The 60948-nt window shown below is 37.5% G+C and overlaps 4 protein-coding genes and 1 long non-coding RNA gene across 9 annotated transcripts; 2 read left to right on the top strand and 3 right to left on the bottom strand.

Moving 5' to 3' along the window:
* Window positions 1-261: 261 nt before the first annotated feature.
* Window positions 262-19818, top strand: LOC103143843 (dipeptidyl peptidase 9-like). 2 transcript variants are annotated; one of them, XM_007560547.2, is made up of 22 exons: window positions 262-431; window positions 1578-1714; window positions 2653-2743; window positions 4083-4327; window positions 5986-6098; window positions 6719-6892; window positions 8544-8712; window positions 8786-8896; window positions 9437-9565; window positions 10704-10765; window positions 10846-10946; window positions 11043-11220; window positions 12370-12529; window positions 12605-12684; window positions 13373-13543; window positions 14565-14697; window positions 14825-14970; window positions 16007-16153; window positions 16805-16957; window positions 17081-17223; window positions 17819-17930; window positions 18669-19818. In XM_007560547.2, the coding sequence occupies exons 3-22, from the start codon at window positions 2688-2690 to the stop codon at window positions 18759-18761; spliced, it is 2676 nt and encodes an 891-aa protein (XP_007560609.1). In that variant the 5' UTR covers window positions 262-431; window positions 1578-1714; window positions 2653-2687; the 3' UTR covers window positions 18762-19818. The 2 variants fall into 2 exon arrangements, with proteins under 2 accessions (XP_007560609.1, XP_007560608.1); XM_007560546.2 differs by lacking the exon at window positions 1578-1714.
* Window positions 19819-20877: 1059 nt separating this feature from the next.
* On the bottom strand, window positions 20878-23565 carry LOC103143842 (angiopoietin-related protein 4-like). Its single transcript, XM_007560545.2, has 7 exons — window positions 23023-23565; window positions 22829-22939; window positions 22662-22743; window positions 22016-22129; window positions 21823-21918; window positions 21453-21734; window positions 20878-21364 (listed from the first exon to the last, which is right to left on the bottom strand). The coding sequence occupies exons 1-7, from the start codon at window positions 23485-23487 to the stop codon at window positions 21216-21218; spliced, it is 1299 nt and encodes a 432-aa protein (XP_007560607.1). The 5' UTR covers window positions 23488-23565; the 3' UTR covers window positions 20878-21215.
* Window positions 23566-38527: 14962 nt separating this feature from the next.
* Window positions 38528-41504, top strand: LOC103143841 (uncharacterized). Of its 2 annotated transcripts, none has more exons than XR_476837.2 (3): window positions 38528-38790; window positions 39757-39807; window positions 41208-41504. It is a non-coding gene; the product is annotated as an uncharacterized LOC103143841 (long non-coding RNA). The 2 variants fall into 2 exon arrangements; XR_001663120.1 differs by having other exon boundaries at window positions 40956-41504.
* A 501-nt stretch (window positions 41505-42005) lies between these two features.
* On the bottom strand, window positions 42006-44505 carry LOC103143817 (tubulin alpha-1B chain-like). The gene is made up of 4 exons (XM_007560512.2): window positions 44395-44505; window positions 43366-43588; window positions 43101-43249; window positions 42006-43004 (listed from the first exon to the last, which is right to left on the bottom strand). The coding sequence occupies exons 1-4, from the start codon at window positions 44395-44397 to the stop codon at window positions 42024-42026; spliced, it is 1356 nt and encodes a 451-aa protein (XP_007560574.1). The 5' UTR covers window positions 44398-44505; the 3' UTR covers window positions 42006-42023.
* Window positions 44506-46114: 1609 nt separating this feature from the next.
* ifi44g (interferon induced protein 44g) lies at window positions 46115-53017 on the bottom strand. 3 transcript variants are annotated; one of them, XM_007560517.2, is made up of 8 exons: window positions 52729-53017; window positions 50572-50738; window positions 50099-50159; window positions 49822-50020; window positions 48584-48736; window positions 48293-48464; window positions 47520-47620; window positions 46115-46596 (listed from the first exon to the last, which is right to left on the bottom strand). In XM_007560517.2, the coding sequence occupies exons 1-8, from the start codon at window positions 52755-52757 to the stop codon at window positions 46405-46407; spliced, it is 1074 nt and encodes a 357-aa protein (XP_007560579.1). In that variant the 5' UTR covers window positions 52758-53017; the 3' UTR covers window positions 46115-46404. The 3 variants fall into 3 exon arrangements, with proteins under 3 accessions (XP_007560579.1, XP_016531055.1, XP_016531056.1); XM_016675569.1 differs by having other exon boundaries at window positions 48584-48730; XM_016675570.1 differs by lacking the exon at window positions 52729-53017 and adding an exon at window positions 51722-51843.
* Between the last annotated feature and the right edge of the window lie 7931 nt (window positions 53018-60948).

The following is a 60948-nucleotide window of genomic DNA, read 5'->3' as shown; positions in this document are numbered from 1 at the left end:
CTATTGTCTGCCACATGTGCGTGTTGGTTGGGTATTTATATCGGTAATTACTCAAATTACCATTAACTACAACAGCAGTCATACTTAGATTTATTTTTTAATTAAAAATATTTTTTTCTTGTGCTAAAAGTCGACTTATTGTTTTTAAATTTAGACTAACACATCATAAATTCAAGGTGTATTTGACATAATCTTTTTTTTTAAAATATTTTAAATAATTTTTTTTATTGCTGAATTTCCGTGCCCCAATATATCCGGGGTAAAGGTTTCAGTGTGATTTCCACTCACCGTCTCTTTCCGCGTTGCTCACGTATTAGCATTGAGCGGCTAGCTGCTCTTCGGGAAAGTTGCCCACTTCATCGGCTTATTCGGCTCTGACTCCCCACTTGGACCACAACACTTAAACCGAGAGGAGGAGACAAACTTTCGAGGTCTGTGGGCAGAAAGTGTAAACGACGTTAACTCCGTTTCTGTCTGTTTTGATCCTGTTTACTGTGCGTGTTGTGCTAGCTAGCTTAAAACTCAACGGCTGATGATACACTGACTGGGTCGAAACCGAAATTTCAAGAACCCGGAGCGGGTTTATAAGAACGTTTGTCATGGTTTAGTGACGGGACACCTTCAGTCAGATGTTTCCTGTCACTCAGTGAGTCACTTCAAGTTTTACCGGAGTGTCAAACTGAGTTTATATTCCTGCTGAAATTGTTTTTAATGACATAACTGAGAATGGATAAGCTGAGGAAGTTTCAGATTTCAGTAGTTCAAGATAAATTGTTAAAATCTAACACTCTATTCTGTACAAACTATAGGTTTACATCAACAAAATAAATCATAATTATTCATATCCACTCAGTTTGTAACCTTTAGCACCTGAAAAACCATTTTTGTCTTCAGTCCTGCTTATTAAAATCTAGAGCTGCAAATGTAAAATGACCTGTTGAATAGATAAAATTTAGAGTTTTTGTTGAGAAATGGTAGATATTGAAAATAATTTTTGTTTTTAGGTTATTAAATAAACAACAACATAAAACTTCTGCAAAAAGAAGATGGATACATTTCCTTCTATGGAAAATTATGTAAACAAAATGACAAGAAAACAGATTATAAAATGTATTATTGTTACTTTTAGTGTCATACATTTGAATTTCAATCAATGTACATTTTTAAAATTATATCAATCTTCATAAATTGGTTCTTAATCATTTTTAGCCAAGTTATTAAGAACCACTTTAGGCTCTGGAGGCCCTGCCGTAAAAATAAATGAGAGTAATACTAAAAGGTTTATGCATTCAGGAACTCATTCACTAAGTGCAACATATTATGTAGATTAATTGTATGTAAACTTATGCTTACAAATATTTTAATGGATTTTATTTCGACTTAAACAAGATTTTCCATTGGTTTGCTAAACCTATTCAGATGTATTTAAAAAGTGTTAATAATTCAGTCATTTAGCTGATTTATTTTGGTAAATGAAGCTGAATTTTCAGGTCATTTAGGCCAGAAACAGGCAGCAGGAGACATCCTGCAGTACAATATGGAGTTACAGTGTAATATTTACCACCGTTGTGACACAGACGTCAAGCTGTCAGGGTGCTGCAGCTGATTCACACGTGGTGAGGAACCAGAACATTGGCACCGATCAGCTGAAGAGGACCGGATCCTCCAGGAAGCAGCTTAGGGAGAACTGTCACTGTTTTCAGCATGTGATCAGGTAGGGCTGGGCGATCAATCCACTTTATTGATTAATCACAGTTTTGGTTTTTGAAGGGCAATTTTTTTCGAACATTTTTTTCCCCCACCAATGCACTTATTGGGTTTCTCAGAGCGATGTCAGCGCGCCAAGGACGGCCATCTTGTTCCACAAGTGTGTTTTTTACAGCTTCTGTTTATTTGGACTTTGAATTTAGATCAACTTTACGATAAGCTAAAATTTTTTATTTCAATTACAAGAATAAAGTCATAATATTACAAGAATACAGTTGTAGTAATCCAAGAATAACTTTGTGCGACAAAGTTGACATAATGCGAGAATAAAGTGTTAATATTACCAGAATAACGTTGCAATATTAGTAGAATTAATAGTTTAATAAGAGCTTCAACATGAAAAATAAAAAAAAATTATACTTTGGTTTTTGTTTTACAGATAAGAAAAGAAAAAATATTTCAACAGGTTATCAAATTATTATCAGCAGCAGGACTTTAAAAGAGAATCTATTTTGAAGAAAGAACCACAAACTGAGCCGATTTCTACGCATGTTGACATTTTTGTCATTTTTTTATTGTAATTTTAAGATTTTTTTTTTTCCTGGTAAAATTGCATCATTATTATTATATCGAATTTATGACTATAAGGCATGGTCCTAATACTCTGTCGCACAACTCACAGAAGAGAAGACTGAAAATATTTTAGTTTAAAAAGAAACTGGAAAAAAAAACATATTAAAATTGGATATGGTATGAAAAAAATCTGATTTTATTTTTAAGCTGTATCGCCCAGCCCCACAATCAGGCTCTGGTTCAGTGGCAATGTGTCACAAATTTAACTTTCCTTTAGGCTGCGTCTGTAAACGTTTAGAAATGTTTGTTATTTCAGAACAAGCCTTTGTATTTTTGTTTCTATAATTTTCCTGTCATAACCTCGTTTTGCAGGCGGTCGGATCTGGATCAAGGTTGTTAAACAGTTAATGCACAAGATAAAGAGGCTGAAAACCGACGACAAAACAGAAGACGGCCAGGAAAGGTAAGAGGTTTTTATTTATCTGGTTCCACTTCTCATTTATTTGAAAAAAATATACGTACATAAAAGTTAAATTTTTATATTCTTTTAAGTAGGACTGAAATAATGGATTATTATCAATTATGGAAATAAGAATCAACTAATTTAGTAATTGATTAATCATTAACTGGAGTATTCAGACTGCTAAAAAAGGTAATTTGCTGAAAAAACAACATGAAAACTGTACAAAATGTATTAAGACTTGCATTTTAAGACGAAAAACATTCTTTGTAAATATGTTTCACCCAGAACTCCTCAAGTGGAAAAGCTTTAGCTTCAAGTGGCTCAAATTCTTTAGAAAATTCAAATTGAGCAACTTTTTAAAATCTAATTATTAATCTGTTAATACAAAGAAATAGTCAAAACGTTTCACATGTTGCTTGAAGTATTTTATTTTTTTTACCTGCAAATAATCAAGCACTCACTAAAGGAATACTGTTGTTCCGTTTTAAGCAATAAAATGTTCATTTTCTTATTTAAAAAAGAGAACAAAGTATCTTTTAACATGTTTCTAATATTGTATAAAAACAGCTTTGATGAAGAATCTGCAGAATGTGACAGTTTTTTCATTTGTTTAATCGTCAGAATAATCGATTACTCAGATACTCATTCGCTGCAGCTCTAGTATCACAAATCAATCCATTTTTACCATTCTAGTTTTATTCTTTTCTTGGTAAGATTCTCAAAAAGATATTTAGTCGTGATGTTCGACACCACCGATTTCCTTTCCAATCTGATACTGGGTAAAATTGAATCTGATACCGATCCAATACCGATAATTTGTGCAAAAACATTTAATTTTCCTGTTAAATCTAAAAAAAAAAACATTTCGTATTTCAAATCTTGGCCTCATAAGAATAACACTAGACACCCCTCTTCATTTTAAACTCAGAAGTACATTGAGGTTGCAGCCTCATTCACTACAGCCAAGCTCTTTTAGCAACAAAGAAAAATCTTTAAAAGAATAAGTTGTTGCAAACTGAAAGAAAAATTAATTGGTAAAGTAATAATACTACTGAAATAACTCATTAATTATTATGAACAACTATAAAATGCAAGCTGAAATATGTCTATGCTTGATTTCTTCTATGATCTGTCATTGAGTCTGAGTGACTGAGCAGCAGGACGCTTTACACGTTTACCAGGCGGAAGAAAAAGTAGTTCCCTTCATCCCCATCGCCTGTCCTCCTCTTAAGAAACATTATTTCAAATTACTGACATATTGAGAATTGATAAAGGTCTGGTAATGGAAGTATCGGTAAGTCAGCATCCAGTATTTAGATAAATCTTCTGATTTCGGCAGCATCAGAGACTCACTGGCAGGCATGACGGGAGTGGATGAGCTCTCAGACAGCACAGAGGTGGTGGAGATGGAGGACGTGAACCCCACCCAGTTCCAGGTGGAGAAACACTCCTGGGACGGCCTGCGGAAGATCATCCACAGCAGCCGGAAAAACACGGGAATGGTCATCAACAAGGCGCCGCACGACTTCCAGTTCGTCCAGAAAGACGAGGCCAGTCCGCACTCCCACCGCATCTACTACCTCGGTAAGAGCGCAAACCAGCAGAAACAGGTTTTTATTTCTGGAAAGGGCCGAGGTAGTGAAAAATAACAACAGTTTGTTTTGTTGTCCAAAACGTTTGCACAAGGAGCCACAGTTTATTTTCATTTCTTTCAGTTAAAAATACAAAATAATTTGTGAATTCTCTCCTTCTTACCTGCTCAGCAACAATTTAACATTTATTTTAATTAAAAAGGTCCAAAAAAGGGCCTCAAAGTTGGACTATTTCCCAAATTGTTAGTAAGGACTATTTCCTTATTTGTGTTGCAATTTAATCAGCAACAAAAATGAGAAATATCTTTGAAAACCTTTAACTGTATTTGGCTGATTTTAATTATTGGGTTTGACTACGTCTGTTTTTGAGTAAAAAGTCACTGGAGATTCATGGCCCAACTTACTACAACGTTAAAATGAAAGCAAAAATAATAATAAAAAATAATGGAAGAAAAAGACTTGTTTTGTACGCGTCCCAATAAGAAAATCAGTTTACTGCATGGTAAATTAAAATGAGCCTTATTGTTTCAATTCAGGTTATTATTATGTTTTTGAAGGGAAATTTTGTTTAGACATTATAATCCATTTTATCTGTGGTTTTGCTCGTCTGTGGTTTTTATTTCTGTTTTATTTGCTGTTTTGTTTATTAATTTTTAATATTTTAAATAACTTCCAGCTCCAGTGTTAACAGCTCATCACAAAGTTAAAGTTTATTGGTTTTTGCGAGCAAGAACTTTTGAAAAAGGTCTCAAAACAACAAACGATGTTATCGTTTACCGCCATCATTTCTGGGACAGTTTATTTATCGTGATTTGAGATTTTAATATTTGTTGTTGAAAATCTCAGACCATCTCCATTTAAATCAATCCTAACCTGCATCCAGGGGCCACGTTAAGCTGCTCCGAGGGCCAGAAATGGCCCCCAGGCCACACTTTGGACACCCAGAAAACCTTTATGAAATAATAATTAAAAAAAGAAAATGCCACTGTTAACATAAAATTGCCCCACTAACTATTATTTTTCTCCTAGAATGTCATACAGACTGAACTCAGTAGGAAAGGAAACCAACAAATTAATTGACAAAACATACAATATTGAGAGTTTTGTGTTTGCCTTTGAAATAGAAATCAAAGTAAATGTCAGAAACTGCGTTAAAAGAAAAGCCCATAATAAATCTAGAATGTTCTGGTGTCTTCAGCTGGTTCTGTGGATCCAGCCATGTGAGTCGGAGGATCCGGCCTGATTCTGTTTACGAACCCGTTTCGTGTCCGGAGAGCCGCGCAGGCTGCTTCCTGTGTTCAGCTGGAGAAAATGGGGAACACACACTGGGACACAATTTGTGCTTTGTTGGCATAATTCAGTTTTTCCATTTGGTGTTAATAGAGGTCAGACCGTCTGCTGCAAGAAACGGGAAACTCTAAGTCTAACGTTTCATTTAACGTCTAACGTTTCAAAGCAATCGGCAGCCAATCAGTCGGATTGTGTTTGAGTTTTTTAAGTGTTTGTCAAACCACTTAATTATGAATCATTAAGTGTTAAAGGCTCACAAACCTGAACAGAAATTAGATTTTATTTAGAAACTCCTACCACCAGAGGCGTCACCGTTATCTGGGGTTGATCTGACAGATCCCTGGTGTTTCTTCCCGACAGGAATGCCTTACGCCAGCCGAGAAAATGCTTTGCTCTACTCCGACATTCCCAAGAAGGTCCGCAAAGACGCGCTGCTCGTTTTGTCATGGAAATCAATGCTGGACCATTTTCAGGTAAAGAGAGGTCGTGGTGGTACATCTGTGCTCAGTTATTGAATTAATCGTCAACTGATTTAGTAATCGGTTAATCGTAAACTGAAGTATACAGACTCAAAACAAAGTTTCAGAGCAAAAACTGTACAAAAGTTTATATATTTTGCATTTAAGATAAAAAAACCTTTTGTTTGTAGAAATGTCCTATCCAGAATTCAAGTGTTAGTTTTAGCTTCAGCCAGTTCAAATTCTGTTTGAAAAATCTCTTTTTATTGCTATTCAGTTATTAATCTGTTTATCAAAACTAAACAAACAGATCAACTCTACATGCAAAAACATGTTGATGTTAGAGGAATGTTTGTTTTTATAGCGCTTTAAGGAATAAAATGTTTATTTTTCTTATTTAAAAACGGAATTCAATTGTTTATTTGCATCTTTTTACACATTTTAATGTTATACAGAAGGACTTTAAGTGGTTAGATGAAAAATACTTTAAAGTAGAGCAAACAGAAAGCAGCTGCTGAGCTTCTCGTCTTGTCCTACCGTTTCTTTATTTTTATCTCCAACCCTCTGAGCAAACGCTTTCTGACCTCGCTGTGATCGGCCTGGTTTGTCACGCTCTGTGTCACCCCTGACCCCAGGCCAGTCCTCACCACGGGGGCTTCTCTCGGGAGGAGGAACTGCTGCGAGAGAGGAAACGTTTGGGGGTGTCTGGCATCACCGCCTATGACTACCACCAACCCAGCGGGCTTTTCCTGTTCCAGGCCAACAGCAGCCTGTACTACTGTCGGGACGGCGCCAGCAACTCTTTCATCGTGAGTTAAAAACGTAATTACAGGACTTCTTTGGGTTTGGAAAGCTGAGACGGTTTGGAAAGCTGAAATATTTGGTTATACGTCATTAATGTTTCTGACTGTCATCCGGTAAATAATGAGCATTTTAATGCAAAGTTGCATCAAAAGTGTAATTAATAAATAAAAACAGTCATAAACATTCATGAAGACTTCTTCATGTTCATGACAGGCGGTATTTCTTTCAGTCAGTCAATCAATCAGGTTTATTTGTCTGGCACATTTCAGCAACAAGGCAGTTTGAAGTGCTTTGCATTGTGTTTTTATAAAGTCATGGCACACTGTCAGCTTTTGATGCACCACTTTTTGTCAAGTGGCGTCGTTACGCATCAAAATATTGAGTAATGTTTCATTAAATATGTTTCAAAATCAACTCCAAACAGGTGGGTCTCTAGTCTAGATTTAAAGGCAGTCCGTGTTTCGGCTGTTTTGCAGTTTTCTGGAAGTTTGTACCAGATTTGTGGTGCATAGAAGCTGAACGCTGCTTCTCCATGTTTGGTTCTGGTTCTGGTTCTGCGGATGCATTTTAACCATTTGTAGTTCATTTAGCTCAGAAACTCTGGGGAAAAAATAAGTTTTTACAGATAATTATCCAGGGTAAAAATGTAAAAAGCGATTTATTTGAGAGAGCAGTCACTGATTTAATTTGATAAACGGATCCTTGGGTCCTTCGTAACGACAGAGCAGGAAATGCCTCCAGTCAAAAGGAGCGTTGCTTATTTTTGCACCCTGAAGGTTTCCTTTCTGCAGGCGCGTAGAGATATAAAAAGGTCGTTACGGCCACCAGGGAAACTCCTGCTGCTGCTTTGTTCGCTGCAGCTGAAGCTTTTCCCACTGGAGGGACTCCCTCGGTTCATCAGCATGTAGAGAAAACGCGCTGTGCAGTTTTCAGCCTTTATGCTCAGCACTTTGCTCACATTTGTCCTTGGACTTTTTAACCCTTAGAGATGTAAAATAATTTGTACATTATATAGTTTGACATAAATACTTCTGTTAACAGGGAGAGTTTTATAAAAGAGCTAACAAATATTATGTATTTTAATAAAAACAGATGTAATTATTTAATCTGTATGGTTGAAATGCTAAATATTAATATAACAAAACTAAAATGTTACATAAAATGTTTAAATATATTCTCACCTCTTCAGACTTTTTCACATTTATTCATGTTATAACTATAACCTTTAAAATACAGTTTTTTGTTTGGGTTTTATTTAATATGCTAACACAAAATGGCATAATTGCTAAATAAAAGAAAAACAAGATGTGTGTGGTTTTTTTTAAATAGAAGTATAAAAAGTGTGATTGCATTTATTTTCAGCCCCTTTCATCAATACTTTGATTCACTTTTACTTTTTTCATCAGCAGCTAAAAATAAACTTCCTGTTTGGACATGAAACTTAAATGTAATATAGAAATAATTTGCATTTGTGATGTTGAACACACTGACATCAGGATAATGGTGAATTGTTTTTCTGCTCCATTGTCTGCTGAATTAGTCATCTATTTTTGCTCGTTTCTCCTTGCAGCGTTTAGATATTTTTATGTTCTGATCTTCTGTAAATTATTGATAAAAATAAAATACAGTTTTGTTTTTCGGCTTGTGTTTTTCCAGACTTCTCCGATGAACCCCATAGAGATCAAGAGCCAGAATTCAGGCACACGCATGGACCCCAAAATCTGCCCTGGGGACCCCAACTTCATCGGTTTCATCAACAACAACGACATTTGGGTGACAAACACGGAGACTGGAGAAGAGAGGAGACTCACATTCTGCCATAAAGGTCCAGGCTGGATCAGATCACATTGTGTTCCTTTATTAAATGTGTTATTTTAATGTTGTTTTTGTTGTTGCAGGTATTAATAACCCTAAAGACGATCCTAAATCAGCCGGGGTCGCCACGTTTGTCACTCAGGAAGAGTTTGATCGCTTCACTGGTTACTGGTGGTCTCCAGCCGCACGCGAAGGTAAATATCATCATGTTTTTGTTTTTTTTAATTTTTATTTAACGTTTTGATGGTTTGAGAACTGTAATTGCAAATCTGTTTCAATTTATTATTTATATTTTTGGCAGGTTTTTAGGTGTGAACAGTTTTCTATGTTAGTCATAAATGCATCATTGAAAAGTTAATTTACTTTAATTTAAAATAAAGAAAATCATACATAAATTTATAGAACAAATATTTGCTCTTAATTTTAATACATTATTATGCTAATATTTTAACTATTTTCATAATTAAACAAAAATTCTCGTAGTCTTGCCCAGATACTCTGCTGTACAGCTAACAGAAAGGATGATTGAAATAAAAGTCACTTTTTGAAAATATTTCCACCGTTTTGAAAAATGTTTTTTAGAAATGAAGCAGAAAAATAACCAGAAATAAAATCCGAAAATTAATTTCTCTGAGTGTAATCAGCTGGAATCTGTTTTTAATCAAATTTCTGAAATAAATGACCTTTTCAATGATTGCCTAACGTATTTCTGCTTGTGTTTTTCTTTGACTCAGAGCCTGATGGTGGTAAAACTCTGCAGATTCTGTATGAGGAGGTGGACGAGTCGAAGGTGGAGATCATCCATGTTCCGTCTCCGGCTCTGGAGGAGCGGAAAACCGACGTCTACAGATACCCACGCGCAGGTACAAGGCCAAAAATAACTCGGTTTTATCAGATTAACTAACTTTCCTGTCTATGAACCACAGTCATGTTTTCATGTTTTATTTACACAAGTCAGAATCTAATTAACCAAGCACACAAGAAACACTAGGCGTCTGTTTGGTACTTGATCAATGCTGTTTCTTGGTTTTACAAGGCGTCCATGCATCCTGAAAAAGCCTTAAATTCGTGTATCTAAAATTAAGGCCTTAAAATGTCTTAAATTCGTGAAAGAAAAAAGTTGGTCTTAAATACATTAATCACAGATCTTAAATATTGTTGTGGCTTTTTAGGTTTTTTCTTATTGGACTTGTATATAAGTCAAAGGTTTGCAGACGTCATCAAGGCTTTATTCAAGGCTTTAATGCTACTTGTAATAAACTGCTATACTTGCTATCTAGCCTTTTTTGTATTTGTCTTGAGTAAGTGTAAACTTATTGGTAGTGGGCTAGACGCCACTTTCTTACTAAGTGCATTTTGTCAAACAAAAACAAAAAAACATTGGCACTACTGGGGTTAAAGCTGCAGTATTTATCTTTTTTTAAGCATTTTTGGGGGTTTTTTTTAACATATTTTTCGAAACTTTGTTGGTATGAGACAGATAATCTGTGGGGAAAAAAATCAAGAACCTCTGTCTTCTCCCAGTACTAACTAGAAAAAAGCAATCAGAGCAAGGAGGAGGGGCTTAGCGCTGTCAATCATGCCCATGTGCGCTACGATACAGCTTCTCCCTGTCAGCACAGCATGCTATGAACACTCAGGCTAGTTGATATGGCAATAAATTACGGTGTATGAACAGTTTTCTGTAATAGTGAGTTGTTTATCTGTCATTAGCATATTTAGCAGCGCGTTCACTAGGTTGACTGACAGCAGCACTAAGACCCTCCTTCTGGTTCTGATTGGTTGTTTTTGATGGCGATGTTAGCACATGAAGTATGTGGAGGATGTCGATATTTTCAGATCATCTGTCTCATATTATTCACAGAAATGTAAAAAACATATTTTCTAAAAGCTCTGTACTGCAGCTGTAAGACAGCAGAGAGCAATGTGCCATTTAAAACACACAAAGCTGCTGCCAAGAACTGTTGGCAGGTTAAGTAACGAAGTTTAATTAATTTCCAGGCAGTAACAATCCTGAAATCACTTTGAAGATCGCTGAAATCAGGGCAGACAGCGTTGGAAAGGTAAATCCTCGTTACGTTGTTGGTTTAACCTAGAAGTCCAGACGAAGCTTCGACTGATGTGACTCTGTTTTCTTTCTCAGATCGTCAGCACGCAGGAGAAAGTGTTGCCTGTTCCTTTTAGCTGCCTGTTTCCCAACGTCGAGTACATCACCAGAGCTGGATGGACAAAAGACGGCCGATAGTAAGTTTGTGAAACTCAACCGTGGCTCAGTTTGCTATGTGGCTTAAGCTAAGCTTCCTGCTGCGAGTCACGGCTCTTCCTCTCCGTTTCTGTCAGCGCGTGGGCGGTCATGATGGACCGACGGCAGCAGAACCTTCAGCTGGTCCTGCTTCCTCCGGCGCTTTTCGTCCCGGCTCAACAGGACGAAGCGAAACGACGGGAGAGCCTGGAGGCTCTGGGCGACTCGGTCCATCCCTTCATCATCTACAGAGAAACCAGCGACATCTGGATCAATGTGAGCTCCTGACCACAGATTTGTCTCAGACTGTCTTACAGCGGCACTGCAGAAAAATTAAACGTTGCTTAAAGAAACATTAGTATTATAGATTTTATTTTCTGTCACACTTAAAAAGTTCAGTTCAGGAATCTGCAGCCTTTATCTTCAAATGAGACATTTTGCCTTCAGACCAGATAAATAAAACTTTTGAGTTTTATTTGTTGTCTGCTGAAGAACCATCATTTTATTTCTGCTTTTAAATTTTAAAATAGAGATGCAACATTTTTGCAATAGTGTGAACAGATACATTTTCTTCTATCTTCATCTTTGTGAGAAATATAACTTTATTTTATCTCCTCCACTTGAAATCGAATTTAAAAAATCTTTTTCTGCCGAATAAATGTAGAATGCTTCCAGCCTAATGACAAAAAGAAAGGAAAAATAGATTTAAAAATATTAGTTCAAAGAACCATCATTTTATTTCTGCTTTTAGATTTGAAAAATGTTTGATGTTATGGAGTGGATGGATACATTTTCTTCTATATGAGGCTCTGCAGCTCCTGAAATACAATGGTTCTTAATAAAAAGTAATCAATTTTAAATTTGTTATTAGATATAATAACAAACACTTTTTTAAGGTGTTTGATTAAATAATTGCTATAAATTTCCAGAAAATAATGATCCAAAAGAGCTAGTAATGTGTTTTAACTACTTTTTTCTCTTTTTTGTGATTAGTTTGTACGTTTTCAGTCAGAAATCAGTTTTATTGGACACAATTTTGATTCCAAGTCGAGGAAATAAAATAGTCAAGTACCAACATACTATAGAAGAAAATGTATCCATATGCATTATTGCAAAAAAAATCTCCATCTCTCCTTATTCTAAAGTATGAAACAAAAATAAAATAATAGTTCTTTAAATATATAGCAGATATTTATCAAAAAACAGATTAATCATGCTTATAAACCCTCCAGTGTGTCTGAATTAAACGAGTGAGGTAATATTCATCCACAGTGATGTCACAGACACCAACATCATTGAAAACAACCTTTAGTTTTTATTTAGGCTGTCGGATGTTAACATTTGTTGACCTGAAGAATTTAACGGTAACAAACAGGTGGAAATCGAATAAATCCACGTAAACATCCCTGTTTGTTTGTGTTGCAGGTGCACGACATCTTCCATCCTTTCCTCCAAACGTCTGATGACGAGTTCACCTTCATCACAGTAAACGAGTCTAAAACGGGCTTCTGCCACCTGTATAAGATCACTGCAGCGTTACAGCGGGGCAAATTCGACTGGGCCAAAGGATACACTCACTCTGCAGGTAACATCTCACAGCAGCATGATGAAGAAGAAACATTATAATATTCAGCTTAACTATGACATTTTCTTCCATCAGATGATTTTAAGTGTCCAGTTAAAGAGGAGGTGACGGTGACCAGTGGGGAGTGGGAGGTGCTGGCCAATCACGGAGCAAAGGTGAAGCTTCACCCCAATTAAACTTTTAGTTAACGCCTCAAGCTTTTACAGATAATAAAGTCAATATAAGTAAAGCTATTTGTACAACCTTGGGAAGCAAGTTATCAGTTAATGAGTTAATCTAAAGTTGATTAAATGATAAGCAGCTGTTTTCTTAAAAACTTGAGTTTTTTTGCATCAAGAAGGAACATGGAGTTTATAAATTTAAAAAAGTGCATAATAGTTTAGCAATTAAAGCTGTAATAAATTCAAAATAAACTTTTTTCTTTTCTCTCATTATTAAACTTGGACTTATTTCTCAAACAAATAAAACAGGAATCTATTAGGTTGCTCAATAAAAAAAAGGAAAAAAATAATAAATACTTAATCCTCCAAGACATTTAAGTGGCGCCCTCTGCTGGATGGCGACCAAACTACAACACAGCCAAAAGGTCAGAGCGACCGCTATTAGTTAATCGATTGGATGAAATTTAATCTATTAAACTATTTATTGACAGTTGATTGTTTGTTAGAATCCCAAGTGGAAACTATTTTTCTCTAAAGTCCTGTGAAATATAAGCAGGTGTCTTCTCAAAGAGACTTTCCAATCTGTAAATTGATGTAAATGATGAAATCTAATCTAGATTAACAGGGCAAAGCTCTTTAGTAATAAACTCTGGATGTTCTTGTTGTCTGATTTTTGGTGCAGCGTTCTTGCAGCCCTCAGATTTGGGTTGACGAGGCGGCGAAGCTGGTTTACTTCCAGGGAACCAAAGACTCTCCTCTGGAGCATCACCTGTATGTGGTGAGCTACGAGACGCCGGGGGAAATCGTCAGGCTCACCAAACCCGGATTCTCCCACAGCTGCTCAGTGAGCCAGGTACCAACTGACACAAATTAATTATCTGGTTTACGTTTCCTGCTTAGGGTTTGAATTAGGCCATATTTCACCTGTTAATTTAGATAATTAAATGTTTAATTTGAAGGAAAATTGAGAAGTAGCATTCTCTGATCTCTGCTTCATTAAGCGGTTAAACATATTTCTGTTTGGTTCTCTGATTAATTATAGATAGGGCTGGGTGATAAATCAGTTTTATTTATTAATCAGATTTATGGTTTTTGACGATTTAATTTTTGGAAAATATTAAATCTTTTGGCTTCCATAGTTCAGAGTGATGTCAGCTCTCCTAGGGTCACCATCTTGTTTGCCTGTTTTAATCTTGACAATAAAATATAAAGTTTCGTTTTAATTATGAGAATAAAGACATAATATCACAAGAATAAAGATGTAATATTAGGCAAATTAAGTAGTAATTTTATGAAAACTTCAACACAAAAAATAGCAAAAGATTTAACTGGGGAATGCTGAGCATTTTGTGAAGTTAAAAGTTGGTATCGGTTTTACAGATAAGGAAATAATTAATCTTTTAACACGTCAGCATCAAATTATTATCACAGGACTTTGAAATAATTGAGCAACAACTGAGTTTTATTTGAAGAAAATCACGCGGACTGAGCTGGTCACATTTCTGGAAATGCTTTTATAATTCTAGAAACTTTTTTCTCATTAAATTACATTTTTTTTTGTAATTTTCTTCTGGTAAAAATGCATCTTTATTCAGCTAATAATTTTGACTGTAATCTCATAATTAAAAAAAAAAATCTGTAGCCAGGCTCTGTTGTAAACTCGCAGAACAGATGACTGAAATAAAAGCCACTTTTTGTGATTCGCAATTTTTTTTTTTTTTAGAAAAGAAAACAAGAAAAAATTATTAAAATCAGATGTGTTTGAAAAAAATCAGATTTTATTTTAAAATCCCCCGAAACTAATTATTGATTTCTTAATAAATCTGAGATGTTATGGGTGATTAATTCAGCCTTTTCCTTCTTTCTCCACACAGACCTTTGATATGTTTATTAGCCACTACAGCAGTTTGACCACCGCTCCCTGTGTTCACATCTATAAGCTGGCCGGGGACGGCGACCCGCTGCACAAAGAACCTCAGTTCTGGGCCAGCATGATGGAGTCTTCTGGTGCTGCTTTATATCTTAAACTAATTTAATTATGGTTAATAATTCTGCTCAAACATAATGCAGGATTAATATATATGGCAGGTGTTGCTGTGCGACAGAAGTTTAACGTCCTGTGTTTTGTTTTTAGCGTTCCACTTTGATGCTCCGCCTCCAGAAATCTTTAGCTTCACTGGGAAGTCGGGCTTTGAGCTCTACGGCATGTTGTACAAACCAAACAACCTGGTGGCTGGAAGGAAGCATCCCACTGTTGTTTTTGTCTACGGTGGCCCTCAGGTTTGATCTCTTCCACTTTAACATAAACATTGCAATCAATAGAACAAAGAAGGGCTCCTTTGTAATGTACACAGCTGGTCTGAAATATTAATATGTGGCCAGAACAAAGAAAAAGCTACATGTAAAGTGAAGACGGCCAATCAGGTCTCATTTTATTCTTGGTTTTTCCACAAATTAATACTAGATTAATCATGTCAGATGACTTCCAACTGTTTGCATATAGTCTCTCCATTGTCAAAACTGTTTATTTTCAACTATTGAGATAATCCTGTACACTCAGTCCAGATTTAAAGAGGAACTATTACAAAATTCTTCTTATTTTATTTTATTTTTTTTACTTCTATTTGGGTCTCAACAGCTTCTAAAAACAGCCCAAATGCTCAAAAGAACCTGTCAGCCGTTTTTTGGCAATAAGTTCATATTTTTTTATTTTTTAGTGTCTGGAAAATGAACCTTCCATAAAGTCACTGCACCGTTGCTTAGCAACCCCAGCCAAGCCTGGCCCCGTTACCTAGCAACCCTCCTTTAATTCCAATAGTGTTTCAGTGATTTAAGAACTTGTTGCAATATATTTATTTCAGTTTACTAAGGGACCAAATTCTAAGTCTTAATTTAAAACCTCAAATCTAAACAGAATGCAGATTGTACTGTGATAAATATACGTAGAAAAGGAGAATTTAGTTTCTGAATGAACTGGAAGTGCTTTTATAAGCAGGAAGGCTTTTTTGTTTGTGATGACGTAACTAGTTCATTTTCTTCAGAATTCATTCTATACAGTGAGAGAAGCTCCAGCAAACCTGAACAGACGGCTATAAACCATTAAAGTGCATTATCTCATTTTTCATTTTATTTTTGATTTCATTCACTCAGTAAATACAACTAAAATGAATCAAGACTGAAAATGAGCAGAAATAATTGTAAACTTGTGTCTGCAGATCTGAACTGTGACTAAAACTGCAGCACATTTTAGTGAAGCGACTCTGATTAAAGCTACATTAAGATGTGTTGTAGATTTAACCCTTTGCTCTCCTTCCAGGTGCAGCTGGTGAATAACTCCTATAAAGGAGTGAAGTACCTGCGGCTAAGTACGCTAGCTTGCCTGGGTTACGTGGTGCTGGTCATCGACGGGCGGGGATCCTGCCAGCGAGGACTCAAGTTTGAAGGAGCCGTGAAGGACAAAATGGTAACTTCAAAAACCTGATGTTTGTTTTAGTGATCGATTAATCGACTATTTTAACTTTTAGTCAGATTTGAAAAAGTTAATTATTTAAGTCTTTTTATACGATATTAGAAATACATTGAAATATGCAAATAAATAATCCTGTTCCTTAGTGTGTACTTAATAATTTGAAGAAATTTGAAAATCTTCGTCTTTTCTGCTTGACCTAAAATCTATGCATTGTAGGGCTAATCTGTGGATTATCTTTTGGATTAGCCAATTAATAAATGAATAGCAAAATGAAGATTTTTATTTTTTTTTTTCACAGAATTTGAACCAGATAAAGCAAAAAATAACTCGCGTAAGGAGTTCTGGGTCGAACATATTTACAGACGAAGAATGTTCTTTTTTATGTTAAATGTAGATTGTATATATATTGTTATACAGTTTGGCTTAATTACTGTTATTCTTTCACCAAATGGCATTTTTTTTGCCACTCTGATTACTAAATTTGTTGACGATTAATCTGATGAATCATTTCAGCCCTAGTAAATCATTACTTACATCAAATTTAGAGATTTGTTTTGAAAAAAATTACACCAGTCAATCTGCTGCCAGTGTAGAAAATTAGATGTTGAAGAGAACGGTGAGGATAATGGGTTCCTCTTCATCCAGGGTCTGGTGGAGATTGACGACCAGGTGGAGGGTTTGCACTACATTGCTGACAAGTATAAGTTTGTGGATCTGAGCCGCGTCGCCATCCACGGCTGGTCGTACGGAGGATTTCTCTCCCTCATGGGCCTCATCCACAGACCGGACATATTTAAGGTGACAGCAGGAAATCAGAAACATTTAGTCTCTACCGTCAGATGTGTTACTGTAACTTGTGTTTCTCTAATTGACGCAGGATCAATCAGACGTGATTTCAGGTTAATTTTGTGTGTTGATCAGGTCGCCGTCGCCGGAGCGCCGGTGACGCTGTGGATGGCGTACGACACCGGCTACACGGAGCGATATCTGGACACGCCGGAGAAAAACCAGAAGGGATATGAAGCGTGCTCCGTCGCTCTGCATGTCGACAAGCTTCCCAACGAGTGAGACCTCCGAATAATGCTTTCATAAACAACTTTTACCTGAACAGATTATATTGATGCCTAAGCCTCAACAAGGGAGCATTTTTACCCTCATGAATCCTGAATGAACTATTTATTGATTTGCACATTCTGTAGGTTTTTCATTAACTGATTAAACATTTTAAAAGATCCAAATAAACAGCTCAGTTCCTAAATAAGGAAATTAACATTTCATTGCCTGAAATGCAATATCATAATATTCCTCTAGTGAACATTTGATAATTTGTAGCAAATTATGCTAAACTTATCAATACAGCCCACAGCTGATCTGGTGATTTATATTTGGTTATCTGACTAATAATTGGACTTACTGACATAGATTAAGTCATTTTGAACACAGAAAGAGATTTTTTTTTTGATTTCACTTAGTCTGTTTATTCACTTTACACAGAAAATATTTTATTGTACAAGTTTTCTTGAGGTTGTCTTGACAATTAAGTAAATCTGATGCTTGTTTTATATTACCAGCAGTAATACCACTAAGTGGTAACCGCTGCTGCTAATGAGTCTGTAAATAAATAAAAATGGCCGACATGCATCTCTGTGCGCGTTGCAGGCCGAACCGACTGCTGATCCTTCACGGGTTTCTAGACGAGAATGTTCACTTCTTCCACACTAACTTCCTGGTGTCTCAGCTCATCCGAGCAGGAAAGCCGTACAGCCTTCAGGTACGTTGATGAAACCTGCACTGATGACCGACTCTGGATCAGAACCTCTGGAACATCTGGAGTCGGATTAGTGAAGATTTCAGGCCTGAACGGTTTTGGAAAAGAGATTCTGGAAATAGATTTGGATTCATTGGCCTGCCATCTAAATGTTCCATCCATCCATTCATTAATCTGTTCATCCATTCATTAATCTGTTCATCCATTCAATAATCTGTTCATCCATTCATTAATCTGTTCATCCAGTTTGTTTTTTACCAGTTTGACGTTTGGAGCCTCATTTCAATAAAATATCCAACATAAATTTGTAGCAAACATTAATAATTTGAGTTTTTAAATTAGTTAGTTTTTGTGTAAAAACTCGTTATCAGTATTTAGTTGCTTTTTTAGCGTAGCGCAGATTTTGTTTTAGAACGAAACATTTCAGGGCCACATTTTAACTTTTACGTTTTATATTTTAAAATGTTTCATTTTGATGGTCTTGAATTTGTTGCAGTGCTATAAGATAAAGGAACAAATGTTTAAAAATAATTAGTTTTATTCTGATTTTTCAAGTAAACAAAAAACACAAACATAAAACAACAGAAATGGTTTAAAATAACTTGAGATCATTTATTGATTGATTACAGTCTTGTTGATCTGGAATGTCCAAAATGGCTGCCAGATATTTTGAAAGGACTTGTTTTCTCCTTGTGCATCAAACGCATCATTTAATGTATTTTTCTTTTCCTGTTTCTCCAGATTTATCCCAATGAGCGCCACAGCATCAGGTGTCCGGAGTCCGGGGAGCATTACGAGATCAGCCTGCTGCACTTCCTCCAGCAGAACCTCTGATAAGCCTCTCCACACGCCTTCCTCACCTTCCCTTCCTTCCTGGCTCTCTTTCTCACTCTCAGCATTTATCCAAACCTGCTTCTCCACTTTACTTGACTTTATGATCAGCTGAATGCAATCTCCTCCGAACCTCATCGCGCCTGCAGAGCCGTTCACTAGTCTTACAGTCGCAGCAGCATTTTCAGCATCAAAATGTTGCTGGAATATCAGATGTTTGGTTGCCTTTCACGTTTAATTCAGGAGTAAAGCGAACGGCTGTGTTGATCTCTGCCACCAGCAGAGGTCGCCGTTCACCCGGATCATGAAACAATAAAGCCTTTTTATTTTCTTTGTGTTGAAATCCAGCAACAGGAGCAAGTTTTGATGTTTAAAATGCTGCCTTATGTAACAGAATATATATGTGGACCATTTACAACAATGTTTTGATTTGTTGGGGTTTTTTGATTCACATTTCTGTGAATCAAAGCTCAATTTTCTGTCTCTGAATACAAACTGGTGTGATTTCAGCACCCCTGTTGCACACTTTATCATGTTTTGCTATGAGATTTGTGTCTTATGCCTGTCACAGGTTGTTTTTTATGCAGTTATTCCAGAAAAATTATATAAATTCCACATTTTTATTAGGTTGTACTATTTAAAAAAAAAAAAATCTAGAAATGTTTGGAGTTATCCGGGACCTGTTCTTGATCACTTGCTTTAACCTCCTGAAGAGCTTTCCTTTCTCCTGCTGCTGAGGACTTTTTGCACAGTACATTATTTACCTTTGTGCCAAGAAGCTGACCTGAATGATGATGTTTGAGACAACTGAGGTGCCTTGCAGAGTTTAGGAGCACCTGCTCACATTGAAAACAAATCAGGGAATCAGTCAGAAGACTCAACGCCTTGTTATCATCTGCTGAACTTAAACGTTATAAATGTACTCTCGGTTATTAAAGAAATAAACTGAAGTGAACAATCTTCCCCCCTCCCCCAAATCTTGCAAAGTGGTCTTTATTTAATGTTTTTGTAAGCTTTAAGTTTGTATCCATTGCTAAAGGATTAAACTGCACACATCTTCACTCCTTCCCAGTAGCTTTTGTATTAGTTATTGTTTTTATATTTACATGTTGTGATGGGGGCTTGGAAGCTGCAGTAACTGCCCACTGCTCTATGATGGCCTGTTTTCCAGATTGTAACTGACGTTAAGGGCCGAGTGTTTGTGCGACTTGAAAACCTCAACATGAACTTTTAATAAATATAAATATAACTGAACCCAGATGGTCAAATACACTATAAAAAACTCGTCACTTTTTATTCCTTTCTGACACCGAATCAAACCAGCCTGGTCAGGTTTGGGGTCGGTTAAGATTGCAACATTTTTTTCATTTACTTAGTAACTTTTCAGCAAGACATGACCTTTTTTTAAAGTAAATAGTTTCTCAATATTGATAAGATAAAAACTACTAGTTCCACTGCCAGATTATTTCACTTATAAACATATTTCTCACATGTTATAAGTGAAATAATCTGGCAGTGAAACGAGTATTTTTATCTGTAAGAGGGAATTATTGACTCAAAACAAACTTCTATGTCTTGCTGAAAAGTTAGTTTGTAAGTTTAGTCTTATTTCAGGTGTGCAAAGATGTTTGCAGAAGAAATTAACCAAAAACACTTAATATTTAAAATTACTCTAAAATTAAAGTTTTTATTATTCACAAAAAATAATAAACGCCTGAACAAAAGTTGACTAAATAAACCATTTGCTTTGTTTTCTGCTGCCAAACCTTTAAAAAAAATAGTTTCCTTTTTGGTTTCTGTCTGGTTTCTACTCTGTTTGGTTTGTATTAAATATTAAAAAAAAAGTCTAGTGTTTCTTCTGGAATACACCAAATTTAACAAAAAACTATTTTACATTAAAAGGCTCCAGCAAAAGAGTTTAAACTTTCCAGCATTATTTAAAGAACATCTTATAAATGCACTGAAAAAAGAGAATGACAGAAAAATGGGTTTATTTGTCACATTTAGTTAAATTAAGTTTATCAGATTTAACAAACTTTATATGATCACTTGTCACCAGTTAACAGAATATATTTAACCTGTTGTTTTTTAGTGTGCATAATGAATGACTCAGAAAATGACATCCAGCTTTTATTTTCCATGTTCATTTTTATTCATACAAGTAAAAAGCATTTGAAACTGTAATCAAATGAGTAAAAAAACAACATATTAAATAAGCAAAACGCAATTAAAGGAAATAGATAACGTATAATAAAAAGATCCCTCACAAAGGGGAATAAAGTCCCAGTCAACATGACTGAACGTTTCGGCTCCTCGTATGCATTGCATAGAAATGGCAGGCGGTCCGGTCAGTGCATCGGCAGACATCAGTGATGTGCATTGTCAGAGTCTTTTCAGGCTGTCAGTAGTTAAGGACCCAGATGTTCTCTGGGTTGAAGTGACTTTAGTGCTGGCGTCTTATTGCGTCTTTGAAACCGGAGCGATTTTCAGGAGAGTGGAGCTGAGGGGCCCGAATTGTCCCTGAAACATGGCCCGTCTTCCCCTGTGGCGCTGAGGGAACTTCCCGTTGAGATTTGGCTCTCCGCAGCTGCCAAACCACCAACCGCCTGGGGGAAAAGCACGGATGGAAAACCTCGTTTAGCTTAAATTGTTGGGCCGATTGGAGCGATTTTTAATCTGGATTCGGGTTTGTACCTGAGAGCAGCTCGGCGCAGTTGGCGTCCGCAGCGAGGTCGTTGTCTCTGTCGGCTGTGGAGAAGGGAAGTCCGGTCGCTCCGGTGGACTCGATTCCCTCCTGAACGCCAGACGAAGGGTCGAGGTCAAGGTGCAGAGCGAACTGCCTCTCCTCTCCGTCCACCTGGAAGCGGTAGCGAGCCGCCTGGCGCCGCCCGGCCTCGTCAGAGAGCTCCACCTGAAGGACGTACTGGCCTTGCTTGGAGATGGAGTGGATGTGGTCCAAACCGAGCCAGAACTCTCCTGGGAGATTAAAAATTACGCTTAGTTTTTGAATGTTGGAAAATTCTGGCTTTTTTTTTTTTTTTTACATTAAAATTTCCAAACTCACTGTTGAGGTCGCCGAATCCTTTCCTGTAGCTTTCCCAAAGCTGGTTGAAGTTCTGAGATCCATCCTGGCGTTTCTGGATGACTGTCCAGCCGCCATCTGCAGAAAAATCAGGAAAACAAATCAGTTTTTCCCCTCCTCTTTTTCTAATTTGTGTAAAAATCTCCTGATAAGACTCAGAAGTGAACAAACTCACCTGGAGTCATCTGACAGAGAACGTTGAAGGGTTTTGAGTTGTCGGGCTGAATCATGTAGACGCCACTGACTCGCTGTCCCTGTGCGAACAGATCCTGACAGTCTCTGGCCAACCCTGCAAACAAAAGCACAACATGAATCAGACTTTGTTTTTTAGCTCTTCTTGTCCATACGTCACTTTTAACAGCCTTGTTTTTGTTTTTCTTTTTGACGTTGCTGCCCTTTCTTCTGAACTTTACTCCGTTTCTGAACGACTCTGCCAGCGAGTCAGACATCATAACTTTAAGTGCAAAGGTGAACCGTTTGGTTACGTCTTTTTTACAATTCATTAATAGCTGTTGCACTGCAAAAACACTAAATATTAAGCATTTTTTGTCTTGTTTCAAATGAAAATAACTCACAACTATCATTCCAGCAGCATTTCGGGGCTGGTTTTGATCACATAGTCTGGTTTTGATTACAAGTTGATACACATAGGTGTATCAACTTGTTTGCATTAGGAACTAAACCAAAAGTACTTGGTAATACTTTGTTTTTGCAGTGTGTGATTTAATTAAAATCTTCTCAGTAGACGTATTGTTTTTCCAGGAGGTGTGAGTTTCGACTCGCCTAACGTTTTTTAACGAGCTGAAACAGTAAAAAGTTACCTGCTTGGTTGAGCTGTGCCTCGCCTGTAAGCGCTCTCTCTTCGTCTCTCCGTCTTTGGGATTTCACCCTCTTATGCGCAACCTTCAGAAGAACAATCGGTGGAGGATTAGAAAACATTCTGGTGTTTGACGTCACAAAGCCGCAGGTTTGCCTCCAGGCGTCTCACCTTGTTCTGCAGGGCCTGCAGGTGCAGACTCTGTTTCTCCAGCTTGTCTTGCTGCTGCCTGATTTTCTCCACCAGCTGATCGATGCGTCTGTTCTGGGCCACCATCAGCCTCTGGAGGAGGGGAGAAGATGCTCAGCTTCAAACTGCTTTACTAAAATCAATTGTTGAAGCGTTGAAGCTTTGTTCCAGCTCACCTGGATGAATGAAACCCTCTCGTGTTCGCTGTCGTTGCCGTCCTTCGTCGGCTCTGTTAGAACCTCCTCCAGTCGGTCCATCCTGGACGTCATGACCTCCGCCTGCTTCTTCACCTCGCCGACCTCCAGCTTCACCTCCTCTCCCAGCTGGGAGAGCAGCCTGTACGTCCCCTGCACCTCCTTGCTCTGGGTCATCAGCGCCTCGCCCTGCTGCTCCTGCCTCCGCTCCAGCTCCGCCAGCGTGCCGTTGACGGCCCTCAGCCGGCCGCTCACGTCTCTCATCTGAGCCTTGGTCTTGTCCACATGCTCCTTCAGGCCCTGGCCGAGCTGCAGGAGGCCGTGGGCCACCACGTTCACGTCGTCCCAGGAGGCGTGCTTCTCCCGGCGGGTTCTGTCTGACGGGAAGCCTGCGCCGGCGTGGACCAGGACGGTCAGGAGGAGGACGGTGACCTGGGGCGTCTTCATGGTTCTGGTCTTTGGGTTGTTTCGAAATCAGCGGTTCTTTGCGTCGAGCTCGAGTCGCTTCAGTTGTCTGCTGGTGAATGGCTTTATGAGGTTTTTATAGCTCTGAGCTGCAGCAGGCGGCGCGCCTGATTGGCTGCTTGGAGGCGGAGGAGGAGGAGACGCAGGAAGGACAGAGGAGGAGGAGGAGACGCAGGAAGGACAGAGGAGGAGGAGGAGGAGGGGAAAAAAGTTCATAGTGGGGACCTCGGCTATGACGCAACCAAACATCTGAATTTCCAGTTAAATCCACAAGCTCCAAACTTTGGGTATCTTGTGCTTTTTAGGTGAATACATTACTTTGCTCTGCATTTATAGAGGCTAAACAAAAACAGTATTACATCGACATTTTGAAAGAATAAGAAAAACGGTGAAGTTTCAGGGCTGCAAAAACACAAAATCTTACCAAACACTAAGATATTCACTACAGACCAAAAATAAGACAAAACTAACTTAAAAGTTACTTTTCAGCAGGATATATAACTAGTTTTTTTAATAAAATATTAAAAATCTATTAAAAGATGCAAACAAATAATTAAAATCAGTAATTAAAAATATTTTTTTTTGCCTAAATCCAATAAAATAGCATTAATTTAGCTTATAGCAAACGAAGGATCTGCATCTAAATTTAACATCAATTCAGAGTCGGCCTATTATGTTTGTTTCTTTTATTTTATTTTTTTTAATTAACTGAATAATTATTTTCTTACAGAATTTGAACCTGGTGAAGCTAAAACTTTGACATTTGAGGAGTTTTTTTTTTTATCTTAAATGCTAAATGTAGATATTTTAACATTTTTTTGCCAAATCATTTCCTCCAGTTAAATCAGTTACTAAATCAGCTGGTGATCTCCATAATTTATAATTTAGCAGCCTTGTGTTGGGAGTCAAAACGACTGACCTTTAACCTTTAGCCTACATTTCATGCATCTGTCAGGACACTCGCGTTAACATCCATCAAACTCTGCAGAGTGGAAACGGCGCAGAGCGAGAAAAGCAGTGGAGCATTTTCCAGTTTGTGTGAGAAGTAGGGGAAAGTTCAACCCTGAGGCCTTTTTACTCACTGGTTCCTGACAATGAAATCTCTCTCACACACACACACACACACACACACACACACACACACACACACACACGAGGCTGACAGAAAACGCTGAGGCATGCATGCTTTGTGTTCTGGCAAGTCGTAACTGGAATATGTCTTTACTCACCATGACTGAAAGCTCATTTGACAGGATTAAACCAGCGTAGCTTTAGCAAGTAAATATTTGAGTTTAAGGCAGATTTAGTTCTGCCAATCAACTTTAAAGGGACACAAAGGCTGATCTGAATTTCACATGTTTGTATCAAATAAGATTATCATTTTTGACACCTTAAGTTTGAGAATCCCAGTGGTTGACAGCTTAATGCTAAGATGTGACTTTCATGAAGCATATTATGTTACAAAATATCCATCTTATGGTCTCAATTTAGAAGTTGAAGTCAAAGTGAAGTCACTTGTAGACAGAACAGGTTTTCTGTTGCTTATTTCTAAGTCAAGTCAGGGAAGAGTGGGTACCCCAACATGGCCGACCGACTGTACGCCAGAGATCTCTCCACTTTCAGTTCTGAATATTTTGATTTGGTTGTTTGTTTTTTTTTGTTTTTTTTTTTTTACTCAAGGAAACTAAGGCATTGTTGACCGTCTGTACTTTTAGACTGCATTTACACCAATCCTGTTTGGTCTGCTTTAGTCTAACTCTAGTTCGTTTGTCTTGAACACGTGTCAAACTGAAGGCCCGGGGGCCAAATCTGGCCCACCATAGCTTTTTGTTTGGTCCTCAAGACTCCAGACGCTAAATTACAACAATCAGTCCATCCAGTTTTCTGTGATTGTGGAAATTCACATCCTGCATTTTTTCCTGCTAATTCATAGCTAAGTTTATTGCAAATTTTCCGCAAAAACGGTCAAAAGCGTTGGGTTTACTGACCACTAACTCCCACCTGTAGGTTTCAGTATCTTGCATTGAGACTCAGTGTTTCGGCCGCTTTGCAGTTTTCTGGGAGTTTGTTCCAGATTTGTGGTACATAGATGCTGAATGCTGGACAGAAAACTAGTGTAAAAACGTTAACAGCTGATATGAACTGCTTTAAGGAAAAACTGAAAGAGAAGGACAATGACTCATGACTTTGGCACAGGACTGTGGTTTTAAAAACTAATCTGATAAAACAAAAACACATCGGGAGACGCCTGTTATTAAATAGTTTCGTCATTGTACCTACAAGCTAAGTCGTACTTTCGGTGATGAATTTTACAGAGTCTTGGTTTGCAGGGTGGAGGAAGGTTTTGTTTTCACTTTGGGAAAACTTTGCCGCTGTTCCAGAGCACGTAGCGCTGCGTGCTGCAGCTCCGCACGTACGTCCTCGAACCTGCTGCCCCCGTCAGGCAGCGCTCCAAAGGGTCCAGTTTGAGCAGCGGCAGGAATCACTTTTCCTATCCCAGCTGTGTCAGGACACAATGTTCGACTCGCGTTACCAGGCTGCGTTTGGAGCCTGGACTCGGCTGCAGCAGCTGTTTCCTGCCAGGGCTGCAGAACCACTGGGGATGTGGAGGAATCAGCAGGACTGGACTTCTGTTCTGGTTCTGTCTCTGGCCACCAGGGCGTCTGAAAATCATTAAACCAAACCTGGATGCTGTAAAGTCGTCTCTGGTTATGTAAAGGTTTTTTTCTTTTGTCCGGAGTTAAACTTGTGGATCTTTAACCTTTTTTTTTTAGCTCATTATCTCCAGGCATCTGGTTGGCTTTATGTGGAAACTTCAAACAAATGGATGAGTGAAACTTTACCAGGAAAATAAAATATTGGCTGAAGCAAGAGAATCTGATTCAGCTTTGCTAATCAGACTTGTTACAAAAGGTTATTGCAAAGCTAACATGTTTTTGTTGCTATTTACACCAAAAGACACTTTTTCTCCTTTTATCTTCACCAAATAAATCAAATTTAATCTGACTGGACAGAAAACATTGAGGTCTGGACTTTTAATGTTTTATGTGCTTCAATCCAACTATTTTATTGACGGCAGTTCAGTATATTATGGAAAGTGTCAGTAAATCCGTCACCCTACCACCATGTTTTACTGAAATGCTGCATTTCATGAATGCGGTCATGAACATTTTCCTCATCTGCCATGATTGAAGCCAAGAGAGCTTCAGATTTTGTTCTGGAAAATCCGGATTCGCTCTTGGAGTGGTTTTGGTCCACCACCCACTTCCAGGAGTGTTTACCACTGTCCCAAAGCTGTTTGTTTCTGATCTGTTTTTTAAATGTCTGGGTTTGACGTCAGACCCGAGGTAACTGCGCTCTAGTTAAGAAGTCAGAATTTCAACATGGCGACACACCTAGCTCTTACAAGCACATCAGCAAACATCACTTTCAATTTGTTCAGTTTAGAGTTGCAGGCGCAACATGTAACTTTGATTATTAGATGCGCTCGTCATGTAAAATAAACATGGTTTTATCGAAACGCAAAGTCGTAACTGGGTTCAGTCAGAGTTGCTTCCCAGTGGAAAATTTGACTTCGGAGGGCGTTCCAGTTGATTTGGGAAGTTGAGATTTCCCAACTTGAGTACAACTGGAATGCAGCAAAACTCACTCTTTGGTTACCTAGCAACAACCTGTTGAGTAACTTGTGGTTACCTAGCAACAAGCTGATGAGTAACTTCCGCAGCAGCAGTTTAAGGTTTTGCTACTGTGCCTCATAACTGCTTAAAATTAAACAGCGTGCAGTGAAAACTGGGGATAAACAGTTCAGGTTGGCAGTATTTCAAATATTTAAAACAAAAACTAATCAATAAGTATTGATATTGACTGATGTGAAACATTTATCCTGTCAGCCATATTGGCCAGCCCTATTGATCAGTTATCTTGTAATTTAACAAGACGAATGATGACTTTTCTTTAAAGGTTGTCAGGTTCATTCAGATAGTGTTTTTCAGTAGATCTATGAAGTCATTTGGAAACTTATCTTGTATATTTACTCTGCTTATCTAGTAAACAATGAAAACACGATTATCTGAAACATTAAGGGAGGGACAAATACTTTTCCAAAACACTGAACAAGGAAACTTCAGATCTATTTATTAATGGGCAGCTTTGTGCTTAGTGGATTGGATCTGACGTGCAGAGCGACACACACACACACACACACATACACACACATACACACACAGCAGGATCCAGACAGGCGCATGCAGAACGTGCACTGCTGGTTGTAAACAATGGATCACGTCTGTCTGTTAAAACACTGAGTGACTCATTTCCTTCTGTCCACAGGAGGAAGTTTCAGTTTTCTCAGGTCACCAGTTTGACTTTTCAGCCTCTGTTTGGTTTTATTTCAAATTCCCTTTCATTTATTATATCATAATTTTTCAGTTGTAAACCTCAAAACAACTAAGACTACACTCACACCAGGCAAATGCGACTCAAGTTAAATTCCTTGACATAAATTATATTTTTATGGCAGTCTGGACGACACCACTCTGATCTGTTCACCCCCCCAAAAAAATCAGATTTGAGCCACTTCCAAAAATATCTGATTGTTTTCAAAGCGCCTGCAGTCTGAACGGTGATGCTGCATTTTATTCAACTTTTGTGAGATTGATGAGAGACATTGGTCATAATTCTGCACCAGAAGAAGACAGATCGGATGTAAACAATGGATGAAAAAAATTAATAAAAAATTAAGAATGAAGTTTGTTCCACTGAAGTGAATCGCTTCACATCCTACCACTCCTGACTTTGAGTCAGTGCTCCACGAAATGCTGGTGCTTTTAGTTGTGGTTTCTGTTTATTAGCTTCCTTCACCTTATTACGACTTTGTAACATTGTCATGTTGAGTAAACCTGATGCATAGACTGCAGCATCCACTATTGCTTTTGTAAACAATGCGCTGCTTTGTGACGTCAATGTTCTTCTGCAACACTGATTGCAGTCGCATCATTTGGATAGAATAAAAATATCCTTTATTGAACCACAATGGATACAGAAATTCAGTGGCATGAACCACAAAACAAAAATAATCAGATTTCAGCAAAAACTTGGCATGCTGTGTGGCCTTAATTATCCCGAGGAAAAAGTGGTCTGATTTGTTTTCTTTGGCATATTGGAGCAAACATTTCTAAGCAAAAATTAATGAACATGATCAAAAACTGACATTTTATAAATGTATGCAAATTATAATAAAAACAGAAAACAAAATGAAACCAAACTGTTCCAGATTTTCTTAGATTTGCTTTCACAAGCAATGACCTAACTTCCCATGGATCTCGGTTTAATGTTTCTGTGTCAAAGTTTAAATGTAGACGGAGCCTTATTTGGGCCTGCATTTAAAGATAAATTATCTGTAACACAAACACAGACGGCTCCTCTATCGCAGCTCTGGGTGACACTGATTGATGAAATGTGAACTGATTCCACATCTTATCTCAGAGTTTATAAACCAAACGCCGGTGGAGTCGGTCTCCGGTTCGTCAAAACGTCCTGAAACATTCCTGAAATGTCTGTGATTCATGATGGGAGGGCTGCACAGCATGTTCCCTCACGCACATGGGCACGCATGTGTCTCCGCGGAGCGATGGAGGTGTTTTACAGAACCCAGTGGGTTAGTGTGTGAAAGGTCGGGCTGCTGTTACGTGTCTGGTATGTTGCATCAGCCCCATGGACCGTGTTTGGGACCAGGCGTGCACAGCTGTGGGGCCGCATGCAACGAGACCCGGAGAAACGCATGGACAGAGGGGCCGCTGACTGATCAGAGGGTATTTTTAACTCCTGTCGGGACCTTTGACCTCTGATTCTAGGAGTTATCGGTTACTTCACAGAGCAAACACCAGAATGGGGGAAAGGGAAACAAGATGGCGCAGAAGTTGATAAAACTCCAAAATACATTTAGGTAGAACTCGGTAACAAAAAGGTTGATTTATCTCAGTAAAAAGTTAATATTTCATAGTTTAATTAACTCCTGAGTGATAAATTTCCTACTGCAGCTATTAAGGCAATACTTAAAAAAAGTAAAAAAAAAAAAAAATAATTATGAGAATAAAGTTGTAGGAGAATAAAATCATAGTATTACAAGAATAGTCATGTGAGAATAAAGTTGTAGTATAAAGTTAAAATAACACAAGAACGTCATATGTGAACAAAGCCGTTAATTTTATGACTTTATTCTTGTAAATGTATTTTTATTCATTAACGTGGCCATAATAATGATTTCTAGCTTTGCTGTAAATAATTTTTTACTCTGGCTTACGGTGAATGAAAACTCAAAATGTAATTCCTTCATTCACTCAAACGTGCGTCTGGAGGTCCGGGTCATTCGGGTCAAATTTGGCCCAAAACAACCATTTCTATGGTAAAGAACCAGAGTGTTGCTCTGGGCTCCTTGTGTCCCATTTTTTAAATATGAAAGTAAATTCAGCGTTTTATTAAATGAAGTCCAGTATAAAGTTTTTACAGTCGGTGATGATTTGTGGTGCCATTTTATCAGGTTCACCGGGTTTTATCAAGTGCAAAAAGGGGGAGTCAGGAGTAGGTAAACTACGTAAATATGCTGCTGCTAACATGATAAATGACTGCATGTTTGAAAAATATGAGGTTTAACACACCTTTTCTTTCTTAATTCCAGATTTCTTCTAGAAATCCCATTAAACCATTGTCTTTACTGATGGCCTCGTCCCGTGTGATTCTGTTGACTCCCCCTACTGGTCTGGAGGACTTACTGGAGAGTTTTATGCTTGCTGTTTTTGCTTATTTTGCCATTTTTCCTTTCGTTTTGTTTGCAACATTTTTCTGTGATTGCATTTTTTCTTCAATTGCAGTATTTTTTTTCTGTGGTTGCACTGTTTTTTCCAGTGTTTTTCCATTGCAAAAAAGAGAATGTTTTTCTCTTTTTTTCTACCAAAAACTGGATGACAAAAGTCTTCAGTTTGGTGCTTTTGTCTCAACTTGCCTTTTCTTCTTCTTCTTTTTTTTTTAAACTGTTTTGCTTACAGAGATATAATTTGTTTTGTTGTTTATGTTGTTTTGTTTCTTTATTTTGGATAGTTTTGCAGCTCCAGTGCTAAATGTTCATTGGAATTTAAAGTTTATTGATCTTTGACAATATGTTTGTGCATCGTTATAATTATCATGATTATTGTTTACCACAGTAACCAGCTAGGTTTGTTTTTCTGACAGGCCTGCTCGTCTCCCACAGTGGACGGTTTGTTTTTGTTTGAACAGATTCTGTATTTCGGGCCGGGCTTCTGGCTCGTTTCAACGTCTCGGTTTCACGTCACGGTTTTTGGCTGAGCAGCGAAGTGGGTGAAAGGTTGCGCTCGTGCACAGCTCGTGTGCGGCCTGTGTGCGGTTCGCTGATGTCACGAGGGATTCAATAATAGCAGCTGTTATTTACAAACCAGAGGCCGATACTCCATCCTTTCGCTTCCATCACTGCGACCTTTTACCCAGTTTCCTCCTCTCCTAAACTCTCTGCATCCCCGTGTTTCTCCTCCTCCTTCCCTTCGCAGTCTGCCGTTGCACTTTCACCCAGAGAGAAAAGATGTTTCCCCGAGGCGTCTTCTCTGATCTCAGACTTTGTGAGTCAAAGGTCGTCCGGTGTGTTGATGGCGAAAGCTGCTGGTTTTCCCCTTGTTTTTATGAGATGTTTGGCTCATTCTTTTGGGTTTTACGAGAACATTAAAACATTCGAGGTAAGCGTTAAAACCCACCAAAAAAAAAGGACTTCTGTGTGGAAATTATTATCGTTTACAAATTCTTTTGGGGTGAGGAACTGTTGACATGTATGTCATTACTCTGCCGTGTTTGTTGGTGATAAACTTCCTTTGTGCTGATTCAAAACAAACATGTCGGCTTCTGTCCGATCCTCCCCACAGGATCAAGTTCTGGTCAACGGTTCCTTTCACCTTTCACCTACTTCTACATAAACTGTGATTTCTGTTGGTACTTTTTAAAATAAAACCATATTTAGCAAGTTTTGATTGACTTGTTTCAAAATCCAGCAGTTCTGCTTGTTTAATTTTTAATGTTGTTTATTTGATAGAGACATAAACAATAAACACAAGAGAAGGGAAATAAGAGGGAAATAAATATTTAAAACTCATTAATGCAGAACTACAGCATTTTTTTAGTGTATTAAATGTCACTACAATGAAGTATAAAAAATGTGGCTGCATATAAATTCAGCTTAATCTGTCTCTATTCAGGAATGTCACTAAAAAAAATTATCACAATACTAAATTACAAAAAATAGAAAAATAAAATGGCTTAAAATAGCCTAATTTAACAAAGTCGCGCGTTTGTGCAGAAATGTTTTCCAAGTGTTTCAGGATTATTTTAATCATTGATTCTATTTATGATTTTTATTATGTTAAAGTCCATTTTTTAATTCCTGCTGATTGTGAAAAATGTATTCAAATTTTATATAGATTTTTTTTCATTTTCTAATAAATCTATGTTGGCATTTCACAAAAGAAATGTAATATCTGCTTAAAGAGTACCATTGGTTTGGAGGAGAAATGTTGGTTAAATGTCAGAAAGTGGGTTTTATCCAACTGTAAAACATTTTAAAATTTGCATCCGTTTGGTTTTATCATGCAACTCTGATAAATAATAATTAAACAGAATAAAATAATGTATAGAAGTGCTTTAATGTCACTCTATTTTCTTGTTTGGTTTTGTCAGTAGAAGATGAATAAATGTTCTTATAAAATGGATCTCAACGGGACAAACCTTTTAAAATATTATTAAATGTTGGAGAAACGCTTTTAATCAGAGCTTGGTGATAGAAAGTGTAATAATCTAAATGAATTCAGAGTATCCTGACAGAAACACATCGTTGTTTACCTTTAACAACTCGGCACCATTTTATTGAGTTTAATACTCGGCGTTCAGAAAGTTTAGCAGGTTCTTTACAGCAGATAAAAATCTTCTCTTTAAAATGTTCATAAACATCTAAAACCTGGAACACGCCATCTTCATCTTTGTCCATGAGACGTTTTCATGCTCTCAGTTTGGACTTTCACCTCTGACCTTTGACCACTATGTTGCAAAACTCACATTTCCCCCCCTTTAAAGTCCAATAATGGCGATTGGTTTGCTGCTGAAACCTGACCAACCTCTGCTCTATTTTGAAGGTAAACCCGTCCTGACCTTCCCGTCCTTTGGCGGCGTTGGGTCGATCAGGTATTGGGTCCAGACGGCGGCTGTTTGCTCAGACGGTTCGGTGCTTGTCCATCACCGCGGCTCCACTGCAGGTCATTCTGCTCTTTTATTCACCTTTTGCCCAGAAACCACCAGGTGAAACCAGCATGTGAGAAAACACGTGTTCATAACGGCACACAGACTTCGATCTTACTCAGGTTGGCAAAAATCAATCGATAAAAACTGGAGAACAGTTTGAATTAAGCTTGAAACTTCTGCTAAGATGGACTTTTTCATGTTTTCATCACCCAGACGTTGACAAAATCAATCAAAATTTATTCATAGAGAACTTCTTATTCAGCCAATCGTAACACAAAGGTTTAAAAACAATGGATTAGACACAAAACGTATAGAAAATATTTACATTCTCTTTGGGATTGATAAAGTATTTTTGAAATTTTATTGAATTTGAATAGAAACACATACTAAGTAACCAAGTTAAGCAAACAGATGAACCTAAAAACAATTAAGAGATAAATCAGTCAATTATAGGGAATGAGGAACTATGGAAATCTAATTAAATAAACAAAAATCCCTACAAATAAAACATTTTCTGAAACTTGATAAATTAATTGTCCTTATAGCCCAAAGGTCAGTGGCTCTTTGGGCCTTTCACAATGGCTCTTAATCATTTGGACTAAAAATAAAAGTTTCTGTTTCTAAATTTAGACAACAAATGTGGGTTTTTAACAGTTTTCAGTTTATGTCTTCAATATTTGCATTTAATTCCCACAAAGATCGACACTAAAACTACGAATCATGATTCTAGATCAGTTTTTGTCTTTTTTGCTAAATTTTATGTAACTTTTATTTTAAATCCGAAAATAGAAATAAACTCTTTTTTTTTATAGTAGATATTTATCTAATATTTTCGTCTTTTCCAAAAAGAAAAAAACCCTCTAAACAAGTTTTATTTGTCTGGGCTGAGAGTGAAAGTGGCTCTATAAGTTGTAAAGGCTGCAGACGTCTGATCCAGCTCCTTTTCTACAGTTTTCATCCTAAACTATATAAACATCCATTCCATACTTTTCATATTTCTAAATAAAAACATTCATTTTATTAACTTTTTGTTTTGCTAAATTCGGTATGTTCATTACTTTTTATTTAACGTTTATTTTACAAACGTTGCAGTCAGATGCCCGTCTGCTTGACAACAAACTTTTCTGGGTTCAATGAAGTTGAAAACTTCGACCGATTCTCCCTCACAGGATCGATAACCTATAAACTGACCTTTGACCTTTTGCAAACGTGCAAGCAGAAAACGAGACGCAACTTCTCAGTTTAATGATGGAAGAGAGCTGAGGAGGAAAAGGAGAGAAATTCTCCCAAGTTACACATGCAGTTCTCTAATTCTGCACTTTTTGACTCATAAAGTTGTAACATTACAGTCATAATATAATATCTGAGGTGGAAAAATGGAGAATCTACCTGAAACCTTTGAACAGTTTGATGGCTGAAAATCTCCATCTATAACTGGATAAAAGCAGTTTACTTTGATCGTTTATCATTTATGCTAACTTTGAAAATGTTTAGCGCACTTAACTTTTCCCAATTTAATTTTTCCAGATAAATTCTAAAGCAATAATTTACTTTAACTAATTTGCTGTTTTGTGAATGTTCAATAAAGTTTGACATCTGTGATGACTTTTTGGTTGACTTTTTTTACAAATCTAAAGGTAGCTAGATGTTTGTATTCATGCTCTTATTTTGAAGTGAGCAAAGACTGTTTACGCAGAAGCTCCATTTCCTTTCCTCTCCTTCTCCATCCCTGATCTAGAGCAGCAACTGTCTTTAGTCTGTACCCAGAATGCATTGCAGCAGATCTACAGTAACAAATTAAAGTCTAGTGATGTCCTGTTGGTGTGTAGCGCTTTAGAGTTTGTAGAACTAATGTTGATGATTTGTGCTTTAGGGTTTGCACACCTAACTTTAGAGTTAGGTGGAAATTATACCAATGAATGTATCCAGTTCATTCATATATATATATATATATACACACACACACACACACACACACATATTTTTGGGCAAGAGATGAAGCATAATTTAGACAGATTGGCACAGGTCAAGATGGACTTTTCTTATTTTCTCCAAACTCTTGAGTTTCCATGTGTTGCAAACTTAATTAATCAGTGTGATTTCGCAGGGTTTTTTTTAATTGTTGACAACTGTTAACACAGATAAAAAGGAAAGTGATCACCTGATTAGCCGTTACTGTGCTAAATTTCCGTTGGTTGCTCAGTAAATAACTATTTACAATCTGGCTCAAACAATTAAACATTCATATATTTTGCTCAAATATCAGGTTATTTCACCTTAGCGCACTTCTTCTATACAAGTCAACTAACATAAATCGCAGCGCTAATTTATATTTACCTGTTAGCACAATAGTGATAGCGCCGTTAGGAGTGCTCACTGTGTTCTATACGCCCACTGGTGGCGAACTGCTGCAACTACAATTTAATGCCTCCCTCAGTCCGAATCGGAGAAGTGCAGCTTAAAATAATTTCTATAGTCAAACAAAAGTCTTCAGTGTAACTAAGAAAAAGGAGGCGGTGTAATTATTTCTAATGTCTAACGCATCAAGACTGCTATGTGTTTAAACGGTTTTAGGAAAGCTTTATGGGCGTCTGAGGACCAAAGTGTTTGATTCCTTCCTGTCTCACCCTGTTTGGACTCTTCTTGAGAAAGTAAACATGTTGTTCTGCCATGGACTTTGCTCTGTGAAGGCTGACGGACAGGTATCCTCCTATCTCCATCCTGTCAGTAACGGTCACGGCTCAGTGGGGAAATGACTTTATGGGTCATTGTTCTGATAAAGAGCTGCAAAGGTTTTGGCATCCAGGTTTGTTTTCCCTCTCAGGTCGGCCAAAACCGCCAAAGGTTTCAACAAAGTTGTCAAAAAGTGTTGCAGTAAAAGAAAGAGCACAGTGGTGATCTTGGAAAGTTCAGCTTTCACACCCAAAAACAAAATATTATGTCAACATATCATGTCTGATGCTTTGATGCATTTCAGAAAAAGAAAAAAATAAGATAAAATAATTCTCTAAAAAATGGATCGGACTCATAATTTTGACATTAAGTGAATATAAATAATTGAATTAAGTCTGACGTAAAACAGGAAAACTGATTTCATGTCATTGAGGATAAAGGGCTTTATTTTATACAGTAAATGTAAATAACTCATTTCAATACTTAACATCGAGCTGGAGATATGGTACCGTTATTTTATCTTTTAGTTTGTTAGACACAGATTCCGTTTAATGATAATGGCTGTAAATGAAAAAAATTAAAGATGGCTTTATTATTTAAACAAACAAAAACAGTGTGATAAATTTGCACTGATGTGTTTTTAGAAAACTATTTAATTTCTAGTTATCCACAACTCTACGCTATAAATATGTATGTAGATGTAAAAAAATAAATTTATTTAAGACTAACTTAGTCTGTCATAGAAATAAAAACAAAAGACAAACCACAGAACAGTCGCTCTGATGTTTATTAAAGCTAAAAATGTCGCTATAGTCAACAGAGCTCTTAACTCAACTGGTGCATAAATTTAAATATGTAGTACCTCAATAACGCAGGAAAAGTAGAAATGTTGCTCATGAAAAACATTTGACTTGCAGATGTCTTTAAATGCATCCTAAAACGCTAAACGCAGTTTCTTCTTGACTATTTTACTGTAGTTTCACCACCAGTCTCTCTTCACCTCTTCGTCATCACAAAGATCACTGTAGAATATGACCTAAATATTTTACTTTACTAAATGAAAAATTGAGCTTCTGCAATCATAACATTCGCTTTAGGGTTGAGCACGTCAAACTGGACACCATATTTAGCATGGAGTAGTTGCTGCAGCCCAGCGCTGTAGAGAGACGAGGGAACCAAATTATCTGCAAACCTTAAATGATTTACAAGGTGGTTACCACAACATCTGGTGTTAAAATCACTTCAAAAATCAAGGTACAAATAAAAGAGACAAAATTTAACTTGGTCTGATTCTATTGGATACAAAGAAATTTTTATTTTGCTTTGATTCCAACAACTGCATGGCGACATATGAATCCACTATTATAGGAAGAAAGTATTGCAATTGTTGTAGGTGTGAACAAATTGGCATCCAGGTGTTTTTGCTGCCCCCAGGTGACGACAAACCCCCAGTAACGTCATTATCACTGCAGCTCTATGTGCTCCAGATTCCCTCATTTCCTCCTTGGGTCTCTTTAAATCAAATCCGCCATAAATTAATGTTAAAGTTGCACTCATAGGACTTATGAGGTTACATGAATAAACAGTACTGGCTCTCCTGATCTCTCATGTGTTACGTGCCGACCAGAAGCCCAAAGGAACCTGATTATTTCCTCTCTTTGTTTGAATGAAGGAACTCTGTTTTGAAAGAGCCTGGTTGTACCTATTTCACACAGAGCACATCATTCTTATAAGAGAGGCACTTGTTACTATAATAATAAAAACATCTCATTGAGCTGCTACAATGTTTTTATATCTGCTTCAAAGCAGCCATTTTCTTTTAATCTTTCTTGGATTACTGGTTCTTTAGGCTCTCTGAGGGTCTTACAATGTTTACCTTTGGACTAAATTTGTTTGGGTTTTTTTTGTCTGTTTTTCATGATATAAAGGGCTTTGTTTGTGTGTTAGTTTGGGTTTATTTCTAATTATACTGGATTGTGTTTAACCACATTCTGCTAGTAGAATAGTTTACATCCTTGTAAACTATTCTAATACTACACCATACTAATAAAATATTTGCAGCTGAAATTAACATTAATTTTGATAAGTTAAAACATACGAAACATGGCGAAATTACACATGAAACCCTGTGTGTGACGAGGTTTGTTAAAAATATGTCAAAATATCCTGGGGAAGAAAACGCAGAGAAAAAAAGAAGGGAGGAGTGGACGGTCACTGGTTTCTATGGTAACCAACTGTCAAGCGCAACATAACCTAATCATCCGAAGCAACGGACTCAGTGAAGTAGCTAAATATGCTACTGTAGGTTATTAGCAGCCACTTCTTCAGGTCATTCTCCCACCCTCCAATAGCTGTAGGTAAAAACAATATTGGCACATTTAATCTGTGACAGCTAGTGTTCCCACATATTTTATAGCCTAAAAAGTCTGCGAAAGCCGGTTAGCGCGTCGCTAGCATGTAAACAAATGCCGGTTCCGGTTTACGGCGGAAGTAGCAGCCATAATTCACGCAAAGCTTCATGGGGGCTAGGAATGAGGTGGACAGCAATAAAAATTAGGAGAAAATAATTTGTTGACTAAACAAAATGTATTTAAAAAAATAAATAAACCAAATTTGACAAACCCAGTTTGTTGGCCAGTATTGATAGGAACAGAGTAAAAACACAACAGCAATATTTCACTTTGCTGGTCTCTTTTTCACTCAGCAGCATCAAAGACTCTGAATGGGATTGGTGAGTGGACTAAGCACCAAAAATAGTAAACTAAAAGGACTAAACTGAATTAAATGCATCTGAATGGTGATCTTTGCTCACTAGCTGCGGTTTCATTACAATTGTGAGCAAGAAGTTGTTGATATTTCGCTAACACAATTGCGTTGGTTCCATTAATTCCACACAAATATACACGTGAATAAGATAGTTAACATGATAAATTACTAAAAAGCATATTATGCCATCATCCTCCTACCACTTCCTGTTGTCTCTGTCTTTTCTGCAAGTAGTAACATCCGGTTGTGGGTCACATGACTTGTGTGATGCAAAAAAAAAAACTGTTTCCATTGCGGTTTTACAAAATACACTAATTTCGATACTGCCAAAAAGGCTTCTAATCCTAGTACATAATGTATTCAAAAAATGAGAGTGAACTCTCTGCTCTTCCTGTCTGACGCCTGTGAACGTGACTGAGGTGTTCAGTTTTTTGTTGCTTAGTTATTCCTTGAGGTAGCATCTTGTTCTTCCTGCTGGCGACCTGAACGCATTGTTCACTGTGATCACCAGAGAACGAGGCTTCCTGCTTGACAGCTCTGCAACCTGAAACGCTTGTGAGTTCCTGCTACGTTTCTGCTTCATGAAACTCTCCATAGCACAGCAAAGGATTTCTTTTTAGGTAGAGAATGTTACATTTTAGGAAAAAAGAAAAAAATAGCTAGATCACATGTAGCCAGATATTTGGGAAAACTAATACATTTTCATGCATTTTGGTCTTTCAGTTCTATACCACTAGAAACAATTATTTAAAAAAATGTGTTTGCGCGTGTACATGGGAAAACAGAGATTTGGGGTTTTACAGTCTGTGGCAAATATCCACATACTTGCTTTACATGATTTCCAATCGGCATCGTCATGTTTTAATGATATTCTACTACGCGATTTAAAAACAGTTCCACACACATGAACTTGCTGGCGCCATGTTTAATTGCTGACTGGAAGTCGTGGTTGTTTTGAAGCACTCTGATTGGCTGACAGGTTTTAGCTTTGCGCTACACTGCCCCCTAGCGGTGTGGCATGTTTAAAACAGTGATTAGGGATGCATTTGTGCAGATTCATGTGGATGAAAACTCTCCTGAAATAGACTGTGCGCACAATGTTTTTTTTTATTCAACGTGGCATATTCTTATATCATTTAAAACTTTATATAAAATACTTATTCCACACTATAATAACCTCCCTAATTCCAACTTGATGACCTTTTACCAACTCTTTTCTAGCTCTTAGCCAAACTTCATAAATCCAAAGGAGTCGTTTGTGTTTTGTCTGTCTCTGACCTTCTGACAAAGTTTATTTTTTTAAAAAAAGAAACATCTGCAGCAGTCTAAAGAAACAAGGAAACGTGTGGAACAGATTAAGATGCTTTTATAAAGAGAAGGAACTGAAGAAGGTGTAGATATTCATCCTTTAAAGAAAAATAGTTGAATAATGTAAACATTTTAAGTGCTTTGGTGTCATATTTTGTTTCTGTATGAACTGAAATATTCTTCAGTTAAATCTCTCTCCTTTCATCAAAACAGCCTCAAGAAACAACAAACCGCTTCAATTTGAGGCAACAGCACCATCAGCTGGTAAATAGACGTTTTGGGCCTTTTCAGTGTCTTAAAATAACTGACCTGCTGCTTGTATGTATCGTTTATTTAAAAAATACTCCGTTATGGTTATTGATGTCAAAGGGTCCACACAATTCTCCAAAAGTGACTTTTGGAAATTAATTTATTTCCCTTCCCATCCTGTCCTTGTTGAGTCTTGATTATAACGATCAGTATGTTGGAAAGCTTTTGTGATTGCGCTAACATAGTGCTGGGATTCGGAAATTAAACAGTATAAATATTTTATTCAGGGACAAAAAATTTTGAATAACAGCAATAAATTAAGTCTATTATTCAATTAGATGGAAAATCCATGTAACCCATGAGGCAGTTCATGAAGCACCCAGTGGTGTAAGCTTGATTTTAAGTTTATTCTATAATGCATTTGCATTATTGATTAGTGGAAATTATTGTTGTTCATCAACACAGTCATATTCAATAAATTAGAACATGTCTTCCAATGAGGCTAATTTGTGATATTAAATGTACCTTTATGAACTGACGTTTAAGCAGGTATTAAAGTTTTCATCAAGCTCACATTTCAGTATTAAAAGTGTGTTTTATGTGATTCTTATCTTAAATTACATGTTTTATTAGCTGGAAGTAATTAACAGAAATAAAAGCTTGAAAACCTGAATTGGATTGTAATTAATTTATATGATGCGTTTCACCTAGTGAATTGAGTTACTAAAATTAACTTTTTAAGTATTTTATAATGAACCTGAGTAGATGTTAATGTTTTGTATTGGGGAAAAATGCCTTTTTCAAAACTTTATTGTTGATTTGAAAATGTATGATTTACTATAATTGAAATCGTTTAACACAGGAAACGATTTCAGCTTTCTTTTTGTCCATACCGCCCAGTTCTACTCCGATAATAAACAAGTTTATCTACAAGTTTAAGTGAGTAGCGACAGATAAATGTTTTAATTTGATCTCATCTAATTACCAAAAACAAGACAAATAAAAAACAAAAGTAACGCAGAAGAAAATCAGAAGGTATTCTTACCTTGCTTTCTTGAAAGGCAGCAGAGGCGCAATGATCAGAAATTAGATTCAACGCATGTGTTAAGCTTTCACTTCTGCACCCAACATCCAATAAAATTTAAAGGTTTTTTTTTTTTCAGCTTCACATGACGATTATGGAGAAGTTGGTTCTCATCCTTAGCTGTCTGCTTGTCAGGTCATAGAGATGAGCAGCAATGCAGGAAAAGACTGGATTGTTTTTCCAACCTCTGGGGTCTTTTAAAATTTGCAGGTCACCTATTCACTGGAATGAACTGATCGTACTGCATTCCTCAGCATTCGTAGTGCTGGAGACATTACTATTAGAAATGCATTCATATCTGTGCCCCTCACTCCCGTTTCTCTCCATTCAGCTCAAGCAGAACAGACTGCAGAACCCCCGGTCTTTACAAAGAGTCACATTAATTTGGTTGTCTCACTGTGGATCAGTGATTTGATCAACCATCACAACCTCGTGAGTAGTCTGTGCTGAATTTGCAGTGTAAAAAGGGAAAAAAAAATATTCAATACTCTCACAAGGTTATCTGTTTTGTTGACAATTTGGTCAGTCAATCTTAGACAGATATGAAAGCTACCTTAACCTACTGAATAAAATAATTTATTTGTGAGAATTTAGGCACGAGATAAAACAGGTTATTCTGTTTGTTTTCATTGTGTGGAAAACATTAAACAACCAACTCAAATACTCAGTTTTTAGTTTTTATTGATCTAATACATAAAAAATTTCCAATTCACCAAACAAACGCTGCACGTACTGCAGAGAATTAATGCAACTCCCTGTGAACAGGCACAAGGCAACAATTCAAACATTTCACAGAAATTTTCACAGAACAGAAATAGTCTCTGACTATTTCTACATGTTAAATCTAATTTAATAAAGCAAGACAGAGAACTGATTACTGAAAAGACTTAAGACTGTTTCCTATTCATTCACAAACATGTATTGGATAAGCGATAAAATAGAATTGGTTTTTTCCTAGAAACGGGAATACAAAGTTGAAACAAAGACAAGTATATTGCAATTATAAAAATTCCCCTTCAAAATTGGCTCTGCTCTTTAAAAGTGTTGTCAACATCTCAAAGTATTTGAGCACTAAAACAGCAAGTAGAAAAACATCAGAACAGACCACAAAAGACTTAAAACACAGAACTAGTTTTAGGAGGCCATTTCAATATTCCCCTCCTTCTTCCTCACCCCCCCCTTCAATAGAATCGGTTCCGACCTCTTCGTAATCCTTCTCCAGTGCAGCCATGTCCTCCCTGGCCTCGGAGAACTCTCCCTCCTCCATGCCCTCACCCACATACCAATGAACGAAGGCACGCTTGGCGTACATCAGATCAAACTTGTGGTCGAGCCGAGCCCAGGCCTCTGCAATGGCTGTGGTGTTGCTCAACATGCACACAGCCCTCTGGACCTTGGCCATGTCTCCACCAGGAACCACAGTGGGAGGCTGGTAGTTGATGCCCACCTTGAAACCAGTAGGGCACCAGTCCACAAACTGGATGGTGCGCTTGGTTTTGATGTTGGCAATAGCAGCGTTGACGTCTTTGGGCACCACATCTCCACGGTACAAAAGGCAGCAGGCCATGTACTTGCCGTGGCGAGGGTCGCATTTCACCATCTGATTGGCTGGCTCAAAGCAAGCGTTGGTGATTTCAGCCACGGTCAGCTGCTCGTGGTAAGCCTTCTCAGCAGAGATGACAGGAGCATAGGTGACCAGAGGGAAGTGGATACGTGGATAAGGCACCAAGTTGGTCTGGAACTCGGTCAGATCCACGTTGAGCGCCCCGTCGAAACGAAGAGAAGCCGTGATGGAGGACACGATCTGACTCATCAGTCTGTTCAGGTTGGTGTAGGTGGGGCGCTCAATGTCCAGGTTCCGACAGCAGATATCGTAGATGGCCTCGTTGTCCACCATGAAGGCACAGTCTGAATGCTCCAGGGTGGTGTGGGTGGTCAGGATGGAGTTGTAAGGCTCCACCACGGCTGTGGACACCTGTGGGGCCGGGTAGACGGAGAACTCCAGCTTGGATTTCTTGCCGTAGTCGACAGACAGGCGCTCCATCAGCAGGGAGGTGAAACCAGAGCCAGTGCCTCCACCAAAGCTGTGGAAAACCAGGAAACCCTGAAGACCATTACACTGGTCAGCCTGAAGACAGAGGAGGGCCGACAGAATCCACATGTCACACAAATTTACTTTTATCTTTCCAGATGATTTGAAATTGACTTCATTCCATAATCTTACCAGTTTGCGAATCCTGTCCAAAACAGGATCGATGATCTCCTTTCCGATGGTGTAGTGCCCACGAGCGTAATTGTTGGCAGCGTCCTCCTTACCACTGATCAGCTGCTCAGGGTGGAATAGCTGGTGGTATGTCCCAGTGCGCACCTCATCTATGGAGGGGTGGAAAACAAATAGTCACACATTAAATAAACTTTAATAAACACATATTCAAATCCTTGATGTCAACTGCTTCATTCAGTGCTCTCCAGCAAGTGGTGAGACTTACCAATGACAGTAGGCTCCAGGTCCACATACACGGCCCGGGGAACATGCTTTCCAGAGCCGGTCTCACTGAAGAAGGTGTTGAAGGAGTCATCTCCTCTTCCTGCGGTCTTGTCACTCGGCATCAGACCATCAGGCTGGATGCCATGTTCCAGGCAATACAGCTCCCAGCAGGCATTGCCAATCTGGACTCCAGCCTGACCAATATGGATGGAAATACACTCACGCTGGACAGGAAGAAAAGATTCATTTTAATCTGGGACACAGATAAAACATGTCATCTGTGGGAAACAAAACCATTATAAAGCTAACTGAATCAATACAGAAAAGGACTCATCAATAAATAATCTATATAACTTAGTGATATAGATTAGACCCTAACCCAATAAAACCAGCCAGCTACACTGATATGAAATATTTGACAAACTGTTGCTAGTTTTGTACTTAGAAAATGAAGCTGTTTGTCCAAATGGTGGCTGTTAAAGAGTGAAGGAATTCATTCTAAATTTTGCATTAGCGGAACCAAAGTTTGTCTTCAAAGATAAATGGACCGTTATAGCAGTTGAAGAAACTTCTCTCCGCTAACTGAACACTGGCAAAAAAAAAAAAACTGAACACCGGCAAAAAACAAAACAAACAAACAAAAATAGGCGGGAGTCCAAAGAGTTTCTACAAAAAGTGTATTTTTCTTTACTCCCAAAACATCAGGATGTCTCGAGGAAAAAAAATAATTTCAGCAAATACTAAATGCGCGCCAAAGTCCTTTGATAACTATTAGGCTAACTGTCAACTGACGGGTAACTGTAGCAGTTAGCAGTTGGTTTGAGCCACCGCCACAATTAAAAGAAAAGTCTGACCATTTTAAATGCATTTACACTTACATCAGGGTTGAAAATATTTGGTCATAATACCATGGATAATAAAATGCACTTTGTTCAAATAGGCGCGCAAATTTTGAGAGCTAAAATCAGCTCAGTTTTCATTTCCCATCCTGTGAAAAGTCAAAACGAAACAAAAGTTTAATTATTCTTACCATTTTTCTCTCTTTTCTGAACGAGTGAGGACGAAGCAGAAAGCAATGAGCAAGTAGATTTACAAGACGAGCGGCGTTCGGGGAATCTTCAACACCAGTACCGTTAGTTGGTGGCGGTTAGGCGCTTTTGTTGGCTGGATCATACCATTATGTGACAGTTTAGGGATTGTATAAACCTTAAATTTTACGGTTTTATTACAACTAGTACAAATTTAGAATGATAAACAATACTTATTTATAAAATTAAGCAAATATAAATCAGTGAAAGTGTAGATTCTTAACAGATAAATAATATAGTTGCATGAAACCCCCCTACATATTTTTAAGATGGTCTCGCCCTACTGCAAAGCCTCTGCTGCCTAGTCTAATCCAGTAGGTGGCGATAATGAGCCGGCCTAATAATGCACAGGTTAAAATAGCTGTCAAAATCCAGATGATTGATTAAAAACACGTCTTAAAAATACAGTAGTACAGAAAACATCTTCACTGTAGTTCTCCTAACATTAAATCCACTTATTTCCAAAAGAAAAAAAAACAAAACAAAAACCCAACCCCAACTTATAGATCCCGTTCTGCCGCCAGCATCCTCCAAGGCTCCTGGTGCTTGCGACCACCAAAGTTCCCTCTGTGGCAGTCGATGTTATCGCATCGGCCATCTGTTGTAACTACGCAATATAAAGCCTTATCTCGTTGGCTATCTGTTGTAACTACGTCATATAAAGCCTTATCATCAACCAGCTGTTTTAATTGTATAATTTGAGCGATAAGGCTTCATATGACATAAAACAACAGATGGCCGAGGCGATAACATCGATTTTGATTTGGGTGTTAAGAATATTTTACAGGCATTTACTGGTACAATTATATTATTTATTTAGACTTGATGTTTTGATATGTGCAGTTGGATTTCTAACGATTCTATCAAATGATGGTCCGTGTAAAATATTTATCAAACTGAATGGCCATTCAGGTTTCGTAGAAAACATTTTCTTTTGGTGTTTGCATCATTCAAATATATGCTGCAAATCAAACACATTCATTCAGTGAATCTGTGTTTTTTTTTCTTCTGAAATACCCTTTCTCACTGAGTCTTAGTTACATCTTCTATCCAGTCACTGGAAATTAAAAGCAATTAATTATTAAGGTCATAAATCACTCCCCAAAGTGATTTATGGCTAGTTTCAGGCACCAGGAGACTGAAAGGAGCGATTTTCCACTGGTTTAACAAGTTGTCCAGTAAATAAAATTTTATTGTTAAATATTTTTATTGTAAAACTGAAAAAGAGCTTTTGCTGTAGGATTGTGATCTTGGTATTATTAATCACTCTTTAGTGATTACCATATGTCAGCAGACATTTTTTTTTAAAATGTTACCTCTCATTGTTTCCTCAATCAATGCTTTGCAAATTTCACAGTTAAGACTATTATTGTTTTTATATATTTTTTGTGTTTTATGTCTAAAACTATATTAGGAGCATATTGGATTGTTCTTAGAAAAATGCACATTTTCAAAACTTAATTCTAATCTACTGCTCCAAATCTCCTGCCTCTTAAGGAGATGGAAGAGCGCCATTAAATAACAATAAATGACAATAAATAGCTTATAAATTAATTATTTAAATGTGTCCATTTAAAACTCTTCACTCTCCATAGATTCTGTCTTTTGACCCATACTTTAATTTCAGGAAGAAGAAAAAAATTAAACATAGGAGCAAACTCATTGAAACTGAAATCAATACCCTTTATTTCCTTTTTCTTCAGTTAAAAGCTGAAATTCAGACCACAACTGGGTTAGGCATATGCCACACATCATCATTCACAAAACTTATTCAAACAGTTGTGCAATTTCAAAAGTAACGGACAACACAAAACAATAAGTTCACTCAGTTAGCTGTTAAAGCTTGGAAAAAAAGATAATTTGCTTTAAAGTTTGCTACAGAGTTTGTTCCCCTTAAGTGCTCATATCAGACTTGCTTTAAATGAAAACGTAATGTTTGAGGAGCTCAAGCATCAGATCATCTTTGACCCCGTGTGCCGAGGCGCGTAGTCCTGGAAAAATATGTCGACGTACTGCAGGATGTGGTCAACGGCGCTGAGCAGAAGCACGTCGGTGTTCAGGTCCAGGTCCAGCTCTGACGCGTAGTTCTTCACTGGAACGATGTAGGAGGTGGACATGCCCAGAAGAGCTCCGGCTTTGTTCATCTGCAAACACACAACTCTTACATTTCAGTCCAAACTAAAGCAAACACAAAAGTTGTCTGAAATTAAACTTAGTGCAACTTCTGTTATGCATTAGATAAAAAGTAAATAAAACAGAAAAATGTGGGCCCCTGGAGCCACTTTTGGTACCCTAACTTTCAACGAAAAATTATTTCACTAATGCAAACTGCAATACATTAATAGGTAGTCCTGTACATCAGCAGGTATGAATTGATGCATTGTCAGTTTAATACATCCCAATAACTCCAAAGAAATTTACTATAACTTTACAATATTTTAATATTGTTTATTGGGGCTGGACTATAAGGTGGAAAAAAAAAAATCACAATATAAGCATTTCATATCAGTCGATGGATAATTATCAATTAGTTTTGTTTCAAATATCTAAGATAATAAAAAGTCTTACTAAGCAATAAAAAATCTTGCAATGCAACCTTTCCTGTTTGATCCACAGTTTTCACTCTAAGCCATTATTTATTTTTAAACAGTTAAGGTTTAAGGTTTTGCACAGTGGCAAAACCTTAAACTGCTGCTGCGCCAGTTACTCAACAGCTCGTTGCTAGGTAACCACAAGTTACTCAACAGCTCGTTGCTAGGTAACCAAAGAGTGAGAGTTATTTGATGCCAGTAATCTTGCTTAGCTGGCCTTGACAGCTAAGCAAGTCAAGGCCAGCTTTGCTACTTTTGTCTAACTCTCCCAGAATGCTGTGCAATTCTGGATCAGAGTTCAGTGAAAGTATTTATTATTCATATTGATCCAAATTCATCGTGATACATGTTACTATGGATTTCTTTTCCAGCCCTATTGTTTATACTCATACAAATCCAAAAATGTGGGCCTCATTTGGGCCAATGAGTAAAGAGAAAGTATAAAACCTGACTTTAGGTTACACATTTCCACCCACCGTATCTCGAACGCTCAGGCTCTTGTAAACATTGCTCACATCTCTGGCCGTTTCTGGACAAATCTGGTCAACGTGGGTCAGCAGAGCCACCTGGTGAACCCCTAAAACAAAACAAAAAAATTAAATAACCCTGAAGGTCATTTGAAATCCTAACTTTGGGGGAACTGGTAAAATTATGCAATCGTCTTTTTCCGCATTGTAACAATCAAAAGGGCAGGACGTCCTTAAATGCGTCAATCTTTTAAAAGTACTTTTAAAGACACTGCTACACACTTGCCCAAAATAAATAGCCATCATCCACATCATTTTCATCACAGTAGAGAGAAAAAAAAAAACACTTCAGCAGGGAGGAACCTCTGCAGAAAATGTAATTACAACATTTTGTAGTAGTGCCATCTGGTGGACAAAAAAACAATTGCTCAACAGAAATTAATGTATAAATTTGTGTTAAGTGAACAAACTAGTCTGTGTGAGTTAGTTTAGGATTATTTGAAGAACAAAGATGGGGGAAAAATCTAATTTGAGTTGTATTCCCTCAACATCGCCAAAATGCTTAAAAAACATAAAATGCTCTAAAGATCTGTTAGTAATGATTATATTCTTAGTCTTAGACTCCAACACTTCAATTAGAAATACTTTATGACTTTCTATTAAGTATATTTCTTGATTCAACTTGCAGAAAATGACACTTGAAAAGCATTTACCAGTTAAAGCTACATGCAAAACAGTGATTAATTTACATTGTTTATGTGTGTCCGTCTGCGTTGGCTCACCCAGCTCGCTGATGTACTCTCGCAGCTGTTTGAAGGTGGAGCCGAAGCCTTTGTGGTAGGATGAAATCTTCGAGGCGTCCACCATGAAGGCCACACAGTGGATTCTGTCCCTGAGGCTGGGCGTCTTCACGTACCCCGCCGTTTCTGTGCCAACTGGTTGATCCGGACTGAACTGAGGCAGACAAGTTCAAAGATCAAGCTTTGAACAGTTAACCGAAGAGTGAGTTTTCCCCCACAACTCTGAGGAATATGCGTTCAGAAGATTTTAAAAATCAGATATAATCGTCCTACCTTGTGCCCTTCAGGAACGTGGCCTTTAATCACGGACAGGATGTCGTGTAGCGTCAACCCGGTCGTCTCTCCGTCGCCGAGGCCCATGATGTCACACAGCACCAGCCCGGTGTTGTCCTCCCCATTCTGACCACGGATGTTGAAGGACTGTAGCTGACAAAATGGGTCAAAGTTAATGCTGTAAAGCTCATGAGCAAAACTCGTCAACAAGAGAGAGGAGGGACAAATAAAAAAAAAAAATCTGTATTTCTACTGTTTATTAAAGGAGGTGAGAAATAAAAGGTAGGCCTTCAATCTGCAGAGTGGAGTGTTGAACAGCAGGGCATGGTGGACTGGAGAAACGACACCGGTTGCTTTGTTTAAAGTAACCGCATTATGCTTCCTTGAACAAGTTAGGATAGCTATACAAAACTGTCCACCACTTTTTTCTCCCACAAAACCATACTTAGATAACATTTTAGTTCTGTCCATTTTGAGCTCTTTTAGAATGAGCTCTTACAGCTCCTCCTGTCACTTTAAATCCAAATAAGCTGCTGCTGGCCACGCCCCCCCAACTCACTGTTGAAATGGCTGCAAACTGATGCATAATTATACAACTGTACATCTTTGGAAAGCAGAAGTGGAGCCTCCCGCGCAGCCAACAAGAATGCAGTAGGTGGTTTCTGGATGGTAAGTCAACAACAAAAACACTCGTCTTTTCCAGCAGCCATTGTACACCCCATACAGCGATAAAACCAGCTGACCAAACATCATGGAGCTCTGCTTGGGTTGCTAGGTAACGGGGCAGTGCCTGCTGATTTGTGACGTTACATTCAGATGATTTTTCAACCGGCTAATTTTCCAAACACCAACAAAATATCAGCTTATTCCCAAAAAGAAGCTGTATGTCTTTTTTCAAAGAGCTTGGATTGTTTTTAGGAACAGTTGAGACCCAAATGGAAGTACAAAAATGAGCAAAATGTTAATTTAGCGGAATACATCCCCTTTAAAAAGACCTTTTCAACATGAATGTGTCACTTTCTACAATGAGCCAGAACATTGGGGAGGGGGAAGAGACTAATTTCAGTTTGGAGGTATAACATCTCATGAAACAACACAAAAAGATCCATGGTTTAAATTTTTAAAAAAGATTAATTTTCTATTTTATCAGGACTGTGCACATCAACCAACATTAACAAACCATCCATCAGGCGTGAAAACATCCTTTGAAGATGTGTCTGCTGCTGGTCAAGCGTTACCTTTTTAGTGAAGCTGGTGTTGAAGGAGGAGCCCACCATGGCACGGTTCGTCACTCTCCCATTAAACACAGACTGGACTGAACTGATGAAACTGGACTTCCCAGAACGAACCGGTCCGAGGAGGAGAACCCGGGCCTGAGGCACATCCTTACAGCTGGGTCTGTAGGAGCTAACAGCCTTCATCAGGCTTTTCTTCTGCCTTTAATGTAAAGATTAAAGGATCAGAGGAAGATGGAAACAACATTCATGCTGGGAGGTGGAGGCTAAATGTACTCACTCTTCGGTCCACTGAACATCTCTCCACTGAGATTCCAGTTTTGACTGAAATCCTGTAAAAACTTCGACAAATAAAAGATTAACTACCAGCTGTAGTAAATGTAAGAAAACCCTTTATATTTCAAAACCTATAAAAGTTAGTGTGTAAAGAAATTACAATGTCAATGGTAATTGACATGGTAATGCTTCTTTAATGTACTTTAATTTATTTTAGATTTGTCAAACTTGAGACTAAATATATCGTGGTTTTTTTTTATCTTTACTGTTTTCTCAAACTTTGATTTGCAAAAACTGCACATTTACTCAAAAATAACTTAGGTTTATTTCCAAATAACATATATTTGGTTTCTAGGAGTTGTGTTTACTGTACATTTAAACCAAAGAAAGTAAAGCAGTGACTGATTTTAACATAAATGTGCGAATTTAGTGTTGGAGATGATTTTTAAAGAATTCATATGTCTGCTAGTAGCTTACCTGGGATTTCTACAGGTTTTCCCTTCTTTTTCTCTTTTGTGCTGTCATTTTGTAACTGACTGGAAATAGTGAACCTGGATGAGGTCAAAGTAGGAGCAGGAGGCGAAGGATTGCTTAGAGGAACAAAGGAGGAGGAGCTGCTGGGAAGTCCAAACAAGAAACCCACACTAATAAAAGAAAATATGTGTCAGACTATACACTGAAAAACAAAACAACAAATTTCTTTTTCTAAAATCTAGACTTCTTGAGTAGTTCAACCCAAACTTTTGTCAAAAACAGTGTTCTTGAGAACAAATCCCATTTTCCCCCCTCTCCTTTAAGTGAATCAGAGAATAAAGTATGAATTGGAAGTACGATGATTTGCAAAGGTATTTAAAAAGGAGCTGCCATAAAGACATGGTTTATTGAAGCTGCAAGACAGCAAAACATTACACTGAACAGAACTGGAATTAGCAAAATACCTTTCAAACTTCAGAGCAAAAGTAAATCCTCTGAGCTCAAGATTTTTGATATTTTATAAACAAAGAGAGACCAGAAAAAACATGAAAAATGACAAGTTTTACCTAACAAGTAAAAAACATGATGCTGTGCATTTGACACCTTTATTCCTCTATATTTTTGTAATTTTGGACATCTTGTAGCTAATGGAAAAACCTATAACCATGCAGAAATTTGTATCCATGTGAACTCAGAAAAGTGTGACAATTGTCTGTTTTATAAATGATGGTAACAAAGTGACAGTGGATATAACTGAATAGATGTTGAACAAATTTAACTTTAAACAAAAACAATTGATTGAATTATGTCTGTGGGATCATCCCTGTGGCAGAAGTGTAAAATCAAGGCGCTATCATACAGTAAAATTTTATTATTCAATATTGTTTACCTTACTGATAAAATATAATTAAGCTGATAGCATTTATACAGAAAGTAAAATTCAATTGATAAATTACAATTTTATAAAATCAACATAATATACCAAACTACACACAGTCAGTTTTTATGAAGAGGCTACTAGTATTTATTTTGTAAATATTAACTTAGCCCAGTCACATTTAGAGTGTGAGGAAGTAGTAAGTTGTAGGACGTTACTAGTTTTATTTTATCTAAAATATATTAAAATGCTTCAGGAAATAAGTTCATTTGCTACCTGTTTCTGCTGTCCATGGGTTTGTATTTTGTAGCTCTTTATTTGATATCTTCTTGTCTTCGTTTATAACTGTGTCTGATATCTGGTTTGTTTATGAAAGCTTTTCCTTTTACCTAATGAGCACAGCTGTGTCACATTGCTAATTTACCCTCACTGTGTTTATTCCCAGGTTTTCCCTTTGCAGAGCCTTTGTTGTCTCCTCATCGTGCTGTTTTTTCTTCCCTCCAAAGTTTTTTTTATTCTTTATGTTTAAGAACTTCCTGGTAGTTGCATATTTGCTTCTGTTTAGGTTAACTATTGATACAATATTAGTTACTTTAATGTAAATAAAAGTGTATAAAAATCCTGATTGGTGGAGCTTATATCTGCTGACAGATTAATTTTTACAATCAGGTTTGTATTTGCAATTTAGAAATACTTTTAAATAAACTAGAATCAGTTATAATCACTTTAACACAATTTAAACTTACTCTCTATTCATTAAAAAGAGTGATGTACTTAAAATACATCACTTGAAATAAACTTTGCTTAGGAAAACTCAAAGCTCCACTTTTTCCTTTCTCTCAATTTTCCATCAGTGGATACAGAACTCTGTGAACAATCAGCTTCTTTAGCAACGGCGACTCAAACTACTGCTGCTAAAGAGGAACTGTCAAGCCAACAGCCTTCCCAAGATTGTTTATGTTAATGAGAACATTAATTAAAAATAATGGTTTTACATTGTATAGTTTAAGAAACTTTTATTTTTGTTATAAGTTTCCGTAAGCCATAAACTCATAAGTCAACACATCTCAATTTCACTTTTCAATCGAATCACGATTACATTAACTTTTTGAATGTATTCTAGATCATTTATAAGGATCTTTTCTGCTGTCATGTCCACACCCAGATTTTACAGAAACCGATCAAGCCAAGTAGGTCGCAAAAGTGCAGAAGCCTCCTGCAGAAATGTTAAAGCAAGTAAATCAAATTGATCATTTACTTCTTGCAACAGAAACGCTGCATACCCGGGTTTGTCTTCGCTTTTTTTCTCCATAGTGACCTCTGCGAGTAGACGTGTCAGAGCGCAGCAGATGCGTGGACAGACGAAACTTTAATTTCTCCCAGCGAAGTTTTACCAAGAAAAGAAAGTGAAACCGAGAATTTCATAAACCCACACAACTGAGTGGCGGAACAAACGATCCATTTACACAGACTGTAGTTCTTAAAGTGAGACTCAACCCCAAATCAACATTTTTATTTAAATTGCCCAGATAGGTTATTTGAGATTCTATGTTTATGATTCTGTGCGAATTCGGACATTTTTGTGGAATTATTTTAATTCGGCGTTAGTTTGCATAAAATCGTCCCACTTCTAGGCTGTCCGGTCAAACGGAAGTTGTATGTTGTTGCATGTTTTTGTTTACATCCGGAAGTCTCTCGCATGCGCACAACGCTGAAGGGTAAAAGTTGCCGATTCTTTTACATGCCATACATAGCAGCGGTAGAACATTACCGTGAACAAAATAATTCCTGGAGATGTATTATTAATTTAGTGGAGTATGCCACAGTAAAGGGAAAAATAACACAGAAAAAAAATTTAATATTAACTCAAAACCACTCTTATTCTTCTCTTATCTAGCTCTCTATGTCGGCTTGCTATTCACAGATTTGTTCCCATAGCAACAACGCCGCTAACATATCAGGATTCAACGCAAACATTTCCCATACAAAGAACATAACATTCGGTCCGTTAAGGTTTTATGTTTTCAGGCTTGATATTTTGTGATTATGGGCTCTTTGCAAGTCAGCTTCCGTGTTCGGGGATAAGCGGCTCGGTCGCTTCTGGTCTATTGAAAATGGCATTTTATACTCGGTGCTTGTTGAACTTGCCCAAGGTAACAATTAATGATACATTGATCCGAAGCTCCAAAAAGTAAGCTGGAGAACGGTTTTAAGATGTTCGCCTCGTTATACATTCACAGATACGAAGGTGAGTTTCACTGTGGCTAACATTAGCTTTAGCTTATGCTAATAGGCATTTTTCTTGTAAAAATGTGCTAGTGTTACTCCCCTGTAAAGGGGAATAATGAAAACACGGACACGAAGTTATTGCTCTTGTCTCCAGTGTTGTAATGGAGGAGCAGAAGCGTCGCGTTCCCCTACATCCGATCAGACAAAACCAATCGAGACTCGAACGATTAACAAACTCTCAAAACTTAAAATCTAAAAAGGTTGAACTTTTCAAGAATTATAAACAAACATAACCGGAAAAGTAACATTAAAGAAAATACATTTTAAACTTCATTAAACTTAGGCTACTTTTTATTGTATCGGTCTGTAGCGCTCAACTTGAAAGCCCAAAATAATCGATCGCAGATCACTAGATCTTGTTTTCCCTTTTAGTTATCTAAAATAGTTTTATAATCACTACAGTTCCGGTTGACGACTTCAGAATCGTAAGATATGCTCCATCATTAGCATCCACATTTACTTCCGCAAACACAGAGCACTTCTTTTTAAAATGGCGGTTGGCAAAACACTGAGCAAGTTCTCTGACGTTGTCGCACCATCTACTGCCATGCGGGACACGTTTAGGTCGTTTGAAGTTCACACTGGAGGTCATGCAAGTCGCGTTTGGAAGTCTGAAGGGCCATGCCGAAAAAAAAAAATCTGATTTCACTTCAGGCTGCAGTGTAAATGTGGCCTAAGTTACACTTTCGAATCAGAATCAGCGTTCCTTTTAATGTCATTTCATGTTTTAAATGGACGGTATTATATTTCAGGGTTAGTCACGTGAAACCACAGAATCAGACAATTCCCCTCCTAGACAACAGGGGGTACTATCGAGACAACTGAGCCAACGGTTGGGTCCATTGCCGCAAATATTTAAGATATTTACAGAATTTGTGTATTTGTTTCGGGAATTAATTCACCTTAACTCTTGAAAGATGACAACAAATCGATTTGAAGGACGAGTTTTGATGTATCCTTCTCAGCACTTTTTGTTTTTGGAACAATGACGGACGATGCGAAAGTTGGAACGGGAGAGGATTTCTGTTTTAAACGCAAGTATGTTAAACCAGTTACTTTATTGGGCTTTTGTCATTTATGAAAACACATTTTTATATTATTTTTAATTTAAAAAAGGCTCGTATCTGAGATCCTATGGTTGCGGTCACGTGGTTTTTCTCCTTCTGCCGCTTATGTACAGCTTATTTTTATATTTTGCGAATTAAGCTCTTTCTCTTATGCTTTAGGAACCAAAGAGAAAATGGTTTCTTTTGGGAGAAAAATATCACCTCTTCACCGTGGAAAATAATACGACCTCGCTGGCATGGAGGTGGGAGAATTAATCCATTACACACCTTACGCTTGTTATGGCAACATTAGATGGGCAGGCTGCTTTCATCCCAGTTTGTCAATAGTTTCCTGGATTGAATTTTGTTGTCAAAAGAAAGCAGAGTAGACAACATTTTTTTTTTTATAGAGAAACCATTTATTTACAATTAGACAAAAAAAAGAGGAACAGAACACACTTCTATGGAAAAATACCTAGTACAAAAAAAGACAGAAAGCAGACATTATAGACATTATGGTAAGTTAAAACATTCAATGACCTACATTATTCATATCTGTTTACAGCTTTTTTGTAGTGTTGTAAATAGTGGGTAATAATAGTTTGATTTCCTTAATTAAAACTGTAAAAAAAGGGTGAAAAATGCTAAAAAATTTACATTTGTTTTTGTCTTCCACTTTCATTTGTATTCTTTGCATGAAAACCAAAAATAACATACTCATGTCTTATTGAAAATTTAGTAATAACATTACAAATTATGAACTTATTAGGAGTTGTTTATTGAGCAAACAACAACACTCCGCTAGGGGGCGCTCCAAGCTCAAATTTGAAACTAGCAATCTTTACCTGCTGATTAACAGCAGGGGTCAACTTGAGGCCGTACTTGTGTTGTTTTACTCTTTTCTGGACAGTCCTGCTACCAAATAAGAGAAACTTTCTTCCACTACAGTCTGCTGCGCTCTGACCTTCATCAATCAGCAGCTTTTAATAACCTCAGGATATTCTGTCCTGAATATCCATCTGGTAATGTTGGTGCTGACTGGTAGACCTTGGAAAAGAAACTTTCATTGTGTGTGTGCGTGTGCGTGCGTGCGTGCGTGCGTGTTTGTGTGTGTATCCTGGAGCTCCACTTATATCGCCTATAAACTCAATCTGACTCATAAAATTAGTCCTCAGTTTCAAACAGGACACATTTTATTTGTGATGTTAAGTTTTTATTTGGCGAGTTTGACATGTTCTTGCTGGAGTATTAAAGAAATGCACAGAAATGTTTTCCAAATGCTTTAATAAAAGAGGTTTAATGAAAGCCTCTACCCAGAAGAAGTAAGTTTAAAAAATACAAACAAACAAACAAGAAAAAAACAAAAGTTACACAAATCTTATTTTATTCCAAAATAGTTCATGTTGCAAACGTTCAGACTGGATTTTCACATTGTTTTCATGCATTAAAATTTTAATGGTTTAAAATTGTATATTAAAACATCCAGTTAAATTAAATGAAACTTGTACTATGCTGTAATTAGCAGTAGAGATTCCACATAATCTCTGTGTTATAAATAAACAAATTAGCAGATGCTCTACTTTAAGATTATTTATTTACTTTGGGGAGAAAAACTATTTATGCTAAAAGTTTGATGATTATTCCTTGGTTGTTATTCAGCTTCAGCTATTAACAGATTTGCTCTGGAAACGTCTTTAAAATCTTGAAAGACCCACTTTATGATCGTCTCCATCTTCTTTTATTATCTATGGTGAGAGGTTGGAAATAAGTGCAGACAGCCACACTAAATCTAAGTGACATTGGCAGAAAAACATTTTCAGGGTCATCTCTACAATCATGGCTGTTATGATTTGTTTGCCCCAGAATGAGGCCATGATGTGCTTTTGCTGTGTCAGCAGATATGAACTAGAACCCAAACTTTCATTTAGAAGTATCTCAAGACCCTGTTTGCAAAATAAAAATCTAAAGTGGTTGTGTCTTTGTTCCTAAAGCCTCAAAGAAGTCAACATTGAGTTTGGAGCTGCCTTGTCATTCGAGGTCCTCACCTCAAGCTAAAATTCAGCCTTCAGCCTTGTGGTCATGACTCAGTGTCATTTTAAGTTAGCACAAGTGCCAAATACTATGTGAAGGCACCGTCTGCAGCCTGTCATCTGTGGGTGGAAGAGGTTGTTCCACAAACACCCCAATGCGCCAATAACAAGATCATGATTTCATCAAGCTGCAACCCGAACATTGAATTCAGGTATTTATAAATGCGTGTAATGTTCACTTTAATATCCTTCGGGTGGCTTTGAGTTTAGAGTCTAGCATGTTTACCATTAAGGTTTCTGATGTGGTTTGAGCTTTTTTTTAGCTGATGTAATCATTTTCTCAATTGTACAACGTGGAGCTAGTTGTTTGTTTGTTTTTAATGTTTTCATTAAGAATAAACAAAAATTAAAGCATAGACATCTGCACATTTACGTTTTGTCAAAATTTAATTGGGCTGCTAGGTGAGGCTGGGCTTCTCTGGGGTTGCTAGGTAACGGGCTGGGCTTCTCTGGGGTTGCTAGGTAACGGGCTGGGCTTTGCTGAGGTTGCTAGGTGACGGTCTGGAATGTGATGTTACATTCTGGGAGTTTTAGAAATGGCTGATTTTTCAAAAAATACTAACTTATTGCCAAAAACCGCCTCTCTGTGTGTGTGTGTGTGTGTGTGTGTGTGTGTGTGTGTGTGTGTGTGTTTTAAAGAGTTTGGTCTGTTTTTTAGAAGCAGTAGAAACCCAATACAAAAATTTCATTAAGTACACAAAAATTTGGAAAGTATAAATTTTCCCTTCAAGTCCATTCACTGACCCTTATTCAATTATTCCAAGTTCCACAAATGGCCTTTGGACCCTCCTAGTTTCAGTGACTTATTTGATGATGTTTTATTTAAAGATACTAAGATTGAAATAGAGATGTTCCAGTGGCTGCTATTGGCCCTCCAGCCACGTTCTGTCAATGTGTGATCCAAATTACAAAATAGTCCAGGAAATTCACCGCTAAAGGTCAGCCAACAGTTACATAACCAATAGGGCAGAGGTCACTGTGTTTACCTGTTTACTCTGGTAATTTCTCAATTTCATAGGATTGTCAGTGATCGGCTGATAGCTTACACGTTTCCAGCAGCTCGTCTTCATCATCTGAGGAGTTCAGCCGGTTTAGGCAGCTTTGACTCAGCAGCCGCTAACAATATCCATGGAGAGAGAGGAAGAGGAGGAGGGTGAAGGTCTAAACAGGGAGTCGTCCCTGCTATGCAGCCGTGTGACACAGCAGTCTGTTTTAAAAGCAGAACCTCCTCTCCCCCTCCACACACCGAAACCCCTACACTGCATCCCTACCAGCCACATTAGATGACACACATTGGCTCAAGTTCTCCCTCTGTCTGACTGAAAGCTTGCCAGTGGCCCCGGTAACCCGAAGTGCAGCGAGGGTGGAAATAAAAGCGCTGCGGAGATCTGGATGGAACAGGTCAGAGCCATGGGTAGGGCTCTCAGAATAACAACTCACAAACAGACACAGCTTTTCTGATGCTGTTTACTTCACAACCAGAGGAGCAACAGATGTATACGATCAGGGAATCAAACAAAGACGTAAATTAATGGGTAAAAATGAAGCTTAAATTTGAACAAAACTCAGATAAAAAGTTATCCTTCCCATTTTATGAGTTTGTTATCATCAATTTTAAGATGGCAGTTTGTTTCTTTTGTTTTGCTCTCAAGGAACTGGACTCAGACACTTTCTTGTAATCGTCAATGCAGTTCACTTCAGTAGTTCTGCAGGGTTTTTTTTAAAGCTACGGCTCTGCAAAACCACAAACGTGGATCTTCTTTCATCGGATTATTTAAGTATGTACCAATTATCCCACTGAGAATCACCTTGTTGCTACACTACAAAAACCCAAAATCTTGCGAAGTATTTTAGGTCTAGTTTCTAGTGAAAATATCTCAGTGCATTTGAAATAAGACAAAACTACCAAGTTTCTTGTCAGCTAGAAATAGAAGCTTGTTTTAAGTCAATAATTCCTTTGTATTGATGAGAAAATACTTGTCCCACTGGCTGATTATTTAATTTACAACATTGGAAAAACGTCTTGTTATAAGTTAAATAACCTGCCAGTGGAAGTGCCAGTGGACCAAGCATTCCGGAATGCCAGTTGGGTTGCTAGGTAACGGACTGAACTCGGCAGGGGTCACTAGGTAACGGTGCAGACTTGGCCTTTGAATAAACGAACAATAGGGTGGTTTTTGAAACGGCTTGTTTTCCAGACGCCACAAAATATTAACTTACTGGATGTTTTTTAGAAACAAATTGACGCCCAAATGGAAGGATAAAAAATGTGCAAGATGTGAATTTTGCATAAGTCACCTTTAAAAAGATGTTCCGAAAACCTGCAGAACTATTTTTTTTTTAAATCAACCATAAAAGGCTGAAGAAAAGTCTGGCTCCCTGGAAGCAAAGAGGGATGACTCAAAACAGTTTCATATCCCAATTTAATTTTCTTCAAGTAGGCATTAAAAAACAAACAGCCTGAAGTTACCCGTCAGCTGACACCACACAAAGGGGAACTTCTTCTACAAGTTTGACGTTTTATGAATCTCAGAATAAAGCAGCAGAGTTGGAGCGTTTCCTGAGGGCCTCTGCAGATATCAGCCTGACTGTCTGTCTGGCTCAAACTTGTTTGCTGTTCTGCAACTTTTATTGGTTGGAGGATTTTATACCCCTTCAATGTGTTTTCAAAAGTCATGTGAGAGGGGAAAAGTTTTGTTGTTGTGTATAAGGTTGCTGAATTTTCCATTAAATTGCACGCAAGCAAAATCCAGTCTGAATCTTGGGTCCATGTCTCTCAGTAAAAACATCACATAAACGTACTCTGTTCCCTCATTGGGCCCTTGAATAATGAATACGAGTAAACATAACACTGCAGGCTACAGGTAGTCTCTCCTTACATGGTGAATTTTAACTTTCACTCAGTGGAGATACATTTTGAAAGCTCATATAATTTAGTTAATATCTTAAATGTGTGCCATATTGTTATTCATCATCTAGCCAGAGTAGACTGTTTGTTTTCAGCTGGAATCTGACCCATATCCGGAGGGTTGTTTTGTGTTACTCAAACCTACTTACAGTTGGAACATTTAAATTGCGAGGTGGAGTTGAGACAATAAATAATTTTTATGTTTCATAAGGAGACAGCCGGGTATTCTTCCCAGTGACTACAAGCCGTGAATTACACTGAAACACCTTGTGTGACACTGTAGGCATATCTCATGTGGAAATTTATTATCTTCCGTGTTTGGACAAATAGCACGTGTCTAGTTAGCACGTAGACCGCTCGAGGCCCTCCAGTTCAACAGCTGACAGCAGTAAAAAAGCAGGTTTTTCTGCATCAGAGGTTTAATTTCTGGTGCAGAAATTAAACCTCTGCATCAGAAATGAAACAGGTTCCACAGGTTCTGCCCACAGAACCTGTGGAATCTGCTCTTAAAACACCAAAAAGGAAATTATTTTGATTAGGGACACTAGAAGAAATGAAATTTTTAGGAATTTTTCTGGAAGTTTAGGGAAAATACGCATAAAATATTCACAATGGACAACAAATTTCCTGTTTTTGTTTGTAATAGAAGATTAATTTTGAAAATAGAAACACATTTTGGTTTAATTTGGGCTTAATAAAACATCTTATGTAGAAAGTCTTTGTGCGTCTTGAAATTAGTTTTATGTTTGTAGCAGTGGAGGCAGAAGTTGCTCTTTGAATGGAAAGGTTGCTAACCCCTGTGTTAGTCAACAAGCAACTCTTGCTATGTTGCAATAGCAGAAAAGTTTTTCTAATTTTCTAGATTTTCTAAACATTTTTTTCAGCCCTCTATTATTTAATCTAGTTTTTATTTTCACAACACTTTTCTGTCGAGCAGACATCTTCATTGCCTTCTGTGATTCTACCGGCAGCTACTTGCTAATGTACCTTTGCTAGCTAGCTAGCTTTTTTGCCTCTATCGTGGGCACAAGGCCAGGTTCACGGTTCTTCCTATGCTTGATTGTAATGTAGCCTATTCTCCCAATCATTCCTGCTGTTTAGTTTTTTTGGTCTTAAAAGACCTTTTCAAGCAGAAATGTTAGCTTGTTTGTTGTTTCTGTTCTTGAATAA

This window comes from Poecilia formosa, unplaced genomic scaffold (assembly GCF_000485575.1).
Source record: "Poecilia formosa unplaced genomic scaffold, Poecilia_formosa-5.1.2 Scaffold116, whole genome shotgun sequence".
Classification (NCBI taxonomy): Eukaryota; Metazoa; Chordata; class Actinopteri; order Cyprinodontiformes; family Poeciliidae; genus Poecilia; species Poecilia formosa.
The sequence above is the reverse complement of the archived record's forward strand: the minus strand, read 5'-3'. Positions and strand labels throughout refer to the sequence as shown.

Bases quoted from the DNA above. Each gene is read 5' to 3' on its own strand.
- LOC103143843 (XM_007560546.2), top strand. From the start codon at position 2,688: ATGCACAAGATAAAGAGGCTGAAAACCGACGACAAAACAGAAGACGGC. The intron at 10,766-10,845 runs GTAAATCCTCGT...TTTCTTTCTCAG, and splicing joins GGGCAGACAGCGTTGGAAAG to ATCGTCAGCACGCAGGAGAA. The intron at 14,971-16,006 runs GTTTGATCTCTT...CTCTCCTTCCAG, and splicing joins TTGTCTACGGTGGCCCTCAG to GTGCAGCTGGTGAATAACTC.
- LOC103143842 (XM_007560545.2), bottom strand. From the start codon at position 23,487: ATGAAGACGCCCCAGGTCACCGTCCTCCTCCTGACCGTCCTGGTCCAC. The intron at 22,744-22,828 runs GTGAGACGCCTG...GTTCTTCTGAAG, and splicing joins TGCAGGCCCTGCAGAACAAG to GTTGCGCATAAGAGGGTGAA. The intron at 22,130-22,661 runs GTAACTTTTTAC...TTTTGTTTGCAG, and splicing joins GGCACAGCTCAACCAAGCAG to GGTTGGCCAGAGACTGTCAG.
- LOC103143817 (XM_007560512.2), bottom strand. The intron at 43,250-43,365 runs GTAAGTCTCACC...ACCCCTCCATAG, and splicing joins CCTGGAGCCTACTGTCATTG to ATGAGGTGCGCACTGGGACA. The intron at 43,005-43,100 runs GTAAGATTATGG...CTCTGTCTTCAG, and splicing joins TGGACAGGATTCGCAAACTG to GCTGACCAGTGTAATGGTCT.
- ifi44g (XM_007560517.2), bottom strand. From the start codon at position 52,757: ATGGAGAAAAAAAGCGAAGACAAACCCGG. The intron at 50,739-52,728 runs GTATGCAGCGTT...TTCTTTTATTAG, and splicing joins AAAAGCGAAGACAAACCCGG to TGTGGGTTTCTTGTTTGGAC. The intron at 50,021-50,098 runs GTGAGTACATTT...TTTACATTAAAG, and splicing joins GATGTTCAGTGGACCGAAGA to GCAGAAGAAAAGCCTGATGA.